The 72,089-nt window shown below is 38.0% G+C and overlaps 2 protein-coding genes across 2 annotated transcripts; both read right to left on the minus strand.

Moving 5' to 3' along the window:
- Positions 1-26,591: 26,591 nt before the first annotated feature.
- LOC141617317 (uncharacterized) lies at positions 26,592-27,650 on the minus strand. The gene is made up of 3 exons (XM_074434500.1): positions 27,508-27,650; positions 27,316-27,390; positions 26,592-27,039 (listed from the first exon to the last, which is right to left on the minus strand). The coding sequence occupies exons 1-3, from the start codon at positions 27,648-27,650 to the stop codon at positions 26,592-26,594; spliced, it is 666 nt and encodes a 221-aa protein (XP_074290601.1).
- Positions 27,651-30,095: 2,445 nt separating this feature from the next.
- On the minus strand, positions 30,096-31,494 carry LOC141617318 (uncharacterized). The gene is made up of 3 exons (XM_074434501.1): positions 31,346-31,494; positions 30,828-31,304; positions 30,096-30,519 (listed from the first exon to the last, which is right to left on the minus strand). Exons 1-3 carry the CDS (start codon positions 31,492-31,494, stop codon positions 30,096-30,098), a joined length of 1,050 nt encoding a protein of 349 aa, XP_074290602.1.
- Positions 31,495-72,089: the final 40,595 nt, after the last annotated feature.

Raw genomic sequence — 72,089 nt, forward strand, 5'->3', positions numbered from 1 at the left:
GATTGGAAAGCTGTCTTTGGTATGTCTTCATCCCGAATCCTCACCTGATGGTACCCTGATCTCAGATCAATCTTTGAAAAGACTCCGACCCCATTCAACTGGTCAAACGGATCATCTATCCTTGGCAAAGGATACTTGTTCTTCACTGTAACACTGTTCATCTCCCTGTAGTCGATATACAACCTCAAGCTCCCATCTTTCTTCTTCACAAACAGAATTGGTGCTCCCCACGGTGATACACTAGGTCTAATGTATCCCTTCTCTATCAAATCATCCAACTGTTTCTTCAGCTCCCCCAACTCCTTAGGATCCATACGGTACGGGGCCTTAGAGATCGGTCTCGTCTCTAGTTTCAACTCCAGAATGAAATCTATCTCTTTGGTGGTAAATCCGGTATCTCTTCTGGACAAAAACATCTGGAAACTCTCCCACCACTAATATCTCATATGCTGTCAGTTCCACCATAATATGATCTTTATCATGGCATAGAATTAAAGGACACCCCTTCCTCAGGTAAGACTTCAAGTTCACCGCTGCAATCACTTTGACTTTGGGTTTGACAACAAACCCACGATAAGACACACTAAATCCCTAAGGACCTCTCAAAGAGACTTTCTTTTGGTGACAATCTATTCTAGCCTTGTACTTAACCAACCAATCCATACCAATTATCATCTCTAAACCATCCATAGGAAATTCTAACAAATCCACTGGAAGATCAACCTCCCCAACTATCATGGATATATCCTTATACAACCTCCCACAAGACACTGACTCACCCGATGGTTTAAAAACCTCCTCTTTTACAGACTCAAACTCTCTCAAACCCATAGACAAAGCATGACCGGACGATACAAAAGAGTGTGACGCCCCCGAATCAAAGAAAAAAAAAGTAGGAACATCGTTAACAAGAAAGGAACCAGTGATCACGTGTGCATCATCCTCAGCAGCTTTCTTGTCCATCATAAACATCTTGCCACTAGTCTTTTGCCTACCTCCCTGAACTGTACTAGCTAAATTAGATGGCTTGGCAGCTGACCCCTAATTGTTGTTAGCCGCCGATTTCTGATAAGAATTGCCGCCATTGCGGTTGAACCCACCGTTGTTGTTACCATGCCCACCTTGATTATTCCATGACCCAGTCGGTCGGTTGCTAGCATAGCTCTGTGTCGGACCCTGCGAAAAGCTCCCCTGTGATGGCCTCTGGAAACCTCTCCCTCCAGCACTAGTACATTTATGTCTCTTGTGGCCCATACCGCCACAGTTGAAACAAGAGATACTCCAACTGCTGCTACTACCACGACCACGCTCATAAGAAGCTCCACCACTGAAACCCGATCCCGATGAGTACGCCCTTGTCTGGTTATGATTACCCCTCTTGTAGCTAGACTGACCACCACCCTCACTCTCAGCCTTTCTCTTTTCCGGTCCCCTCTCCTTGTTCTATTTGGCCATCTCGACCAACCTCTCAGCTCTCCCTGCCCTCTCATAAACTTCCTTAACATCATTAAGGACCCCAATCGGTATCTTCTCCATGATCTGATAGGTCAACCCCTTCTCAAACCGGAGTGCCAAGTTCTCCTGACTCAGCCCTATATCCTCAGCATATCTCGACTTCTCATTAAACTTATGATAGTACTCAGCCACAGTCATATCCGAGATCATATTAAAAGAATCAAACTCCTCTCTCAACTTACTACGAACATGCTCTGGAACAAACTCCCTTCCCATCGTTCTCTTAAACTCAACCCATGGTATAGCTGACTTACCCTGCTTCAGATAGAGATCTAGGGCACTCTCTCTCACCTTGTCCCACCACTCACCTCCAACATCTCCCAGGTAGAACGCGGCTTGTTCCACCTTGAAATCCTCGGGAAAATGAACCACTCCCAAGATGTTCTCCATCTCTCTATGCCAATTGTCGAGCAAAATTGGCGCACAAGTACCAATATATTCCTTTGGGTTGAAGCGGGATATCGTAGTGCTCATCTTGGCAAAGTCTACCCCGACATCTTTGTCTTTCCCAAACCTCTTAGGGGCCTCGGTAAGCGCATCCTGATGCTTAAGCATCTTGGCAATCTCATCAACACTCATCTCTTGAGCCCTAGCATACATGGTAGATCTTTTTGGCGGCATATCTTTGAGCTATTAAGAGGACAGATAAACGCAATCACATAGCCTACGGCTCAAAGCATATACGACCTGCACATCACCTACTCGATCGAGTAACTACACCCACTCGATCGAGTAGAGGTCACTCGATCGAGTTTCCCACTTACTCAATCGAGTTCCCCAACTCCACAACCTGACCAGAACTGACACAAAAACAGACTCGGTCGAGCCCCATACGTACTCGATCGAGTAGCCCCCACTCGATCGAGTACTCCCCTTACTCGATCGAGTCACACAAAACAGAAGCTATTGCCCAACGATGTCATATACCCATTCGATCGAGCTCAGCCCACTCAATCTAGTCTACCCTACTCGATCGAGTTACCCCCACTCGATCGAGTCATGCTGACGTTTCTAAGTACCCACATGCCTTTAACTTTATAACTTTTCACAACAAAAGGATATACGTATACAACACAAACATTCCAATTCACATGCTATTATTATCGCCACATTATAAATCAATCATCATGTAACATGCTTAATCACAACATATTAACATATACATCCACTTCACCTTTTTCACCACATCCTCCATTCAACCACACATCATTCATCCAACATATTCATATAGCATTAGTAAGCACATAGACATCCCATGAGACCCCATAGTGACCGGTTCAAAGTTGTAGGGCGAGTTCGCGACTTGAGGACGTCTCCCAAGTCTTTGAATTAACTCCTAAAAAATTCTACCCGGGTTCATTTTAGTTTGACTCCCTAAGTTCATTAGGTTCATTAGTTACAGGTTCCAAAATCGTCGCTCTGATACAACTTTGTAACACCTCCATACACCAAGGTGCCTTACCAGGACCACCTAATGCATGAGAGTTCTACCATCTTGGTTACCCAAGGCAATGAATATCAAATAGACCATAAGAGAACGTACTTTAAATAAATATTTTAGGTGAATACATCAAAATTCCAAAACTGTAAAGTAGATACAACTGTTCCAAATCCAAAACCAACTAAAGTAAATGTAAAGTTTGACATAACAGCGGAAGACTTCTAAACGACTCGTGATGACTCAAGCCTAGCTGTCCCTCGCCTATCCATATCATACCTTCTCAATAACTGCTCACCATCCCCAAATGGATCACCACAGTTTTTAAAACAATTAAACAGGGTCAGTTACTGATTACACAATATAAGATTAAACCACAACAATACACAACACAATTCTCCAACACCGTCGCATCACCAATCACCTGACTAGCCTGACGGTCTAGTTCTGCCAGATTACGGCCGCAACCAGTAATCCACACTGCCAGTGGGGGACCGCAGCCATTCCCACCTAAGCCCCGCTCATCTATACCGAGCGCAAACCCATGTTACTTAATGTGCACATCCCCTCTTGTGGTGGGTTCTACAAAGGGCGAATTAAGGACGTGAAGCCACTCCCGCTAGTGACTCCATTCAGCCGAGGGCGCACCTGGCGAACCACAGACAAACAACAACAACCAACTACAACATCAACAATTCCAATTCAATTACGATATAAACAAATGCCAGTAACCAACAACCAATAATCAACAATCAACAACCATCTTATAACCATGTAAACAATAACTGAATAGGAAACCTAACCTGAAAATGCAATCACCACAATTGTCACAACAACAGATCATAAACGTTCCTCTACGAAATCACCTCCTATCAATCATACAATCACCAACTAATGCAACAATAACCCAAAACCCCCAAATTACCCAATTAGGGTTTAAACCAAAATCAACGAAATAATATATAAACTGTACTAAGGTCTTACTCTCAATACGACGGTCTCAAAGGCGTAAAGAACTCTGGATTCCGACGACTCAAGCCTTTGGATTTGATTGCAATGTGAGAGAGAAGAGGTACGTAACTTTGTTCTCTTGTGTGAAATATTTAGAATAGGGTAAAAAGTAAAAAGAAACTGACGAAAGGTGTTTTTATATAATTTTCGCGTTGCTATCAAAAATCGGCCAAAAACCCGTAAAACTCGAGGTTCTCGATCGAGTGGCCCCTACTCGATCGAGTTGCCCCTACTCGATTGAGTACCCAACAGACAGAGCTCTGTCCAGAACGCCAACACACACTTACTCAACAGAGTAAACCTTACTCGATATAGTACCCAACATCACCTAAAACCGTAGTATTACATTGAATCTCGTGCTTCATAGCAACACGCCATCGTTTATGTATAACTGGCTCTTTATAAGAGCTAGGTTCCACATTAGCAAAAACGGAGGCAAGAAATTTCGATAGGAATTTAAAAAATTATCATAGCGAATAAAATTTGCAATAGGAAACCGCGTACTTGAGGATGTCGCTGGAATGAGTGAAGATGGAACGGGGTGCGTAGAGATAGCCATTTGACACAAATGATCATCAAGATCCGAACGACAAAGGTAATCATCAAGGTACGGAGGTGGAGCACGAGTTCGTGTGCCTCGATGGACAGTAGCATCACCAGCACTCGCCTCGACGGTCCAAGGCAGGCTGGTCAACCGTGTTAGAGCTCCCCCTATTTTCGACGGGCGGGCCAGGGAGTATAGGAAAGTCAGCGTTTGACGAGGTAGAAGCGGTTGGAGAGGAAGAAACAGAGGATGCGAATGGGAATTCGTCTTCCATAAAATGCACATCACGAGACACACTTATGGTCTTACTTTCCAAATCCATTACTTTCTAACCCTATTTACCAGTATGATACCCTAAAAATACACATCGACGGCTCTGAGGACTGAATTTATCCCTGACTCGCCGCCGATAATGAACGAAACACAAGTAGCCAAAGGTGCATAAAATATCAAGGTTAGGATCAGAACCAAATAAAGTGGAATATGGCGAATTTCCTTTTAATTAGGTAGTAGGGGTACGGTTGATTAAAAAAACTGTCGTTTGAACACACTCACCCAAATATGTTATAAGAAGAGATGCCGAAAACCGAAGAGCCCGAGCTATTTCCAATATATTATGATGTTTCTGCTCTACTCGTCCATTCTGCTGCGGAGTATCCACACACGAAGTGTGTAACAAAATCCCATAATTGCTATGAAATTCCTGAAGCGAGGAATTGACAAATTATGTCCCATTGTCAGAACGAATTACTTTGACCTCCTTACTGAATTGTGTGCGAACCATCGCACAAAAAATTTTCATACAGCTTGGCACTTCACTTTTGTCATTGATTAAATAGACCCATACTGCACGAAAGTGATCGTTGACAATAGTTAAAAAAATAATGCGCACCAGACAGAGACGGAGTAGAGTATGGTCCTCATAAGTCGCAATGTATTAAATCAAATAATTTATGGGAAATAATAGAACTAAGAGGAAAAGAACTCCAAGTTTGCTTAGCACGAATGTATACATCACAATTGGCTTATAACTTATTTATTGTACTATCCTGACAAGTACTAGAGACAAAAGATAAATGCTGCCGAGATGGATGTCCTAGGCGACGATGTAGCAGTAAAGTAGAGTCGACCGTTCTTTTATTACTCAAAATTTACTGTGTCACCGGCCGATAATAATACACCTTGTTTGATTGCTTACCCAGTCCAATCGACATCCTCCAATTGCGGTCCTGTAAAACGCATAAGAGATAAATAAAAGTGACAAAACAATCACTATCTCCAATTAGTTGTCCAATGGATATTAAATTGCATTTGAGTTGAGGCACGTAAAGTACGTTCCGAATAATAGGAGATTCCAATTGGACCGAGCTACTTAATGTAGCCGTGGTTAGTCCACCGTCGGGTAGACTCACAGAGGAAGGCCCAAGAGGCTTGTGGTCCGTCAGAAAATCAAGAGAACATGTCATATGATGAGAAGCGCTACTATCGAGTAACCAACAAGAAGAATTAGAATAAGACATACCCGATAATTTGGAAGAAGCAGAGGTGTTGTCTAAGAGTAAAAACAATTGTTGAGTATGCTCGGATGAGAGTCCCGGGATGATGGTGTTTGAAGGTGTGGCAGATGGTGTCTCAGTGCCAGACAAGAAGGCACCATGCCCTCTGGAATAACAGCCACGTCCTCTACCACGAGACGAATAACCAATGCACTGAAAGCAGTGGTCATAATAATTCATAACCCGATTTGTTACTATAGGTGCACGAAAATGTGGACACAACAGGAGCAGGCGGTGGAGCAGAGGAGGATGAAGGCGCCTGAACAGCGAAGCTCATAGCTTTGGTCTTATCGTCACGAACACGGACGATTGATTTGTGCCTTTCTTCTTGAGTAGCCAACGAAAAAGCCTTATTAATAGTAGGGATAGGATCCATACTGAGAATTTGTGTAACACCCCCATTTATTCAGAAGCCTTTAGCTAGACATTCCCAAATAAATAGGACTGTTATCATCTCGGTTTCCCGAGATTTTGAATAACAAAGTACAACAAACCAAAGTACTTTGATTAAAACTTTAGCGATTACAGGTTTATTACAAATTAACCAACCAAACTTAATATAAAATAAGATACAACTCGCAGCGGAAATAAATTAAGTGATTAAATAATCTATGTGGCCTAGACTTCTAGGTAGACTGGCCAAGTCCTCACGCATCCCATAGCTCCCAAGTCAGCCAATCTTTAGTAACTGTCAAATCTGCTCCCCATTATGGTTCATCACAGGCGTTCATGAATACACGGTCAACCACGAGATTGAGTAGGAATAAATACTAACAACAAGAACATACGATAACAATCCACTTTCCATTCTCATAGCAGAACTCCCTGACAACGTGCTCCTTTCCTTGACTTAGCACATCTCCCTTAACAACGTGCTCCCATTACTTTGGTACCCCTCCCTTAACAACGTACCGGCCGCCAACATGTAATAGTACCCCTCGCTCACAACGTACATATTACAATCACCTCAGAGTACAAACTCCCTCAACAACGTACATCTGACTGTCGCACAGCTTTTCACAATTTCCACATTCACAATAAACGATAACAGTTCAAATCACCTCATCACAATTATTAATATCAACCAACACAATGCAATATAATTCTCCCTTCCAACAAATACGATAATATCAACCAACACAATGCAATATAATTCTCTCTTCTAACAGTTACGATAATATTAACCAACACAATAGACATATGATCAATTCCACATTAACATAAACCATCCATTATACCAAATATTATCGAACAAGAGTTGAGTAGGATTTATCCCTACCTGGCAAGCAATTCCAATTAAGCAGGTCAAGCGTTCCAAGTAATTAAAGCAACCAAACTCGATTATAATTCCTTCACCAATCGTCACCTAACAAAATATTATAATATTTACAATTACCAACTATTTACTTTGTTTAAATAATTCTTATCAATTATAAATTAATTAATTAATTCTTATTATTAATAAAGGTCTACGATATTAAAACCCGACTATTAAAAACCCGAGTAACCCAAATAAAAAAATCGACTCAAATAAATAAAACCCAACCTATTAACCAACCCACGTACAACTTCCCCCAATTACCCGTGAAAATACCACAACACAAACCACATACAATCCCGTCGAAACCGTTGTTCGCTACCCTTCCTAAACCCGCATATATCTGACACCATCAACCAACATCGATGCCACCCAACCCAGATATCACTAGCCTGCAACCCGACGCAACCCGACAACCAACAACCACCAGCCAAAGCACCACCGCCATCCTACAAACTCACGCCCTAAACAGCCCCCTCAAGCCCGACACAAAAAATTGACCCAACACTTTACAACATCACTCTACCTCTGGCCACCACCGCCATCACCTCTGACCAATGGTGTCTCCAGGGGTGGTACCACCTCCTCTCGACCCATCTGCAATACCATAACCACCACCCATCACCGACAGCATACAATAAATAAACATTCCCCTATTTTTGCAAAATTCCGGCCACCATCACCTCAAACCACCACCTAAGGCCACCACAACGTCACCCCTGAGGTCAACTACACCACTAGCTTCCATCCCCACCAGACCCAGGTCAAGGCAATGAGTATAAAATGGGTCCCATCGTGTTTAATCGTAATCTGCCCTAGCTCGTAATTCCGGCAACCACCGCGCAAAACACCAGCAACACCCACCCAAGACCACCCCTAAGTGGTCGACTAATCACCACGACCCTATCCTACCAAGCCCAGGTCAGATGAGTCCAAGATTAGTGTTCAAAATCGTATAAACCACATATGCAACCACTCATACAACAACCCCTTCAAACTCCTATTCCCGACGGTCAACGATGGTTAACGATGGGTCCTAGTCAAAGCCTGGTGACCCATGGTCATGGTGACGGTCTTAGTTTGTCATACGGTGGTCAAGTTTACGAGTTATAACAATTACAAAATTAATACATTATAATATAAGACGGTCTTACCTTTTATCGTTAATTGCTCCTCCCGTCTCTTAAATCTCCTTCCTCTTTCTTTGTGAATTATTTTTCAGATTTATTATGTATTTATAGACTAGGTTTAGGGTGTATGAGATACCAATTAGGAAACTATTACTATTACCTTAATATTATTATTATACGATTATTATTATAAATTATATATTTATTATTATTACACATTATATTAGTCTTTCCATAAGTAGGATTACCATATACTCTCTTACTAATTTTATTATTATCATACACTAATATTACTAGGATTATTAATATTCTAATTATTGTTACCTTTACTTGTTTTTATTCTCATTATCAATATTATTATTCAATCCCGAAATAATTACCGACTATCACTCGTACTAAGCCAATAAAATATGTTCATACAATCATATCACACGGCCCAAGGCCTTATTATTAGCTAAGCCCAATTCCCGACTTGCTTACTTATTTTATTATTTAATTAACGTCTTACTCACAACTATTAAAAACGCCATTAATTATATATTTAAATTACATAAATTATTCTCATAAATCATTACTAAATTATGGGGTATTACAGTCTTGCTCCCTTAAAATGAACTTCGTCCCGAAGTTCGCCCATAACTATTATAACAACATCTATAAACATCCACACAACCGAGCACAATCCAACTTATGTGTACACAACTATCCATTTACAATTATCAACTACACCAATCCTATCACAAGACGTCACAATAATAACTCAAAACATTTGTAGTATCACATTCCTCCCCCCTAAAAATAATCTTCGTCCTCGAAGTTCGAGATTCCAAACAACGGAAATAATTAAACCACCTATTATAACACCGCAAGAACATTCAATACTCCTTGTAACATAAAACAACTACTATTTTTAACATAACATCGATTAACGGGTAAATAGATAATAAAAATCTGTGAATTACTTTGATAACAACCCACATTGTAGGGTATATTCGAACTAACATTATTTAACTCACTACTTGCGCGTTTATTTCTTCCTAACGGCGTCTAACTTAAACATGGATGCAATTAATGTAAACATGTATATAGGCTTAGGGCAACACATTCCGCATATCAATAGACATGTTTTCTACTTCACATAACTCAAATCATTCAACTATTAAGGTGTCGGAGATGAGAAACAATTCTTTAAAAAACTTAGCATAACTTACTTTTTCAAGGATAAGGAAAACATGTTACAAGTTCCAAAAATCATTAATAAATAATAATATAATTACTTTTTGAGAACTTATACTTTTTAGAAGATATAGAGAATTAGTTAATCATGAGAGAAAGAATTAAGTCAAAAACTCAAAAGGTCAATTTATAATGCATTTTACAAATTATTTGGTCGAAACAAAAATTTTACAGCAACATGTCAGAAACTTAGATCAACTTGTAAAAATCACTGTAAATTGTCAAAATATTATCTTGCAACGTGGCTTATCAATTTAGAAATATATACGAATCTTTTAAATATTGGAGTTGGAATCATACCTAAAGAATAAGTAACTTTTAAATAGCAAATTTTACAAAAACATGGAACGAAAACATCACTGTACAGGAATATTTTGACCACTATCGACTAAAATATTTAATTCTCCTAAACCGTATATTATTTAAGTATGAGACTAGCGACATATGAAAGCTAACTCACAAGGCTATCACACATAAACATTTCGTGCAAGGATATTAAGCAGGCAATAAATGGCAGTCAAAGCAATCAAGGTAAAAATTTCGAGGAATCAACCAAATCACATTCTTCGTAATTTCACACAATTTCCGTAATACTTCACATGTTAATCATAATTACGCCACCCACATACATGCCATCATACGTTTATTATACTCACATGCTTATACCAATGCTTATACCAATGCTTAAAATCATATCACACCCCTCTCCTTAAAAGCAAGGTTAGGTCCTCGTAACATGATCATCAATGCAACAATATTCAACAAGGCAATCAAAACTTCCAAGACAAATAAACGATATTAATTTTAAATTACCCCGAACTGTAATATCTCTCAAGGTAACCGGTTAAAAACTGGAAAGGCCAGATCAAGGACGTCTCCCGAACCTAACAAGGGGCTCCTAAACAGTTTCTACCCGGGTTCATTTTATTAGACGCATCCTAAGTTCATTATAGTTCATTGGTTATGCCTGAGGATCGTTTGGCTCTGGTACCACTTTGTAACACCCTCATTTATTCAGGAGCCATTAGCTAGACATTTCCAAATAAATAGGACTGTTACCATCTCGGTTTTCCAAGGTAGTGAATAACAAAGTACAACAAACCAAGGTACTTTAATTAAAACTTTAGCGATTATAGGTTTATTACAAATTAGCCAACCAAACTTAATATAAAATAAGATACAACTCGCAGCGGAAATAAATTAAGTGATTAAATAATCTATGTGGCCTAAACTTCTAGGCCGACTGGCCAAGTCCTCATGCATCCCATAGTTCCCAAGTCAGCTAATCTTTAGTACCTGTCAAATCTGTTTCCCATTATGGTTCATCACAGGTGTTCACAAATACACAGTCAACTACGAGGTTGAGTAGGAATAAACACTAACAACAAGAACATACGATAACAATCCACTTTCCATTCTCATAGCACAACTCCCTGACAACGTGCTCCTTGCCTTGACTTAGCACATCTCCCTTAACAACGTTCTCCCATTACTTTGGTACCCCTCCCTTAACAACGTACAGTCAACATGTAATAGTACCCCTCCTCACAACGTACATATTACCATCACCCCAGAGTACAAACTCCCTCAACAACGTACATCCGAGTATCGCACACATTTTCACAATTTCCACATTCACAATAAACGATAACAGTTCAAATCACCTCATCACAATTATTGATATCAACCAACACAATGCAATATAATTCTCCCTTCAAACAAGTACGATAATATTAACCAACAAAATGCAATATAATTCTCTCTTCCAACAGTTAAGATAATATCAACCAACACAATAGACATATGATCAATTCCACATTAACATTAACCATCCGTTATACCAAATATTATCGAACAAGAGTTGAGTAGGATTTATCCCTTCCTGGCAAGCAATTCCAATTAAGCAGCTCAAGCGATCCAAATAATTAAAGCAACCAAACCCGATTATAATTCCATCACCAATCGTCACCTAACAAAATATTAAAATATTTACAATTACCAACTATTTACTTTGTTTAAATAATTCTTGTCAATTATAAATTAATTAATTAATTAATTAATTATTATTATTATTATTAAAGGTCTGCGATATTAAAACCCGAGTAACCCAAATAAAAAAAACCGATTTAAATAAATAAAACCCAACCCATTAACCAACCCACATACAACATCCCCAAATTACCCGTGAAAATCCCACAACACAAACCAAATACAATCCCGTCGAAACCATTGTTCACTACCCTTCCTAAACCCGCATATATTCGACACCATCAACCACCATCAACCACCATCGACAACACCCAACCCAGATATCACTAGCCTGCAACCAGATGCACCCCGACAACTAACAACCACCAGCCAAAGCACCACCACCATCCCAAAAACTCACGCCCTAAACAGCCTCCTCAAACCCGACACAAAAACTCCACCCAACACTTTACAACATCACTCTACCTCTGGCCACAACCGCCATCACCTCTGACCAAAGGTGGCTCCAGGGTTGGTCCCATCTCCTCTCGACTCATCTGCAACACCATAACCACCACCTATCACCGACAGCACACAATAAACAAACATTCCCTTGTTTTTGCGAAATTCCGGCCACCATCAACTCAAACCACCACCTAAGGCCTCCACATCGTCACCCTTGAGGTCGACTACACCACTAGGTTCCATCGCCACCATACCCAGGTCAAGGAAACGAGTATAAAATGGGTCCCATCGTGTTTAATCGTAATCTGCCCTAGCTCGTAATTCCGGCAACCACCGCGCAAAACACCAGCAACACCCACCCAAGACCACCCCTAAGTGGTCGACTAATCACCACGACCCTATCCTACCAAGCCCAGGTCAGATGAGTCCAAGATTAGTGTTCAAAATCGTATAAACCACATATGCAACCACTCATACAACAACCCCTTCAAACTCCTATTCCCGACGGTCAACGATGGTTAACGATGGGTCCTAGTCAAAGCCTGGTGACCCATGGTCATGGTGACGGTCTTAGTTTGTCATACGGTGGTCAAGTTTACGAGTTATAACAATTACAAAATTAATACATTATAATATAAGACGGTCTTACCTTTTATCGTTAATTGCTCCTCCCGTCTCTTAAATCTCCTTCCTCTTTCTTTGTGAATTATTTTTCAGATTTATTATGTATTTATAGACTAGGTTTAGGGTGTATGAGATACCAATTAGGAAACTATTACTATTACCTTAATATTATTATTATACGATTATTATTATAAATTATATATTTATTATTATTACACATTATATTAGTCTTTCCATAAGTAGGATTACCATATACTCTCTTACTAATTTTATTATTATCATACACTAATATTACTAGGATTATTAATATTCTAATTATTGTTACCTTTACTTGTTTTTATTCTCATTATCAATATTATTATTCAATCCCGAAATAATTACCGACTATCACTCGTACTAAGCCAATAAAATATGTTCATACAATCATATCACACGGCCCAAGGCCTTATTATTAGCTAAGCCCAATTCCCGACTTGCTTACTTATTTTATTATTTAATTAACGTCTTACTCACAACTATTAAAAACGCCATTAATTATATATTTAAATTACATAAATTATTCTCATAAATCATTACTAAATTATGGGGTATTACAGTCTTGCTCCCTTAAAATGAACTTCGTCCCGAAGTTCGCCCATAACTATTATAACAACATCTATAAACATCCACACAACCGAGCACAATCCAACTTATGTGTACACAACTATCCATTTACAATTATCAACTACACCAATCCTATCACAAGACGTCACAATAATAACTCAAAACATTTGTAGTATCACATTCCTCCCCCCTAAAAATAATCTTCGTCCTCGAAGTTCGAGATTCCAAACAACGGAAATAATTAAACCACCTATTATAACACCGCAAGAACATTCAATACTCCTTGTAACATAAAACAACTACTATTTTTAACATAACATCGATTAACGGGTAAATAGATAATAAAAATCTGTGAATTACTTTGATAACAACCCACATTGTAGGGTATATTCGAACTAACATTATTTAACTCACTACTTGCGCGTTTATTTCTTACTAACGGCGTCTAACTTAAACATGGATGCAATTAATGTAAACATGTATATAGGCTTAGGGCAACACATTCCGCATATCAATAGACATGTTTTCTACTTCACATAACTCAAATCATTCAACTATTAAGGTGTCGGAGATGAGAAACAATTCTTTAAAAAACTTAGCATAACTTACTTTTTCAAGGATAAGGAAAACATGTTACAAGTTCCAAAAATCATTAATAAATAATAATATAATTACTTTTTGAGAACTTATACTTTTTAGAAGATATAGAGAATTAGTTAATCATGAGAGAAAGAATTAAGTCAAAAACTCAAAAGGTCAATTTATAATGCATTTTACAAATTATTTGGTCGAAACAAAAATTTTAGAGCAACATGTCAGAAACTTAGATCAACTTGTAAAAATCACTGTAAATTGTCAAAATATTATCTTGCAACGTGGCTTATCAATTTAGAAATATATACGAATCTTTTAAATATTGGAGTTGGAATCATACCTAAAGAATAAGTAACTTTTAAATAGCAAATTTTACAAAAACATGGAACGAAAACATCATCGTACGGGGAATATTTTGACCACTATCGACTAAAATATTTAATTCTCCTAAACCGTATATTATTTAAGTATGAGACTAGCGACATATGAAAGCTAACTCACAAGGCTATCACACATAAACATTTCGTGCAAGGATATTAAGCAGGCAATAAATGGCAGTCAAAGCAATCAAGGTAAAAATTTCGAGGAATCAACCAAATCACATTCTTCGTAATTTCACACAATTTCCGTAATACTTCACATGTTAATCATAATTACGCCACCCACATACATGCCATCATACGTTTATTATACTCACATGCTTATACCAATGCTTATACCAATGCTTAAAATCATATCACACCCCTCTCCTTAAAAGCAAGGTTAGGTCCTCGTAACCGCAGTCATCAATGCAACAATATTCAACAAGGCAATCAAAACTTCCAAGACAAATAAACGATATTAATTTTAAATTACCCCGAACTGTAATATCTCTCAAGGTAACCGGTTAAAAACTGGAAAGGCCAGATCAAGGACGTCTCCCGAACCTAACAAGGAGCTCCTAAACAGTTTCTACCCGGGTTCATTTTATTAGACGCATCCTAAGTTCATTATAGTTCATTGGTTATGCCTGAGGATCGTTTGGCTCTGGTACCACTTTGTAACACCCTCATTTATTCAGGAGCCATTAGCTAGACATTTCCAAATAAATAGGACTGTTACCATCTCGGTTTTCCAAGGTAGTGAATAACAAAGTACAACAAACCAAGGTACTTTAATTAAAACTTTAGCGATTATAGGTTTATTACAAATTAGCCAACCAAACTTAATATAAAATAAGATACAACTCGCAGCGGAAATAAATTAAGTGATTAAATAATCTATGTGGCCTAAACTTCTAGGCCGACTGGCCAAGTCCTCATGCATCCCATAGTTCCCAAGTCAGCTAATCTTTAGTACCTGTCAAATCTGTTTCCCATTATGGTTCATCACAGGTGTTCACAAATACACAGTCAACTACGAGGATGAGTAGGAATAAACACTAACAACAAGAACATACGATAACAATCCACTTTCCATTCTCATAGCACAACTCCCTGACAACGTGCTCCTTGCCTTGACTTAGCACATCTCCCTTAACAACGTTCTCCCATTACTTTGGTACCCCTCCCTTAACAACGTACAGTCAACATGTAATAGTACCCCTCCCTCACAACGTACATATTACCATCACCCCAGAGTACAAACTCCCTCAACAACGTACATCTGACTATCGCACACATTTTCACAATTTCCACATTCACAATAAACGATAACAGTTCAAATTACCTCATCACAATTATTGATATCAACCAACACAATGCAATATAATTCTCCCTTCAAACAAGTACGATAATATTAACCAACAAAATGCAATATAATTCTCTCTTCCAACAGTTAAGATAATATCAACCAACACAATAGACATATGATCAATTCCACATTAACATTAACCATCCGTTATACCAAATATTATCGAACAAGAGTTGAGTAGGATTTATCCCTTCCTGGCAAGCAATTCCAATTAAGCAGCTCAAGCGATCCAAATAATTAAAGCAACCAAACCCGATTATAATTCCATCACCAATCGTCACCTAACAAAATATTAAAATATTTACAATTACCAACTATTTACTTTGTTTAAATAATTCTTGTCAATTATAAATTAATTAATTATTATTATTATTATTATTAAAGGTCTACGATATTAAAACCCGAGTAACCCAAATAAAAAAAACCGATTTAAATAAATAAAACCCAACCCATTAACCAACCCACGTACAACTTCCCCAAATTACCCGTGAAAATCCCACAACACAAACCAAATACAATCCCGTCGAAACCATTGTTCACTACCCTTCCTAAACCCGCATATATCTGACACCATCAACCACCATCGACAACACCCAACCCAGATATCACTAGCCTGCAACCAGATGCACCCCGACAACTAACAACCACCAGCCAAAGCACCACCACCATCCCAAAAACTCACGCCCTAAACAGCCCCCTCAAACCCGACACAAAAACTCCACCCAACACTTTACAACATCACTCTACCTCTGGCCACAACCGCCATCACCTCTGACCAAAGGTGTCTCCAGGGTTGGTCCCATCTCCTCTCGACTCATCTGCAACACCATAACCACCACCCATCACCGACAGCACACAATAAACAAACATTCCCCTGTTTTTGCGAAATTCCGGCCACCATCAACTCAAACCACCACCTAAGGCCTCCACATCGTCACCCTTGAGGTCGACTACACCACTAGGTTCCATCACCACCATACCCAGGTCAAGGAAACGAGTATAAAACGGGTCCCATCGTGTTTAATCGTAATCTGCCCTAGCTCGTAATTCCGGCAACCACCGCGCAAAACACCAGCAACACCCACCCAAGACCACCCCTAAGTGGTCGACTAATCACCACGACCCTATCCTACCAAGCCCAGGTCAGATGAGTCCAAGATTAGTGTTCAAAATCGTATAAACCACATATGCAACCACTCATACAACAACCCCTTCAAACTCCTATTCCCGACGGTCAACGATGGTTAACGATGGGTCCTAGTCAAACCCTGGTGACCCATGGTCATGGTGACGGTCTTAGTTTGTCATACGGTGGTCAAGTTTACGAGTTATAACAATTACAAAATTAATACATTATAATATAAGACGGTCTTACCTTTTATCGTTAATTGCTCCTCCCGTCTCTTAAATCTCCTTCCTCTTTCTTTGTGAATTATTTTTCATATTTATTATGTATTTATAGACTAGGTTTAGGGTGTATGAGATACCAATTAGGAAACTATTACTATTACCTTAATATTATTATTATACGATTATTATTATAAATTATATATTTATTATTATTACACATTATATTAGTCTTTCCATAAGTAGGATTACCATATACTCTCTTACTAATTTTATTATTATCATACACTAATATTACTAGGATTATTAATATTCTAATTATTGTTACCTTTACTTGTTTTTATTCTCATTATCAATATTATTATTCAATCCCGAAATAATTACCGACTATCACTCGCACTAAGCCAATAAAATATGTTCATACAATCATATCACACGGCCCAAGGCCTTATTATTAGCTAAGCCCAATTCCCGACTTGCTTACTTATTTTATTATTTAATTAACGTCTTACTCACAACTATTAAAAACGCCATTAATTATATATTTAAATTACATAAATTATTCTCATAAATCATTACTAAATTATGGGGTATTACGGTCTTGCTCCTTAAAATGAACTTCGTCCCGAAGTTCGCCCATAACTATTATAACAACATCTATAAACATCCACACAACCGAGCACAATCCAACTTATGTGTACACAACTATCCATTTACAATTATCAACTACACCAATCCTATCACAAGACGTCACAATAATAACTCAAAACATTTGTAGTATCACATTCCTCCCCCCTAAAAATAATCTTCGTCCTCGAAGTTCGAGATTCCAAACAACGGAAATAATTAAACCACCTATTATAACACCGCAAGAACATTCAATACTCCTTGTAACATAAAACAACTACTATTTTTAACATAACATCGATTAACGGGTAAATAGATAATAAAAATCTGTGAATTACTTTGATAACAACCCACATTGTAGGGTATATTCGAACTAACATTATTTAACTCACTACTTGCGCGTTTATTTCTTACTAACGGCGTCTAACTTAAACATGGATGCAATTAATGTAAACATGTATATAGGCTTAGGGCAACACATTCCGCATATCAATAGATATGTTTTCTACTTCACATAACTCAAATCATTCAACTATTAAGGTGTCGGAGATGAGAAACAATTCTTTAAAAAACTTAGCATAACTTACTTTTTCAAGGATAAGGAAAACATGTTACAAGTTCCAAAAATCATTAATAAATAATAATATAATTACTTTTTGAGAACTTATACTTTTTAGAAGATATAGAGAATTAGTTAATCATGAGAGAAAGAATTAAGTCAAAAACTCAAAAGGTCAATTTATAATGCATTTTACAAATTATTTGGTCGAAACAAAAATTTTACAGCAACATGTCAGAAACTTAGATCAACTTGTAAAAATCACTGTAAATTGTCAAAATATTATCTTGCAACGTGGCTTATCAATTTAGAAATATATACGAATCTTTTAAACATTGGAGTTAGAATTATACCTAAAGAATAAGTAACTTTTAAATAGCAAATTTTACAAAAACATGGAACGAAAACATCACTGTACAGGAATATTTTGACCACTATCGACTAAAATATTTAATTCTCCTAAACCGTATATTATTTAAATATGAGACTAGCGACATATGAAAGCTAACTCACAAGGCTATCACACATAAATATTTCGTGCAAGGATATTAAGCAGGCAATAAATGGCAGTCAAAGCAATCAAGGTAAAAATTTCGAGGAATCAACCAAATCACATTCTTCGTAATTTCACACAATTTCCGTAATACTTCACATGTTAATCATAATTACGCCACCCACATACATGCCATCATACGTTTATTATACTCACATGCTTATACCAATGCTTATACCAATGCTTAAAATCATATCACACCCCTCTCCTTAAAAGCAAGGTTAGGTCCTCGTGAATCATCAATCATCAATGCAACAATATTCAACAAGGCAATCAAAACTTCCAAGACAAATAAACGATATTAATTTTAAATTACCCCGAACTGTAATATCTCTCAAGGTAACCGGTTAAAAACTGGAAAGGCCAGATCAAGGACGTCTCCCGAACCTAACAAGGGGCTCCTAAACAGTTTCTACCCGGGTTCATTTTATTAGACGCATCCTAAGTTCATTATAGTTCATTGGTTATGCACGAGGATCGTTTGGCTCTCAGTACCACTTTGTAACACCCTCATTTATTCAGGAGCCATTAGCTAGACATTTCCAAATAAATAGGGATGTTACCATCTCGGTTTTCCAAGGTAGTGAATAACAAAGTACAACAAACCAAGGTACTTTAATTAAAACTTTAGCGATTATAGGTTTATTACAAATTAGCCAACCAAACTTAATATAAAATAAGATACAACTCGCAGCGGAAATAAATTAAGTGATTAAATAATCTATGTGGCCTAAACTTCTAGGCCGACTGGCCAAGTCCTCATGCATCCCATAGTTACCAAGTCAGCTAATCTTTAGTACCTGTCAAATCTGTTTCCCATTATGGTTCATCACAGGTGTTCACAAATACACAGTCAACTACGAGGTTGAGTAGGAATAAACACTAACAACAAGAACATACGATAACAATCCACTTTCCATTCTCATAGCACAACTCCCTGACAACGTGCTCCTTGCCTTGACTTAGCATATCTCCCTTAACAACGTTCTCCCATTACTTTGGTACCCCTCCCTTAACAACGTACAGTCAACATGTAATAGTACCCCTCCCTCACAACGTACATATTACCATCACCCCAGAGTACAAACTCCCTCAACAACGTACATCTGACTGTCGCACACATTTTCACAATTCCACATTCACAATAAACGATAACAGTTCAAATCACCTCATCACAATTATTGATATCAACCAACACAATGCAATATAATTCTCCCTTCAAACAAGTACGATAATATTAACCAACAAAATGCAATATAATTCTCTCTTCCAACAGTTAAGATAATATCAACCAACACAATAGACATATGATCAATTCCACATTAACATTAACCATCCGTTATACCAAATATTATCGAACAAGAGTTGAGTAGGATTTATCCCTTCCTGGCAAGCAATTCCAATTAAGCAGCTCAAGCGATCCAAATAATTAAAGCAACCAAACCCGATTATAATTCCATCACCAATCGTCACCTAACAAAATATTAAAATATTTACAATTACCAACTATTTACTTTGTTTAAATAATTCTTGTCAATTATAAAATAATTAATTAATTATTATTATTATTATTATTATTATTAAAGGTCTACGATATTAAAGCCCGAGTAACCCAAATAAAAAAAACCGATTCAAATAAATAAAACCCAACCCATTAACCAACCCACGTACAACTTCCCCAAATTACCCGTGAAAATCCCACAACACAAACCAAATACAATCCCGTCGAAACCATTGTTCACTACCCTTCCTAAACCCGCATATATTCGACACCATCAACCACCATCGACAACACCCAACCCAGATATCACTAGCCTGCAACCAGATGCACCCCGACAACTAACAACCACCAGCCAAAGCACCACCACCATCCCAAAAACTCACGCCCTAAACAGCCCCCTCAAGCCCGACACAAAAACTCCACCCAACACTTTACAACATCACTCTACCTCAGGCCACAACCGCCATCACCTCTGACCAAAGGTGGCTCCAGGGTTGGTCCCATCTCCTCTCGACTCATCTGCAACACCAAAACCACCACCCATCACCGACAGCACACAATAAACAAACATTCCCCTGTTTTTGCGAAATTCCGGCCACCATCAACTCAAACCACCACCTAAGGCCTCCACATCGTCACCCTTGAGGTCGACTACACCACTAGGTTCCATCGCAACCATACCCAGGTCAAGGAAACGAGTATAAAACGGGTCCCATCGTGTTTAACCGTAATCTGCCCTAGCTCGTAATTCCGGCAACCACTGCGCAAAACGTCAGCAACAACCACCCAAGACCACCCCTAAGTGGTCGACTAATCACCATGGCCCTATCCTACCAAGCCCAGGTCAGACGAGTTCAAGATTAGGGTTCAAAACTGTATAAACCGCATATGCAACCACCCATACAACAACCCCTTCAAACTCCCATTCCCGACGGTCAACGGTGGTCAACGATGGGTCCTAGTCAAACCCTGGTGACACCCGGTCATGGTGATTGTTTTGGTAATATTTTACCGACTAATGATTTGCGAGTCAATACGGCTATTTCAATTAATATACGATATTAAAGACTTAAGTAGATCGGTAGTAAGAACATAGCGAGAACGAAAATAAACAACTAGTACGAAAGAGAAAGAAACGAAAAGAAAGAGAGACAAATGACACAAGCGAAATGGTGACGCGGGAAACCCAAAATGTGGGAATAACCGCGGGGAGAATGGTATGCCACCAATGATCCACTAGTAGTAAATAGTATTCGAGGGTGAACCTAGCTGGAACGATCAGGAGGTACAACAGTGATCTTCAAATGACTAAGTACAAAAGATACGAAGGATGTATACATTTCTAAGTGTGTAAATGATATTAATTGTTGAAGGCGGTGAATGATATTTCTTCGAGTGGAGTCAATGATGAATGCCCTTGAATCTGATGTTCGTTGCTCTTTTTGTAATACCCCGTATTTTAATTATAATTTATAAATCATATTTTATAAATTATATTGATTAGTTAGATTTAATAATTATAATAATTGCGGATTATGCTGTTAGATGGAAATAATTAATGAAATAATAGAACAATGAGTCGGGATGACAATTGAGCAATAACAAAATACGATAATTTATAGAATAATAATACTCGATAATTATGTTATAATTATAATAGTAATACTAGTAATACTACTACTAATAATAATAATAATAATATAAGTGTATAATATTAATATTATGGTATATTACATATTTCCTAATTAATTTCTTATAAACTTAAACCTACCTATATAAATAGTTGAAACCATACACCATATTATTCATAATAAATCTGAAGAATTCACAAAGGGGAGAGAATTGGGATAGATATTGGGTATTCACGAGAATAACTTAGCTAATTAACTCAAGGTAAGACCGTCTCATGTATACTCTTTGCTATGCTATAACTCGTAAATTAGACCATCGTAGGATGAACCGTGACCATAGTTGTGACCATGGATCACCAGGGACCACTGTTGACCTTCTTTGACCACCTTTGACCGATGGTAGAGGGTTGTTTCAGGTGGGTTTTCGTGGGTGGTTTTATGGTGGTTGAATTAGAATAAAGCACAATTTAACCCCTATTGTGACTCGACTTAGACTCGAATCAGGTATGGTTGTACACGTGGTGGTTGGACGAGTCTAGTGGTGTCTATAGGGTTGTCAGGAGTGGTGGTTTGCGTAGGTAGTGGCCGGAGTTGAGCGTAGACAGAGGAAAACAGGGGAAGGATGTCACCATCTTAAGACGGAAACCGTGGCCGTATTGGTGGCTGTACCGGGGAAAGGGGACCACCCCTGGAGTCACCGTGGGACAGAGGTGTCAACGGTGGTGTCCATTAGTGGTAGTGGTGGCTGTGGTGGTGTTAGCGAGGTGCTTTTTATGCGGTGGTTGTTGATATCGGGTTTTCGGTGAATTGGTAAAGGTTGTGGTGATCATCGCTAGGGCTCGGATTTTGGGACATGTGTGGTGGTTTTGTGGGGGATTGGTCAGTCGTGGTGGGGTGTTGGTCACGGTGGGGGCTGAGGTGGTGGTGTGTCGTGGGTTGTTTAGGGTGTTGGTGATGGGTTTTTACACGGGTTAAGTGGGGGTGTTGTAACACGGTTTTCAAACGGTGTTGTAGTTGTGGGGTGTGTTATATGACGTGGGTTTGTTGTGAAAGAGTTATCACAAGTTGAGTGAGTGACTCGGGTTTTTGTAATTTGATCGGGTTTTAGAATATCGTAATATTATAATTAATAATAAGTAATTAATGTATATTTGATATTGAATTATAAATAAAGTATAAATAATTAATATTGGATAAATCGTTATTTTATTAGGTGACGGAGTTGTGAGAGGCTTTGTTAATTTGATTGGTATTATTCGAATTGCGTAATTGGAGTATTTGCTTGCCAGGTAGGATAACTACTCCACTCGTTTTCTTTTGTGGGATTGAATGGATGCATAAATTATTATTGTTGCATTATTGTGGTTGTTTATTATATTGGCTTGAATTATTCGTATTGGCTTACTATTTTATCGGTTATCCTCAGTCTTGGACTGAGACGATATTTGTGTCTATATTGCGGGATATAAGATTGTTATGAGATTATCCTCAGTCTCGGACTGGGACGACAATGAGTTATAAGATATCCTCAGTCTCGGACTGGGACGACATTTGTGTTTATCCCCGGGCCAGGAGTTGGCGGGACGACGGTGTGGTGGAGCCTCGGTCAGGGACCGGGACGACTAGGGTGAATATGATGGAGAAATGGTGGTGGTATTTATTCCACGTGTTTACATCTGTTAAGTTTGTATTTTAATGTTCTGTGATTATCCTACTCAACCTCGTGGTTGACAGTGTATTCGTGAACACCTGCGGTGAACCGTTTTATGGGGAGCAGTTTTGACAGGTCCTAAAGATTAGCTGACTTGGGAGCATTGGGATGAGAGCTCGACTTGGACCGTATTTAAAGTCTAGATCACATAGAATAATTATATCACTTTATTTATTTCCGCTGCAAGTTGTAATAATTTATATTAAGTTTTAGTTGGTTAATTTGTAATAAACATGTATTCATTAAAGTTTTAATTTAAAGTACATTAGTTTCTTGTACTTTTTTATTCACTACCTCGGGAAACCGAGATGATAACACTCTCATTTACATGGGATGTCTAGCTAAAGGCTCCTGAATAAATGATGGTGTTACACTTTTATAGCCCTCCTTTGAATTGTCACACATGCTCCCTACTTATGCTCAACCATACGCTCCACTTCTTATGAAATAGGAAGTGGTTGCTGACTTTGTCAAAGCTTTTGCTGATCACTGCAATGTTCCTACTGACCACTTCAACGTTCCTGCTGGATGCTTGTTACTTAATTCAAACGTGGCCTTTGTATCACTTGAATGTCTAGGTTCATCCTCCCTTGTTCTTCCTTGCGTCTAGCAGCCTGCTGCCTTGTTATTGATCAGTGTGCCTTTATTTTATCCAATTGCAAGTTGCCACGTCATGATGAGAATGAGAGGGTATTTTTACCCATACAACTACCCCCAAGAAACTGCGAGGTTCTGTTCTTGCTCGATGGATGCTGGGAGTTGGTTCCCTCTTGGACGCTGCGTGTAGTGGCGATGTCATAGCGTGACATTAGCCCACTTACATTCTTATCCACTGAGTCTGACCGTTAGAGGTCTAATCAGTCACTTCCTCTCAATAACTCCCCACCTCCCCCACGTCTCCTTTCCCTCGATCCCCCCAACATAACTCCCTCCCTTAACTCCCTCTCTTAACTCCCACTCTTAACTCCCTTTGGTTATAAATACACCCCTCCCCCTCCCACTTCCTTTATTCCCGTCCTTATTAACCCCTTTCCCTAAAATCCTTTACTCTCCCTCCCTTCTTATGAAATCTCCCTATCCACCAGGTAAACTCCTTTCTTTCTTCCCTCTCTCTTAATTTTTTCACCTCTAAACTTCGTAATCATGGTAAAAAAAAGCTATCCGCCGCACCGCTCCTCCTCCCTCTCCCCGTAGGGGTCCATCTGCTGCTGCTCTCTCTCCCTTTTGATCCTCTGGGACCCTCGCATATCACTATCTGTGGGATTCCAGCTTTGTTGATACCCCTCTCGAGGAGGTGAGAGAGATGTTTGGCCTTGGGCAGGAGGTCTAGATTCACATTCCTCAGCCTAGGGAGGGGCCGGATGCCCATAATCCCGGTTGGGTATGCCTGTACGAGTACCCTTTTACCCAGGTTTTGTATTTTCCCTTCCCTCCTTTGGTGCAAAGGATCTTGTGTCACTACAGGTTGGCGATCTACCAGCTTGTACCTCATGCATGGCGCATTCTGGTTTCGCTCTACATCCTCGCTGAGGATCACGCTCTAGGGATTGGTCTGGGTGACCTCGCCCTGCTCTATACTTTCAGGCCCTTTGTTACCGGGCTCATCACCTTGCTGAGGAGGAACGGTTGTTTAATGCTGCATATCCAATCAAGCCGGACTTTAGCCTTATCAACGACTTGCTGGGTGGTGATGAAGGAGAGACTAGTGCTGGAACTGAACAACCAGCTGTCGTGTCGGTCGAGGAGGTCAGGGAGGATTCCCTTGTTGCCCAGGAAGGAGAAGGTCCATCCGGGGGAGAGGCTATTGTGGGGCCCAACACCCCTGTAGATGTTCCTGCTGGTGCCGCCCCGGATTTTGCTGTTGCTGCCTAGTTTAGGCATTTAAATTTTAATTTTTTTTTTCTTGATGTTTTGTTGGGCACCCTGTGTGGTGGCCCATTGCAATCCAACTCTTAGTGCCTGGTAGTTTTGGGCATCTTTTAGTACTCTTTTGTTTTTGCCTCGTAGGAGGGGCAAAAATACTTACTTTTCAAGTTCCCCTTGCTGAGGGGTGTTTATGAAAATTCCGTTTTGTTCCTTCTGTTGTTTTGCTAGCAATTTTTTTGTTCTTTCTATTTGTGTGCCGGCTTCGTACTTGTTGAGGTGTGTGTGGTGGTTCAGGGAGCTTTCTGTCCATCAGGATGCTAGAATCCCTCAGTTTCGACCACGCGCACATTGGGTACTTCCTGCAGGAGGAACAATTTGCTAGTTCTTGTTCATCAGTTAGCCTACTACGACATTGCCTTAATATTCAACTTACCATATCCACATTCAATCCAAAAACAATGATAAACCTAAAATGGAAGCAATTTCATAAATCCAAAATAGTTTAGAGAGCACAAAGTGTGTTCCCCCAGAGTTTTACAACAACTTAAAAGAAATAGAGTTTCATTTTGGCCTTTTGAAATACTAAGTACGATGCTTCCACATTTTTCTCCTTGTGACACCTGTGAAGTTCACACCAAGGGAAAATAAGAAAAGGGTTTTGACTCAAAGGATTTGAAAGATACGTTGTAAGTTGTCATTTCCTTAGTAGTACCTGCTGAATTCAAGAGACTTAGCATGTGCGTACTAAACGAAAGACCTTGCCTGGTGACTTAGTTGTTCCTGCTGTTAAAAGAGATGTTACTATTAGACTAATACAGGTGGTACAGTAGGCGGTCCGAAACAAAATGATTAGTTCTTTGCGTACGTACCTTATAAGAGAGTAAGATGTGGCTCCAGCAAGTGGGTTCTGGGTTGTTCCCCTTCAAGCGATAGCTACTTAATCAAAGACACTTTTAGCAAGTTAGTTCATGTTCTAAGGTTCCTGGAGTACTGAATGCTAGGATTCAAGGGTCCTAGGATGTACCTGTTGGAGGTGGAACTTCTGGGTCCTGCACCTGGAACCTCAGACATAATACGTTTTAATGTGAATGATGTTCCAGGATCTAGGGAAAGCTTCCCCATCCATAGTCAACAACTTGTATGCCCCATTACCCATGATGCCTTCTATGCGGTAAGGACCTTCCCAGTTGTAGGCGAATTTGCCTGCACTCTGATTCTTGGTGTTTGGGAATACCTTCCTGAGTACCAGGTCCCCTACCTGCAGCGTTCTCAGCCTTAAGTTTTTGTTGTAACTCCTGGCAGCTGTCTGCTTGTAGGCTGTCATCCTGATTTGGGCGCTGGTCCTTGGCTCATCAATGGTATCCAGGCTGCTGGCCATTTCTACCTGGTTCCTCTCTTCGGTGGCATTGGCATATCCATGCGTCAGTACTTGAACCTCAGAGGGAATAATTGCCTCGGCCCCATATACCAGACTGAATGGTGTTTGACCTGTTACCACTTTGGGGGTACTTCTATCAGACCACAGAACGAAGGGGAGCTCATCTGCCAAGTTGCCTCATATCTCCTCCAGCCTACTTTTTAGGTTCTTCATGACTATCTTGTTGCTGGATTCTGCCTGACCCTTGGACTGCGGATTCCTAGGAGTGTTCTTAAGCAGCTTGATGTTCCACCTAGCGCAGTAGTCTTTCGTTCCGTTGGATATGAATTATGACCCGTTGTCACATATGATTTCTGAAGGGATGCCATATTTGCTGACTATGTTCCTTTTGATGAAAGATATCACATACTTCTCCTGGATATGAGGGAAAACTTCTGCCTCTATCCATTTAGAGAAGTAATCCGTCATTGCCAGCATGTACGCCCTGTTTCCAGAAGCACGGGGTAATGGTCCCACAATGTTCATTCCCTATTTCATAAAAGGCCAAGACGAGATAATCGGATGCATATGTTCTGCTGGCTGGTGGCTGACAGGAGCTTACCTTTGGCATTTTTCGCATTTTTTGACGTAATCTATGGCGTCCTTCCTCATGGTAGGCCAGAAGTAATCCTGCCTTAGTGTCTTGTTTGACAGGCTCCTACCCCCTGTGTGATTTCCACAATCACCACTGTGGATATCACACATTACTGCCTGTGCCTCCTGTATGCTTAAGCACCTCAGATAGGGTCCTGCCAAGGACTTCCTAAATAGGATACCATCAATGAGTACGAATCTGGAGGATTTCATTTTGAAGCTCCTGGTGTCTTTCTGGTCAGGTGGTAATACCTCATCACGTAGCTAACTAATGTAAGGCTTGCGCCAATCATCAATCTCTTCCTGGGGTGTGGCAGTATACAGTATCCCTGCTTCGTATGTCCACTGGGTGGTTGTAGCGTTACTGGCGTTCTGCTGTTCATTCTGACGTATGGCAGGTTTCATGACATGTATGAATGGTATAGTACCCACTGCCCCTGCAGTGAAGGCTGCTCCCAGGGTGGCAAGAGCATCCGCTTCAACATTCTAATCCTTTGGTATCTGCTGGATGTGGAAGGAGGCAAAGCGGAGTTTGAGCTCCTTCGCCACTTCTAGGTAGGCTATCATTTTAGGATCCCTGGCCGTGTATGCGTTATTCACATGGTTTACGATCAGTTTGGAGTCACTTTACACCTCGATGCGGCTGATATGCAATTATAAGGCTAATTGGAGTCCTAAGATTAGGGCCTCGTATTCAGCCTCGTTATTCATTGCTTTGAACTCACACCGTACTGCCTGTATTATCTGTTCGCCCTGAGGTGATTTCAGGACCAATCATACCCCTGCTCCCTTCATATTGGATGCCCCATCAACATGTAACTCCCATACCTGCTCCCTTTTAGCCTCACTTAGGGTCAAGATTTCACTGTCGGCTTCTTCTTGAAGGGTGGGACTAAAGTCTGACACAACGGCAGATAGGGCTTGGGACTTTATGGCTGTTCGGGGTTCAAATTTCAGGTCGTAGCTACTCAGGTGGACAGAGCACTTAACCATTCTCCCTAACAGTTCGGGTTTCCTCATTATGGTTTTCAGGGGGTAGTTGGTCACGACTGAAATTGTATGGGACTCAAAATAGGGACGCAATTTGTACGAAGCAGTAACAAGTGCTAAAACGAGTTTTTCTAGAGATGTGTACCTGGTCTCTGCAGGTAACAGAGACTTGCTTATATAGTATATTGGTTTCTGCATTCCTTCGTGCTCTCGTACCAGTACATCGCTTACAGCTGCCTCTATTACTGATAGATACAAGTACAACGGTTCTCCTTGTTCTGGCTTGGAGAGAAGAGGAGGGGTGCTTAGGTACTGCTTGAGCTCCCCAAACGCCTTTTCATGCTCCTGCGTCAACTCAAAATTCTGGCTCTTCCTAAGGATGTCATAGAACAATCGACACATGTCTGAGGACCTTGATATGAACCGGTTTAGGGCTGCTACCCGACCTATGAGCCTTTGTACGTCCTTTGGCTTCTGAGGAGATTCTAACTGAAGTACTGCTTTGATTTGCTTCGTGCTAACCTCTATCCATCTTTGCGTCACCCAGTACCCCAGGAATTTCCCAGAGGAGACTCCAAAAGTGCATTTCAGGGGGTTCTGCTTCATATGGTATTTTCTGAGGATCGAGAAGGTATTCTCCCAGTGGGACATATGTTGTTCTGCCTTCTCGGATTTGACTACCATATTGTCAATGTAGACTTCCATTGTTCTCCCTATCTCCTCCATAAACATTCTATTCACCAGGCGCTAATAGGTGGAACCAGCATTCTTGAGGCCAAAGGGCATCACATTGTAGCAGGATAAGCCTCTGTCAGATATAAAGGTTGTTTTCTCCTGATCCTTAGGGTCCATTTTTATCTGGTTGTACCCACTCCAGGCGTCAAGGAAGGTAAGCAGCTCATGCCCTGCTGTAGCGTCTACTATAGAATCAATGTGCGGCAGGGGGAACGGGTCTTTTGGGTAAGCTTTGTTAAGATATGTGAAATCAACACATACTCTCCACTTGTTGTTCTTCTTGGGTACAACCACAACATTCGAGAGCTATTATGGGTAGTTAACTTCCCTGATCTTGCCTGCTGCCAGGAGGTTGTCTACCTCCTGGTTTATCACCTCGTTCCTTTCAGGAGCAAATTTCCGCCTTTTCTGCTAGACTGGAGGAAAGCTGGGGTCTACATTTAACTGCTGTGTAATTACACTTGGATCTATACCAATCATGTCGCTATGGGACCAGGCGAAATAATCCATGTTACTACGTAGAAATTTAAATATTTGCTCACGGATGTTACCTGCACAATCGGCTCCCACCAGCACTGTTCTTGCTGGAAACTGTGGGTCCAGGTTTACTTCATCGAGTTCCTCCTGGGGAGGTGCGATATACTCCCTTTGGACGCACAGTTTCTGTAATTGTTATGTTGGACCAGCTGCGGTGGGTATCAGAGCGTTCTTGTAACAGTCGCGAGCTTCATTTTGATCTCCCCGTATCTTCTGTACCCCCCCCCCCCCCCAGGGTGTAGGGAACTTCAGGCTCTGATGGTACGTTGATGGTATCACTTTCATTTCATGGATCTAATGCCTTCCAAGTATCACGTTATAAGTTGACAGACCATCAATGACCAAGTACCGTACCTGTTTGTTCATACCCCCTGCAAAGGTAGGTACCACTATTTCTCCAAGGGACTGTTTGGTTTCTCCGCTGAAACCTACTAAGGGTACTGCCTTCTTCACCAGGTCTTTCTCGCTGAACCCCATGTTCTTCAAGGTTTCTAGCATTATCAGATTCACAAAGCTTCCTGTATCTACTAATATCTTTTTAACAAGGAAATTCCCTCTAGAAAGGGTAATGATCAAGGTGTCATAGTGGTGTTCTGCCTTATCAGGTACGTCTGCCTCGTTGAATGAGATTGCTAGTAGATCTTGTCTGCTGACCCTGAGGGAGAACTCTGGTTTATCTCCTTTAGTCTCGGTTGCATGGCGCTTTGCTGCTGAATAACTGAGACCACATATCTCCGACCCCCTGTGATGACGTTCACTACCTTTGAGTAAGGTGGAGGTGGGGATGGTTGGGCCTGGTCAGCAGTATTGACCTTTCTAGATTTTGCCCCCTTGGGGAGTAGGTGATCCAAGCATCCATCACTGTAGAGGTGCTTTACTTCCTTTCTTAGTACTACACAATCTTCTGTATTGTGGCCAATATCATTGTGGTATTCACACATTTTGCTGGCATCTCTTCTGTCGTTCTCCATGGGAATAGGCTTCTTGGGCCACCTGGCCCTCTGCCCTAGCTCCCTGATTGCCTACCTTACCCCAGCAAGTCCAGTGGTGAACCCATACTCGCTGAGATTAGGTGGAGCCTCGGTGATCTCTGTTTCTCCTGAGACTTTGTTCACGGTGTTCTTGCTGTAGGGTTTGGCTCTTTCATTCTTTCTCTCTGTTGTGATTTTTCTACTGGACGACTCTGTTCCATACAGGTCTCTTCTATCCTCATCCTCTTCTAGGAGATAAGTAGCCTCTGCCATTAGCTTGACTTCCTCAAAGGTGGCACATGGATGCTTCATGAGATCCTTATACAAATCAGAGTCGCGATGCAGTCCCCTTCTGAAGGCGTTGACTGCCGTTGTAGGGTCGCACCTAGGGATAGATATTTTTTTCACATTGAATATGGCAAGATAATCCCTGGTGGACTCCTCGAACCTCTGGACGATCTGGTATAGATCATTGGATAATTTTTCTGGCTTGCGATGCTTGCGAACTGCTGATTGAAAACATTCACTAACCCTGCGAAGTTGGAAATAGACTTGTTGGGAAGGTTAACGAACCACTGGAGTGCAGCTCCTGACAAGGTGGAACCGAATCCTTTGCACATACATGCCTCCTTTTCAGGCCTTGTTGCTGCACCCACCATCATTTTCTGTTTGTACTGGTTGATGTGCTCCAGCAGATCCTCTGTTCCATCATACAACGTCATTGTTGGTGTGGTGAACCCCTTTGGCATGCTGATAAGGGCAATGTTGTCCACGAAGGGGGAATCCGCATAGCACTCCGGGGTTTCTACCTCCATGGAACGTGGTAACCCTTAAGCCTTGCTGAGTAAGGACCTGATATCCTGCAACTATTGTTCTACATGGCTTCCTACCCCCATATCCTGGTTGTGGGGTACTGAGTAGATCCCATATGGATTTGGTGTTCCTCTTGGCATGTAAGGAGGTACCATGTAGCTTCCAAGTAATGGTGTTGAGTTCACAATAGGCCTGAACTGAATGTCTTGAGTATATGGCATATAGGAGCACATCCCGGGATATCCGTTTCCTGCTGACTGTTCCCCTAGATTGCTCCCTGGTACACCTGGCGTACTGTTGGTTGTTGATATGGGATCAGGAGTCAGTGCTCCTAATCCTATAGGATTGAGTACCATGGGTACGTTTGCGGCAACCTTGGTGGTGATGGGACCCCTGGTGGTTGGATCGTACCTTGGGTGGCCACCGGTCCTCCTGGATACACTTGCTCAGGTGGTGTGGTTACCCCTGGTGGCAGCATATCCATATCGAGCCTGGTTACTAGATTTTGCGGCATTAGCCTCCCTGAGTACTCCCTGGCATTCCCCTGGTCGAGTGTTGACCTTGCCATCTGCTAAGGCGTTACCAGGGTGACACTGCATCTATCTTCTCCTGCAAGGACTGGTTGTCCCTTTGTAACCCTATCACCGCCTGCTGCAAGGATGTCATTGTGGACATGGGCTACATACTGGTCTGTGGATTCGGGCCACCTATCGATCTGCGGTCACGGGCCACCTGCATGCCAAGCCAATCTGTGGACATGCAGCGGTCTTTTGAAAGCCACGCTCGGCGGCGTAAAAAATGCTTTCGACCGGATCGTTTTAGAACGGTCAGTTTTGTCTCAGTAAAGGTCTCGAAACGATTAGAGATGTTCGGAGTCGCCACCAAGCATTTGTGGGATGCTTGGAACCCGTTCGAATCGATTTTATACCTAGGTCAACCAAGGCAAAAAGCGGTGTTTGACATAGGTACTAAAGATAAGGACTCGTCCCCCTTTTAGAATTCTATGCTTAAAATGACTCTCATACGCCCTGGATAAAGCCATCCACTATCCAATAGGTATGACCTAAGGGGATCAACTGATCACCACCGTCGTACGACAGTAATGTCAAACTCTAGTCAACCAATCATTACCGATATGTGTGGACCAGTTGACTGTAAAATATTACATCCCACATGTATTCTTAAAATAAGATTTAAACATGTGATCATCATGATCGACAGTTTTGATCGCATTATTGTCGGAGAGACAATTATTCCAACAATCTCCCACTGTTCCTCGACAAGTGTGCGTCACCAATTCTCTTCTCATATTACTATCTTTCACTCAATGCAAGCTGTCTTTCAGGTCGTACTTGCAAGTGATCATGTCGAGAATGTTTTCCTCGATCTGGAGAATAACTGATTGACCGGAACTATCTACCATAGATACCTTCCGAGCGTGTCCACGCATTTCTAGTTCATTACTCTCGAGTGGCCCTGAGATATTGTTATAACCCTGATAAGGGGGTGGACAATTCCTATCGCACTTTTCCCTTCGACTAGCCACAACCATCATAACCCAAAATATGCCCATTTGACCCCATTTACGAAGGTCGTAGTAACATAAATCAAATTTAGTCTGAAACTGTGCCACCTTAGGCGAACAGTCTTTAGTAAAAAGAATCGACTCATTAGAATACTGTAGTAGCTCTTGCCACGACCAGGCTACATAAATTTGCCAGAACTCTATAAGCGGTCATAAGGCCCGAGAAAGTGTTCCTAACAGTCTGCCTATGTGATCGACTAGTCATCTCACATGACTCTATGGCACTTGAACTTGCCATCAATCGCATCACACTCTAGTCAGTTCGAGACGTCACCTCATACAAGTGACTATGGGCAAATACCATGTTAATCCGGGTTCACTTTAACGGGGTTCAATATTGTCTCTACAACCCATTTGGATGTAATAAAATATAAAAGGAGTTTTTAGATTTTAAAAAACTCGAATGACAAATGTGATTATCACATATGAATAGTCAATACCTGATTACTACTTCATATTTTTATAATCCATTTTCATCTTATATGTAGTTGTTCATCTCAATGCAATTGAAATGACATATGACATGACTCATCATGTTAAGCCTATGAGAAGGGTTTGGTTAGTTGGTTTTATCAACTTCTTGTACCTTACTCAACCTTACTACATACTCGTTTTCCTTTGTAATGTATACATTTGCATTACAAAACTTTCTGAGTACGTGTCTAGATCCAATCTAGACATAAGCTCTCTAGCCTTAGAATAGCTCCCACTGTTTTCACAGTGTGTGGGATCCATCTTCTTGCACATCACATGATTGCAAGTATACTCAATTTCCGTTGTAAGCATCTCTCATTGTTCTTTATTGCCTAGAACAATTCTAACAAATCCATTTCTTAAATAACATAGCCACAATGGTTCCTTAACCATCTTTAGGTGTTTTGAATACGGTTTTTGTCCGAAACCTTATACAATCTCAACAGTCATTAGTGTAAGCCCTTACACAAATTTGTGAATTGCAAAAACACTTAACTTTCCATCTTTATTGCTTCTTCAAGCACTTTAAGCATAATCAATATGTCTATTTGGTAACTATTACTTAAATTTGATTTGAAATAATTCATCATACTCAAAGTATATGAAGTGTTATACATCATTTCTCATTTAATTGATCCGGCAGCGGAAGCAAATGGAATCAATCAAATATGTTCAACTTGATTGAACTAGTCATGAATCTTATCAACATAAGACTTCTTATTTGACGCTAATATCATGTGGATTTATCTCCATAAATATGGATATTAAAGATGTATTATATATCTCCAAATCTTAAATCATTCCCAATGATCAAAATGTCATCCACATATTAGACTAATTAAAATTACCGTAACTCCCATTAAACTTTATGTATAAACACAACTTCTCGACCTATCGAGAAAAGTTTTATAACAATATCAAAACATTGATTCCAACTCATTGATGTCCTACTTAAGACCCCCTCTTAAGTTTCACATTATCTTAGGATGGCAAGAATCTACAAAACTCAAGACATGTATTGAATACATTCCTTCTAATTGAAGAAGTGGGTTTTAGATTCACTCGCTATATATCTCATAATGAAACACAATCCCTAAGAAGATCCAAATAGACTTAAGTATTTCAACTAGTGCAAAACCCTTTGCCACCAATCAAGCTTTGATATCTAACAATTCACTTGGAATTTATTTCGGATTCTCATGGCTTTAAGCCTTGTATTGATTTGTGACTTGAACACTCTCATGTAAGTCATATATTCATTACTTTTCAGAAGTAACTTGAATCAAACAATTTCTTTGTAAGTTGTAAGCTCTTTACTTCCTTAAAAGTAACATGAATTCATTATCTTCAACAAGTGATGAATTTACACAGAACGTCTCATGTAGCCAAGAAAGATCAGTTTCTTGTGACATACAATTTTTGACACAATTCTTTTGTGGCTCTTGAATATTTTCTTCCACTCTGTCTTCTAGAAATAAACTTGTATTCTAGAAAGACAGCTTCACGAGCCACAAACCCGTTGTACTCATGATTATAGTAAGAAAAATGAGCATTTGTTTCTTGTGAAAAACTTACAAGCATGGTACCCCACCATTTCATATCTCATATGAATCGTTTTAGATTTAGTGGAAAAATTATTTAGACAATATGATAAAATCCCCAAAAGGATCAAGTAACTCAAAGTAACTTGATTAAAGTCCAAAGCATATCGAATAGCATTTGATTTCTTTATCTAACCACATATTATCCCATAATGCGTGCTAAGAGAGATTAATTTGTGATACTATATCACATTTCCTTTGGCTTATATCAAAGTCTTCACTTTGATAATCCCATCACGACTAAATCGTGATTCTGAACTCTTTGAACTTCTTCAAAGATTTCTGTATTTACCTTATTAAGTGAACACATTAGCTTCAACTTAAATCATTGGTAAAAGAAAATGATCAACCTATTTTGGATCAATGATTTACAACCTCGATCTCCTTTTCAAGCAAAAGGCACGAGACATCTTGCTTTGAATACAAGATACGCATATACCATAAGATTAACAATCTAATGGTTCCAATAGTACTCGCTAACTCTTTGCGTTCATCATTCCAGAATTTAAGGTTTGATCTTGGGTTGCCAATTTGAGTCTTGCATCATCTACATGATGTATCATTCTAGTTTGGTTTAGAATATATTCACCGTAATAATGGGCTAGCCATACATCAAATCATGGTGTATAGGGTCACAAAAGTGAAACCTCTTTTGTATCTTAACAAGTTTATATTATTATTTAGAGTTTATTCACTTAATAGTCATAATTAACGTATAAATATAAACCCAAAACTAGATTGAATACACAATAACTCTATCTCTCGACATCATTGTTGCTAGTCGTCATATTCTAATCATCCTATGTATCAAATACATGATGAAAACCACCACCGATTTCTTATATTGATTTTAAGTAGTACTAGCTAAATTTATGTTAATCGAATAAACATTTAAAGAAGAAGGTCTCATTAGATGTCCCACAACTAACTTGCTGATTCTTCAATAATTTGGGGTAGTTTCCTTTCTAGCGTCCAACAATTAAGACAATGGAAACTTTATTGGTCGTGATTGATAAGTTTAGTACCGTTATTCTCAATAACTTTACTTTTAACATTACCTTGTATCAATTCTATTCTAATTTTACTTCTTTGAACCTCGTCCTTTTCTTAACGGTTAAGAGAATGCTCCCACTCATTTCAACGAGTCTTTGCTTAGAGAAGCAAAATTGAATTTCATGAAGACTACTCTTCAATTCATTTGTTTAGTCTTAAAACATTCATTGAAGTGGTTGTGGTATTTTGGTCAATTTTGATTTCCAACAAATCTAGTTACCAAAATAATGTAACGTTTCAAAGTACTTAACTCAATAAAGCATATGATAAACAACTCATTATAAGTAGATATGTTAGTCAAGAATCAAAAACCCTTTTGATCACGAATGACTTTTATCTATACTCTTCACAAGAGATCCTTCCAATGGATAACACGAGGTTTTTTAGAATAAAATTCATATTTGTCTTTAGTTACGATGTTTTAATGGAGATTTGAATCGAAATCGAAATGATATCGTATATAATTTGAGGTAAAGAATTAGAACAATATGATTAACGGAATAATGAAAACAAAACATTTATCATTATAATAATACTTGTAAATAATTTAACAAGTAAAGCATTTACATAGTGACCTCTACCCAACTATGATAAATGATTCCATGATCCAAATTCATATTAACTTGGGCACGGTGTAGCCGATTCATCCCTTATCAATATTACTCGGTGGATTAACTCTTTAATCGATTCTACTTTTAGAACTCTTGGTCGATAAAATTACATTAATATTTATCTTTAGCCCAAAACACATCCGGCTATGGTCGAGAATACTTTTGTTGAGTTCAACCCAAATTTCGAATAAATGTGTCCATGATCCAAATCCACATTAACTTGGGCACGGTGTATCCGATTCATCCCTCATCAATATGAATTCGGTGGATAGACATTTATCACCCACTTCCCCTACGTAACAAGGTTTGTACCCCGGTGTGGCCGAGCGCACTCCCTCACGAAATAGGTTTTCATGGTTTCTAATTTTTGGTAAGGCTAAGTCTCAATTGTTTATTTTAGCGAGAGGTCATGTCAATTTATTATCTATCACGTTTTAAGTGAACTAAAGCGGTGAACTACGATAATTGTAATTGACACGATCGAAAAACTCGATATAAAATGCATGTTTAGTTATGGCGATTTAGCGATGCATGCAACATATAAATAAAATGCAAAGAAAAAAAAATCCTAGTATGGCCTTCCTAAAATAGTAAATCTAATAAACTATTACAAATTCGGAAACCAACTCATTTAATCCCTTGAACTTTGGTCTTGGCATGCATATCGATGCAACACATTCTTGATGGGCCGTCTTCTCGAATGGCACAGTCTTCAAGGAACTCCGGAACAATTAAATTACAAAATGAATTACATAATTGTTCATTTTGTAGAATATTGGCATTAAAATGTGATTTATGCACAAGTTAATTACCCTAATCATCTTAGGACTCAAAACTATTCTCCACTAACATTTTGATAATAATTCAACTTGATTTCTTAATATTGTTCATAAATGGACCCAAAAATACAAAATTATGCTATAAACTTCAAATTAAATTATAAAAAATTTCAAATAATTTCGAAATTTGAAATTTAAACTCATGAACATTATGGAAAAATACCATGACACCCATAATGTTCAAAACTTAGGTTAAAAATTTCGAAAATTTATCGAGAAAAACAATGTTGCGGTTTATCGGTTTTAACAATTATGACCATAAAAATATGAGAAAAATTATTTTCATTAACCTTTCACTTTTATATCTAGAATATATGATAAAATCCAACATGTGACATTTTTCCCTTAGTCATGAAGTATCTTTTAGCATTATTACTAATTTTAGTCACTATTTATGTGATTTTTCATCCAAAAATCATAAATCATGCATAAAGACTTCATTATAGCCAAATATTTTACACACATCTTGTACAATTGCATGTGACAACATACTAAATATCCATGACCAGATTCGAAATATAACTCATATTAACCTATTTTCCCATTAAAATACGATTTTAGCTTAAAAAATCCATATTTCTAGCAAAACAACTTATTTTAACATGACAATTTACAGGCCATCAGTAGATAATATATGTGAAAACATATCCAAAAACCACTCAAAAATTCGACGTTTAGCTATTTTTCGTCCAAAATGACATTTTTATCATAAAAATCACATTTTAATGCCAATATTATAAAAAATGAACAATAAAATCCATAAATAAACCAAAATGTTCTAAAAATCACTTAGGACCAGAAAATTTTAACATGCAAAGTTATTTTTAGGTTTATCTTCATAAATCCAAAATAATTAGTTTTGTATGTTAATCTTATAACTCGGAAAAACTATAAACCGATTTGCATGCAAACAACCTAAGGCTCATGATACCGCTTGTTAGTTTTTAATAACATTAATTTACATATTCATATATGAATTGATTTATTTAGTCATAAAATAAATGCTAGATCTTATGCATGCAAACTTAATAAAAGAAGATGGAAAATCGATTTCTCACCATCTTATTTTCGGCCATTTGGGCACCAACAAGATCTCCTTCTTGTTAGTTCTTGAGCTTTCCTTATAATGGATGAACAAGGTTCAAATTAGAACCTCTCCCAAAAGCATATACCCAAGGAATACCCTTAATAGATTTTATTAACATAAGACTAGTATTAATAAAATCCTTCCTTAAAATGACACAAAAATGGTGATTTTGTCCTCTCTTATTTCGGTTCAGAGAAGAGGAATTTTTGAGCTTTTCTTTCTCTAAAATATTTCACAAAAATGTAGAGAGTGATTAATTTTTCTAACACTAGAAAAATAATGTTGAAGTAGTGAATAATTAGAGAAAAGGCCTTGGCTTTTCTATGCATAAACCGGTTGGGGAAGGTGAGATAGCCAATGCATGAGGCCAACTTTCTTTCCAAGAAGAGTAGGCTTGCATGGCTACATATGGGTAGGTTATCATTGTGTTTCTAATTGTTTAAAATACAAAAACACAATCGTAAAACTCCCTCCACTAAAACCGGTTTCTACCCATAAAATGGAGGTCCATTTTATTTTTGTCATTTGTCAATTGTGACATATGTGACATGTTCCTTGACATGTTACATTATAATACATTTTTAACATATTAAAAATCATCATATTAATAAAATATGTCACATACAAAAATAACAAGTAATTAATAATTACTTGTACCAAAATGGGTCATACAATTATAAACTACAACAACTAGTATTTATAATAAATTATTCATTCAATTTCAATTGTTTCGTAAACAATAATTTTATCTAAGTAATAAAACAATTCGATTACTTAGACCGTATCTCGTTTAATCAAATTACAATAAGACACGTTAACTTTACTCACAAAATCATCCGTCAATTTTAAGCAATTTAATTAACTCGTATCGGCATACGATTAATTAAATAATCAATTAAGAGTATTTCCCAATAGGTATGACCTAAGGGGATCAACTGATCACCACCGTCGTACGACAGTAATGTCAAACTCTAGTCAACCAATCATTACCGATATGTGTGGACCAGTTGACTGTAAAATATTACATCCCACATGTATTCTTAAAATGAGATTTAAACATGTGATCATCATGATCGACAGTTTTGATCGCATTATTGTCGGAGAGACAATTATTCCAACAATCTCCCACTGTTCCTCGACAAGTGTGCGTCACCAATTCTCTTCTCATATTACTATCTTCCACTCAATGCAAGCTGTCTTTCAGGTCGTACTTGCAAGTGATCATGTCGAGAATGTTTTCCTCGATCTGCAGAATAACTGATTGACCGGAACTATCTACCATAGATACCTTCCGAGCGTGTCCACGCATTTCTAGTTCATTACTCTCGAGTGGCCCTGAGATATTGTTATAACCCTGATAAGGGGGTGGACAATTCCAATCGCAATTTTCCCTTCGACTAGCCACAGCCATCATAACCCAAAATATGCCCATTTGACCCCATTTACGAAGGTCGTAGTAACATAAATCAAATTTAGTCTGAAACTATGCCACCTTAGGCGAACAGTCTTTAGTAAAAAGAATCGACTCATTAGAATACTGTAGTAGCTCTTGCCACGACCAGGCTACATAAATTTGCCAGAACTCTATAAGCGGTCATAAGGCCCGAAAAAGTGTTCCTAACAGTCTGCCTATGTGATCGACTAGTCATTTCACATGACTCTATGGCACTTGAACTTGCCATCAATCGCATCACACTCTAGTCACTTCGAGACGTCACCTCATACAAGTGACTATGGGAAAATACCATGTTAATCCGGGTTCACTTTAACGGGGTTCAATATTGTCTCTACAACCCGTTTGGATGTAACAAAGTATAAAAGGAGTTTTTAGATTTTTAAAAACTCGAACGACAAATGTGATTATCACATATGAATAGTCAATACCTGATTACTACTTCATATTTTTATAATCCATTTTCATCTTATATGTAGTTGTTCATCTCAATGCAATTGAAATGACATATGACATGACTCATCATGTTAAGCCTATGAGAAGGGTTTGGTTAGTAGGTTTTATCAACTTCTTGTACCTTACTCAACCTTACTACATAGTCGTTTTCCTTTGTAATGTATACATTTGCATTACAAAACTTTTTGAGTACGTGTCTAGATCCAATCTAGACATAAGCTCTATAGCCTTAGAATAGCTCCCACTGTTTTCACAGTGTGTGGGATCCATCTTCTTGCACATCTCATGATTGCAAGTGTACTCAATTTCCGTTGTAAGCATCTCTCATTGTTCTTTATTGCCTAGAACGATTCTAACAAATCCATTTCTTAAATAACATAGCCACAATGGTTCCTTAACCATCTTTAGGTGTTTTGAATACAGTTTTTGTCCGAAACCTTATACAATCTCAACAGTCATTAGTGTAAGCCCTTACACAAATTTGTGAATTGCAAAAACACTTAACTTTCCATCTTTATTGCTTCTTCAAGCACTTTAAGAATAATCAATATGTCTATTTGGTAACTATTACTTAAATTCGATTTGAAATAATTCATCATACTCAAAGTATATGAAGTGTTATACATCATTTCTCATTTAATTGATCCGGCAGCGGAATCAAATGGAATCAATCAAATATGTTCAACTTGATTGAACTAGTCATGAATCTTATCAACATAAGACTTCTTATTTGACGCTAATATCACGTGGATTTATCTCCATAAATCTGGATATTAAAGATGTATTATATATCTCCAAATCTTAAATCATTCCCAATGATCAATATGTCATCCACATATTAGACTAATTAAAATTACCGTAACTCCCATTAAACTTTATGTATAAACACAACTTCTCGACCTATCGAGAAAAGTTTTATAACAATATCAAAACATTGCTTCCAACTCATTGATGTCCTACTTAAGACCCCCTCTTAAGTTTCACATTATCTTAGGATGGCAAGAATCTACAAAACTCAAGACATGTATTGAATACATTCCTTCTAATTGAAGAAGTGGGTTTTAGATTCACTCGCTATATATCTCATAATGAAACACAATCCCTAAGAAGATCCAAATAGACTTAAGTATTTCAACTAGTGCAAAACCCTTTGCCACCAATCAAGCTTTGATATCTAACAATTCACTTGGAATTTATTTCGGATTCTCATGGCTTTAAGCCTTGTATTGATTTGTGACTTGAACACTCTCATGTAAGTCATATATTCATTACTTTTCAGAAGTAACTTGAATCAAACAATTTCTTTGTAAGTTGTAAGCTCTTTACTTCCTTAAAAGTAACATGAATTCATTATCTTCAACAAGTGATGAATTTACACAGAACGTCTCATGTAGCCAAGAAAGACCAGTTTCTTGTGACATACAATTTTTGACACAATTCTTTTGTGGTTCTTGAATATTTTCTCCCACTCTGTCTTCTAGAAATAAACTTGTATTCTAGAAAGACAGCTTCACGAGCCACAAACCCATTGTACTCATGATTATAGTAAGAAAAATGAGCATTTGTTTCTTGTGAAAAACTTACAAGCATGGTACCCTACCATTTCATATCTCATATGAATCGTTTTAGATTTAGTGGAAAAATTATTTAGACAATATGATAAAATCCCCAAAAGGATCAAGTAACTCAAAGTAACTTGATTAAAGTCCAAATCATATCGAATAGCATTTGATTTCTTTATCTAACCACATATTATCCCATAATGCGTGCTAAGAGAGATTAATTTGTGATACTATATCACATTTCCTTTGGCTTATATCAAAGTCTTCACTTTGATAATCCCATCACGACTAAATCGTGATTCCTGAAACTCTTTGAACTTCTTCAATGATTTCTCTATTTACCTTATTAAGTGAACACATTAGCTTCAACTTAAATCATTGGTAAAAGAAAATGATCAACCTATTTTGGATCAATGATTTACAACCTCGATCTCCTTTTCAAGCAAAAGGCACGAGACATCTTGCTTTGAATACAAGATACGCATATACCATAAGATTAACAATCTAATGGTTCCAATAGTACTCGCTAACTCTTTGCGTTCATCATTCCAGAATTTAAGGTTTGATCTTGGGTTACCAATTTGAGTCTTGCATCATCTACATGATGTATCATTCTAGTTTGGTTTAGAATATATTCACCTTAATAATGGGCTAGCCATACATCAAATCATGGTGTATAGGGTCACAAAAGTGAAACCTCTTTTGTATCTTAACAAGTTTATATTATTATTTAGAGTTTATTCACTTAATAGTCATAATTAAGGTATAAATATAAACCCAAAACTAGATTGAATACACAATAACTCTATCTCTCGACATCATTGTTGCTAGTCGTCATATTCTAATCATCCTATGTATCAAATACATGATGAAAACCACCACCGATTTCTTATATTATTGAAGTAGTACTAGCAAAATTTATGTTAATCGAATAAACATTTAAAGAAGAAGGTCTCATTAGATGTCCCACAACTAACTTGCTGATTCTTCAATAATTTGGGGTAGTTTCCTTTCTAGCGTCCAACAATTAAGACAATGGAAACTTTATTGGTCGTGATTGATAAGTTTAGTACCGTTATTCTCAATAACTTTACTTTTAACATTACCTTGTATCAATTCTATTCTAATTTTACTTCTTTGAACCTCGTCCTTTTCTTAACGGTTAAGAGAATGCTCCCACTCATTTCAATGAGTCCTTGCTTAGAGAAGCAAAATTGAATTTCATGAAGACTACTCTTCAATTCATTTGTTTAGTCTTAAAACATTCATTGAAGTGGTTGTGGTATTTTGGTCAATTTTGATTTCCAACAAATCTAGTTACCAAAATAATGTAACGTTTCAAAGTACTTAACTCAATTAAGCATATGAGAAACAACTCATTATAAGTAGATATGTTAGTCAAGAATCAAAAACCCTTTTGATCACGAATGACTTTTATCTATACTCTTCACAAGAGATCCTTCCAATGGATAACACGAGGTTTTTTAGAATAAAATTCATATTTGTCTTTAGTTACGATGTTTTAATGGAGATTTGAATCGAAATCGAAATGATATCGTATATAATTTGAGGTAAAGAATTAGAACAATATGATTAACGGAATAATGAAAACAAAACATTTATCATTATAATAATACTTGTAAATAATTTAACAAGTAAAGCATTTACATAGTGACCTCTACCCAACTATGATAAATGATTCCATGATCCAAATTCATATTAACTTGGGCACGGTGTAGCCGATTCATCCCTTATCAATATTACTCGGTGGATTAACTCTTTAATCGATTCTACTTTTAGAACTCTTGGTCGATAAAATTACATTAATATTTATCTTTAGCCCAAAACACATCCGGCTATGGTCGAGAATACTTTTGTTGAGTTCAACCCAAATTTCGAATAAATGTGTCCATGATCCAAATCCACATTAACTTGGGCACGGTGTATCCGATTCATCCCTCATCAATATGAATTCGGTGGATAGACATTTATCACCCACTTCCCCTACGTAACAAGGTTTGTACCCCGGTGTGGCCGAGCGCACTCCCTCACGAAATAGGTTTTCATGGTTTCTACTTTTTGGTAAGGCTAAGTCTCAATTGTTTATTTTAGCGAGAGGTCATGTCAATTTATTATCTATCACGTTTTAAGTGAACTAAAGCGGTGAACTACGATAATTGTAATTGACACGGTCGAAAAACTCGATATAAAATGCATGTTTAGTTATGGCGATTTAGCGATGCATGCAACATATAAATAAAATGCAAAGAAAAAAAAATCCTAGTATGGCCTTCCTAAAATAGTAAATCTAATAAACTATTACAAATTCGGAAACCAACTCATTTAATCCCTTGAACTTTGGTCTTGGCATGCATATCGATGCAACACATTCTTGATGGGTCGTCTTCTCGAATGGCACAGTCTTCAAGGAACTAAGAACAATTAAATTACAAAATGAATTACATAATTGTTCATTTTGTATAATATTGGCATTAAAATGTGATTTATGCACAAGTTAATTACCCTAATCATCTTAGGACTCAAAACTATTCTCCACTAACATTTTGATAATAATTCAACTTGATTTCTTAATATTGTTCATAAATGGACCCAAAAATACAAAATTATGCTATAAACTTCAAATTAAATTATAAAAATTTCAAATAATTTGAAATTTGAAATTTAAACTCATGAACATTATGGAAAAATACCATGACACCCATAATGTTCAAAACTTAGGTTAAAAATTTCGAAAATTTATCGAGAAAAACAATGTTGCGGTTTATCGGTTTTAACAATTATGACCATAAAAATATGAGAAAAATTATTTTCATTAACCTTTCACTTTTATATCTAGAATATATGATAAAATCCAACATGTGACATTTTTCCCTTAGTCATGAAGTATCTTTTAGCATTATTACTAATTTTAGTCACTATTTATGTGATTTTTCATCCAAAAATCATAAATCATGCATAAAGACTTCATTATAGCCAAATATTTTACACACATCTTGTAAAATTGCATGTGACAACATACTAAATATTCATGACCAGATTCGAAATATAACTCATATTAACCTATTTTCCCATTAAAATACGATTTTAGCTTAAAAAATCCATATTTCTAGCAAAACAACTTATTTTAACATGACAATTTACAGGCCATCAGTAGATAATATATGTGAAAACATATCCAAAAACCACTCAAAAATTCGACGTTTAGCTATTTTTCGTCCAAAATGACATTTTTATCATAAAAATCACATTTTAATGCCAATATTATAAAAAATGAACAATAAAATCCATAAATAAACCAAAATGTCCTAAAAATCACTTAGGACCAGAAAATTTTAACATGCAAAGTTATTTTTAGGTTTATCTTCATAAATCCAAAATAATTAGTTTTGTATGTTAATCTTATAACACGGAAAAACTATAAACCGATTTGCATGCAAACAACCTAAGGCTCATGATACCGCTTGTTAGTTTTTAATAACATTAATTTACATATTCATATATGAATTGATTTATTTAGTCATAAAATAAATGCTAGATCTTATGCATGCAAACTTAATAAAAGAAGATGGAAAATCGATTTCTCACCATCTTATTTTCGGCCATTTGGGCACCAACAAGATCTCCTTCTTATTAGTTCTTGAGCTTTCCTTATAATGGATGAACAAGGTTCAAATTAGAACCTCTCCCAAAAGCATATACCCAAGGAATACCCTTAATAGATTTTATTAACATAAGACTAGTATTAATAAAATCCTTCCTTAAAATGACACAAAAATGGTGATTTTGTCCTCTCTTATTTCGGTTCAGAGAAGAGGAATTTTTGAGCTTTTCTTTCTGTAAAATATTTCACAAAAATGTAGAGAGTGATTAATTTTTCTAACACTAGAAAAATAATGTTGAAGTAGTGAATAATTAGAGAAAAGGCCTTGGCTTTTCTATGCATAAACCGGTTGGGGAAGGGGAGATAGCCAATGCATGAGGCCAACTTTCTTTCCAAGAAGAGTAGGCTTGCATGGCTACATATGGGTAGGTTATCATTGTGTTTCTAATTGTTTAAAATACAAAAACACAATCGTAAAACTCCCTCCACTAAAACCGGTTTCTACCCATAAAATGGAGGTCCATTTTATTTTTGTCATTTGTCAATTGTGACATATGTGACATGTTCCTTGACATGTTACATTATAATACATTTTTAACATATTAAAAATCATCATATTAATAAAATATGTCACATACAAAAATAACAAGTAATTAATAATTACTTGTACCAAAATGGGTCATACAATTATAAACTACAACAACTAGTAATTATTATAAATTATTCATTCAATTTCAATTGTTTCGTAAACAATAATTTTATCTAAGTAATAAAACAATTCGATTACTTAGACCGTATCTCGTTTAATCAAATTACAATAAGACACGTTAACTTTACTCACAAAATCATCCGTCAATTTTAAGCAATTTAATTAACTCGTATTGGCATACGATTAATTAAATAATCAATTAAGAGTATTTCCCAATAGGTATGACCTAAGGGGATCAACTGATCACCACCGTCGTACGACAGTAATGTCAAACTCTAGTCAACCAATCATTACCGATATGTGTGGACCAGTTGACTGTAAAATATTACATCCCACATGTATTCTTAAAATGAGATTTAAACATGTGATCATCATGATCGACAGTTTTGATCGCATTATTGTCGGAGAGACAATTATTCCAACAATCTCCCACTGTTCCTCGACAAGTGTGCGTCACCAATTCTCTTCTCATATTACTATCTTCCACTCAATGCAATTTGTCTTTCAGTCGACTTGCAAGTGATCATGTCGAGAATGTTTTCCTCGATCTGGAGAATAACTGATTGACCGGAACTATCTACTATAGATACCTTCCGAGCGTGTCCACGCATTTCTAGTTCATTACTCTCGAGTGGCCCTGAGATATTGTTATAACCCTGATAAGAGGGTGGACAATTCCTATCGCACTTTTCCCTTCGACTAGCCACAGCCATCATAACCCAAAATATGCCCATTTGACCCCATTTACGAAGGTCGTAGTAACATAAATCAAATTTAGCCTGAAACTGTGCCACCTTAGGCGAACAGTCTTTAGTAAAAAGAATCTACTCATTAGAATACTGTAGTAGCTCTTGCCACGACCAGGCTACATAAATTTGCCAGAACTCTATAAGCGGTCATAAGGCCCGAGAAAGTGTTCTAACGGTCGCCTATGTGATCGACTAGTCATCTCACATGACTCTATGGCACTTGAACTTGCCATCAATCGCATCACACTCTAGTCACTTCGAGACGTCACCTCATACAAGTGACTATGGGAAAATACCATGTTAATCCGGGTTCACTTTAACGGGGTTCAATATTGTCTCTACAACTCGTTTGGATGTAACAAAGTATAAAAGGAGTTTTTAGATTTTTAAAAACTCGAACGACAAATGTGATTATCACATATGAATAGTCAATACCTGATTACTACTTCATATTTTTATAATCCATTTTCATCTTATATGTAGTTGTTCATCTCAATGCAATTGAAATGACATATGACATGACTCATCATGTTAAGCCTATGAGAAGGGTTTGGTTAGTAGGTTTTATCAACTTCTTGTACCTTACTCAACCTTACTACATAGTCGTTTTCCTTTGTAATGTATACATTTGCATTACAAAACTTTCTGAGTACGTGTCTAGATCCAATCTAGACATAAGCTCTATAGCCTTAGAATAGCTCCCACTGTTTTCACAGTGTGTGGGATCCATCTTCTTGCACATCTTATGATTGCAAGTGTACTCAATTTCCGTTGTAAGCATCTCTCATTGTTCTTTATTGCCTAGAACGATTCTAACAAATCCATTTCTTAAATAACATAGCCACAATGGTTCCTTAACCATCTTTAGGTGTTTTGAATACAGTTTTTGTCCGAAACCTTATACAATCTCAACAGTCATTAGTGTAAGCCCTTACACAAATTTGTGAATTGCAAAAATACTTAACTTTCCATCTTTATTGCTTCTTCAAGCACTTTAAGAATAATCAATATGTCTATTTGGTAACTATTACTTAAATTCGATTTGAAATAATTCATCATACTCAAAGTATATGAAGTGTTATACATCATTTCTCATTTAATTGATCCGGCAGCGGAATCAATCAAATATGTTCAACTTGATTGAACTAGTCATGAATCTTATCAACATAAGACTTCTTATTTGACGCTAATATCATGTGGATTTATCTCCATAAATCTGGATATTAAAGATGTATTATATATCTCCAAATCTTAAATCATTCCCAATGATCAATATGTCATCCACATATTAGACTAATTAAAATTACCGTAACTCCCATTAAACTTTATGTATAAACACAACTTCTCGACCTATCGAGAAAAGTTTTATAACAATATCAAAACATTGATTCCAACTCATTGATGTCCTACTTAAGACCCCCTCTTAAGTTTCACATTATCTTAGGATGGCAAGAATCTACAAAACTCAAGACATGTATTGAATACATTCCTTCTAATTGAAGAAGTGGGTTTTAGATTCACTCGTTATATATCTCATAATGAAACACAATCCCTAAGAAGATCCAAATAGACTTAAGTATTTCAACTAGTGGAAAACCCTTTGCCACCAATCAAGCTTTGATATCTAACAATTCACTTGGAATTTATTTCGGATTCTCATGGCTTTAAGCCTTGTATTGATTTGTGACTTGAACACTCTCATGTAAGTCATATATTCATTACTTTTCAGAAGTAACTTGAATCAAACAATTTCTTTGTAAGTTGTAAGCTCTTTACTTCCTTAAAAGTAACATGAATTCATTATCTTCAACAAGTGATGAATTTACACAGAACGTCTCATGTAGCCAAGAAAGACCAGTTTCTTGTGACATACAATTTTTGACACAATTCTTTTGTGGCTCTTGAATATTTTCTCCCACTCTGTCTTCTAGAAATAAACTTGTATTCTAGAAAGACAGCTTCATGAGCCACAAACGCGTTGTACTCATGATTATAGTAAGAAAAATGAGCATTTGTTTCTTATGAAAAACTTACAAGCATGGTACCCTACCATTTCATATCTCATATGAATCGTTTTAGATTTAGTGGAAAAATTAGTTAGACAATATGATAAAATCCCCAAAAGGATCAAGTAACTCAAAGTAACTTGATTAAAGTCCAAACCATATCGAATAGCATTTGATTTCTTTATCTAACCACATATTATCCCATAATGCGTGCTAAGAGAGATTAATTTGTGATACTATATCACATTTCCTTTGGCTTATATCAAAGTCTTCACTTTGATAATCCCATCACGACTAAATCGTGATTCCTGAAACTCTTTGAACTTCTTCAATGATTTCTCTATTTACCTTATTAAGTGAACACATTAGCTTCAACTTAAATCATTGGTAAAAGAAAATGATCAACCTATTTTGGATCAATGATTTACAACCTCGATCTCCTTTTCAAGCAAAAGGCACGAGACATCTTGCTTTGAATACAAGATACGCATATACCATAAGATTAACAATCTAATGGTTCCAATAGTACTCGCTAACTCTTTGCGTTCATCATTCCAGAATTTAAGGTTTGATCTTGGGTTACCAATTTGAGTCTTGCATCATCTACATGATGTATCATTCTAGTTTGGTTTAGAATATATTCACCTTAATAATGGGCTAGCCATACATCAAATCATGGTGTATAGGGTCACAAAAGTGAAACCTCTTTTGTATCTTAACAAGTTTATATTATTATTTAGAGTTTATTCACTTAATAGTCATAATTAAGGTATAAATATAAACCCAAAACTAGATTGAATACACAATAACTCTATCTCTCGACATCATTGTTGCTAGTCGTCATATTCTAATCATCCTATGTATCAAATACATGATGAAAACCACCACCGATTTCTTATATTGACGAAGTAGTACTAGCAAAATTTATGTTAATCGAATAAACATTTAAAGAAGAAGGTCTCATTAGATGTCCCACAACTAACTTGCTGATTCTTCAATAATTTGGGGTAGTTTCCTTTCTAGCGTCCAACAATTAAGACAATGGAAACTTTATTGGTCGTGATTGATAAGTTTAGTACCGTTATTCTCAATAACTTTACTTTTAACATTACCTTGTATCAATTCTATTCTAATTTTACTTCTTTGAACCTCGTCCTTTTCTTAACGGTTAAGAGAATGCTCCCACTCATTTCAATGAGTCTTTGCTTAGAGAAGCAAAATTTAATTTCATGAAGACTACTCTTCAATTCATTTGTTTAGTCTTAAAACATTCATTGAAGTGGTTGTGGTATTTTGGTCAATTTTGATTTCCAACAAATCTAGTTACCAAAATAATGTAACGTTTCAAAGTACTTAACTCAATTAAGCATATGAGAAACAACTCATTATAAGTAGATATGTTAGTCAAGAATCAAAAACCCTTTTGATCACGAATGACTTTTATCTATACTCTTCACAAGAGATCCTTCCAATGGATAACACGAGGTTTTTTAGAATAAAATTCATATTTGTCTTTAGTTACGATGTTTTAATGGAGATTTGAATCGAAATCGAAATGATATCGTATATAATTTGAGGTAAAGAATTAGAACAATATGATTAACGGAATAATGAAAACAAAACATTTATCATTATAATAATACTTGTAAATAATTTAACAAGTAAAGCATTTACATAGTGACCTCTACCCAACTATGATAAATGATTCCATGATCCAAATTCATATTAACTTGGGCACGGTGTAGCCGATTCATCCCTTATCAATATTACTCGGTGGATTAACTCTTTAATCGATTCTACTTTTAGAACTCTTGGTCGATAAAATTACATTAATATTTATCTTTAGCCCAAAACACATCCGGCTATGGTCGAGAATACTTTTGTTGAGTTCAACCCAAATTTCGAATAAATGTGTCCATGATCCAAATCCACATTAACTTGGGCACGGTGTATCCGATTCATCCCTCATCAATATGAATTCGGTGGATAGACATTTATCACCCACTTCCCCTATGTAACAAGGTTTGTACCCCGGTGTGGCCGAGCGCACTCCCTCACGAAATAGGTTTTCATGGTTTCTACTTTTTGTTAAGGCTAAGTCTCAATTGTTTATTTTAGCGAGAGGTCATGTCAATTTATTATCTATCACGTTTTAAGTGAACTAAAGCGGTGAACTACGATAATTGTAATTGACACGGTCGAAAAACTCGATATAAAATGCATGTTTAGTTATGGCGATTTAGCGATGCATGCAACATATAAATAAAATGCAAAGAAAAAAAAAATCCTAGTATGGCCTTCCTAAAATAGTAAATCTAATAAACTATTACAAATTCGGAAACCATCTCCTTTAATCCCTTGAACTTTGGTCTTGGCACGCATATCAAGGCAACACATTCTTGATGGGCCGTCTTCTCGAATGGCACAGTCTTCAAGGAACTCCGGAACAATTAAATTACAAAATGAATTACATAATTGTTCATTTTGTATAATATTGGCATTAAAATGTGATTTATGCACAAGTTAATTACCCTAATCATCTTAGGACTCAAAACTATTCTCCACTAACATTTTGACAATAATTCAACTTGATTTCAGAATATTGTTCATAAATGGACCCAAAAATACAAAATTATGCTATAAACTTCAAATTAAATTATAACAAATTTCAAATAATTTCGAAATTTGAAATTTAAACTCATGAACATTATGAAAAAATACCATGACACCCATAATGTTCAAAACTTAGGTTAAAAATTTCGAAAATTTATCGAGAAAAACAATGTTGCGGTTTATCGGTTTTAACAATTATGACCATAAAAATATGAGAAAAATTATTTTCATTAACCTTTCACTTTTATATCTAGAATATATGATAAAATCCAACATGTGACATTTTTCCCTTAGTCATGAAGTATCTTTTAGCATTATTACTAATTTTAGTCACTATTTATGTGATTTTTCATCCAAAAATCATAAATCATGCATAAAGACTTCATTATAGCCAAATATTTTACACACATCTTGTAAAATTTCATGTGACAACATACTAAATATCCATGACCATATTCGAAATATAACTCATTTTAACCTATTTTCCCATTAAAATACGATTTTAACTTAAAAAATCCATATTTCAAGCAAAACAACTTATTTTAACATGACAATTTATAGGCCATCAGTAAATAATATATGTGAAAACATATCCAAAAACCACTCAAAAATTTCGACGTTTAGCTATTTTTCGTCCAAAATGACATTTTTATCATAAAAATCACATTTTAATGCCAATATTATATAAAATGAACAATAAAATCCATAAATAAACCAAAATGTCCTAAAAATCATTTAGGACCAGAAAATTTTAACATGCAAAGTTATTTTTAGGTTTATCTTCATAAATCCAAAATAATTAGTTTTGTATGTTAATCTTATAACTCGGAAAAACTATAAACCGATTTGCATGCAAACAACCTAAGGCTCATGATACCGCTTGTTAGTTTTTAATAACATTAATTTAAAATTCATATATGAATTGATTTATTTAGTCATAAAATAAATGCTATATCTTATGCATGCAAACTTAATAAAAGGAGATGGAAAAATCGATTTCTCACCATCTTATTTTCGGCCGTTTGGGCACCAACAAGATCTTCTTCTTGTTAGTTCTTGAGCTTTCCTTATAATGGATGAACAAGGTTCAAATTAGAACCCCTCCCAAAAGCATATACCCAAGGAATACCGTTAATATATTTTATTAACATAAGACTAGTATTAATAAAATCCTTCCTTAAAATGACACAAAAATGGTGATTTTGTCCTCTCTTATTTCGGTTAAGAGAAGAGGAATTTTTGAGCTTTTCTTTCTCTAAAATATTTCACAAAAATGTAGAGAGTGATTAATTTTCTAACACTAGAAAAATAATGTTGAAGTAGTGAATAATTAGAGAAAAGGCCTTGGCTTTTCTATGCATAAACCGGTTGGGGGAGGGGAGATAGCCAATGCATGAGCCCAACTTTCTTCCCAAGAAGAGTAGGCTTGCATGGCTACATATGTGTAGGTTATCATTGTGTTTCTAATTGTTTAAAATATAAAAGCACAATCGTAATACTCCCTCCACTAAAACCGGTTTCTACCCATAAAATGGAGGTCCATTTTATTTTTATCATTTGTCAATTGTGACATATGTGACATGTTACTTGACATGTTACATTATAATACATTTTTAACATATTAAAAATCATCATATTAATAAAATATGTCACATACAAAAATAACAAGTAATTAATAATTACATGTACCAAAATGGGTCATACAATTATAAACTACAACAACTAGTATTTATAATAAATTATTCATTCAATTTCAATTGTTTCGTAGACAATAATTTTATCTAAGTAATAAAACAATTAGATTACTTAGACCGTATCTCGTTTAATCAAATTACAATAAGACACGTTAACTTTACTCACAAAATCATCCGTCAATTTTAAGCAATTTAATTAACTCGTATCGGCATACGATTAATTAAATAATCAATTAAGAGTATTTCCCAATAGGTATGACCTAGGGGGATCAACTGATCACCACCGTCGCACGACAGTAATGTCAAACTCTAGTCAGCCAATCATTACCGATATGTGTGGATCAGTTGACTGTAAAATATTACATCCCACATGTATTCTTAAAATGAGATTTAAACATGTGATCATCATGATCGACAGTTGTGATCGCATTATTGTCGGAGGACACTTATTCCAACAAATCTGATCCGTCATGTATTTGGATTAACCGTAATCGGGATCGTCCTAGACAAGTATTAAAATGAGACAGAACAATGCCAGGCAGCCCCTTTGGGGCGCAAGCTTATTGGCGAGGGAATGGCTCTGCCCAGGTTTTGAAATATGAAAACAGAAGCTGTCTTGGGGCGCGAGCCATGAGCCGAACCAAGAGGCCTCTCCTGGTTGTAAAATGGTTGTTTAAAACCATTTTAAAAGGTTGTTAAAAAAAGGTTATTTAAAACCGTATTTGTGATGAATGATTGCAAATGTTGTTTGCATGACTCGGAATAATTACTATTATGTTAGTAATATTCATTGTCGGATTTGCAAGTTTGAAAAGTATAATTTATAAATAAAAATGTAAAATGTTTGATATGAACTAAATATGTAAAGGTCATTTATTTGTAATAAGTCGATATTTATCACTGTACTCGGATTAAACCGACATGGTATAAAGAACCAAGGGTGATTATGAATCATGACTAATATGTTTTCAAATGTAAATAAATGAGAAAAATGATAAATAAAAGAAAAGGGTGTTAAAATACCCATTAAAATATAATTAACCATAATATCATCGAGCCACGGAATAAACCGTCATGGTATAAGGAACCAAGGATGATTTTTGTAATTGTCAAAATATTTGTCATTAAAATGGTAAAAACCGTAAAAGTAAAGAAGTAAAAATAAAAGAAAGTGTTGAAGGAAAGACGAACTCAAACACGTTTGAGTCTGACCTGGACACCCACAAGAGGCGCGAGCCTCCCTGCATAGCAAGGAGCTCCTGTCTCAGGCCAAAACTCGGTTTGGCTCGTCTAACCTATATTTGAATCGTGTTATGCATTGTCCATACTTATAGAATCATAAAAACACTAGAGGCATGAAATAAGTGATATATTTACACCCTCAAACTTACGTGTATTGATGTTTGCGTGGTAGACGACTTTAGAGACGGTTTTATCGTTGTGACTACTCGCGATCAAAGAAGTTTAAAAGAGTTCCTTAAAAAAGGATTTAGTTTTGAAAAAATGTTGAAAAAATGTTAATTAAAACATGTTGATTGATGAGTTGAGTTGGTCGAATGGGTTGGTCGAATGCACGACGACGGTACCAAACAAAATGTGTAAGGCTTGCGTTTACGATCGGTAGGTCTTAAACACGTGTCGATTTTGTGACTTAGGAAGTCGGGTCTAGAAGTTTAAGGGAGAAGGAGGGGGCGGACGCTCGCGTGGGGTTTATGGTGTGTGAAGGGTGGTATTTATAGAGAAATGGGGGTGGTAGCAAGTCGGTTAAGTTTGCTTGCTGGCCAAGGGCATGCCTAAAGAGGCGCGAGCTACCTTGTGACTGAAGGGGGTGTGTTGTCCCTTTCAGAAATTTGGATTTTGCATTTGTTCTAACCAATGTTTTGTTGGTTGTGATTTGTGGTATTTGAAGTTTTCTTAGCCGTGTAAGCTTCCTCTTGGGTGATATTTGGGGTAGGTATTTTGTGTCTTTGACTCGGGTTTGACCCGTGTGAGTCGGGATTTGAATTTCGAGTCGGTTTTTGGCTCGGTGTCGGTTTAGACTCTAAATAGGGTCATTTTAATGGAAATGACATGATAAAGACATTCATGGCATTATTTTCGACATTCGAGATTTGGTTCGACTTGGTTTGACTCAGGTTGACTCGAGTTGCGGGTTTCTAAGTTGGTTTTGGGTCCGAAGACGGTTTTAACTCTAAATAGTGTTGTTTCAATGCAAATGAAGTTAGAAAACCATTTTTGAAATCATTTTTCATATTCGAGTAGTGCATTAAACCGTCTCGTGTATAGCCAATCCACGCACACATATCAAATACACGTTATAGTCCGATCATCATCGGGTGTTTTTTGGAAGGTGCAGATACTAGGATCTAAAGAGCCCCCACTTTGACCGAGGCTTGGACAGGGCGAAAGTTAAAGTGTGATCTCCAGGTCAATCGAAGATTACAACCTGAAGACCATTGCGAAGTCAAGGCGACTCAAAAGGGTTTGAGCCAAGGACCTGCCGTCGGGAAGGGCGACGTCGAGGCGACTCGGGGATTCGAGTCAAGGACCTGCCGTCGGGAACATTTTAGTGTCTGTCCACTTCCGATGCGGGTCGTTTAAAGTTCATTAGACTACGTATAAAGGCTCGCCAGCCATAAGAAGGAGTCATACCTGAGGCATCTTCGGGATATGTCCTTGAATCTTTTGCGCGCAAAGGCTCTCCAGCCGGTGTTGAAGGCGGTGCGTTTTGAGGCTCGCCAGCCATAGGAAGAAGTCATACCTGAGGCATCTTCAGGATATGTCCTTGAGTTGCTTCTTGTGCGCGTGCAAAGGCTCGCTAGCTTTGTTGAAGGTGGTGTGCTTTGAGGCTCGCCAGCCATAGGAATGAGTCATACCTGAGGCATCTTCGGGATATGTCCTTTAGTTGCTTCTTGTGCGCGTGCAAAGGCTCGCCAGCTATGTTAAAGGTGCATTTTAAGGATCACCAGCCATGTTGAAGGTACGTTTTGAGGCTCCCCAGCCATGATGAAGGTGTATTTTGAGGCTCGCCAGCCATCGATGGTCGAAAAATCAACTGTGGGAAATAGCCTGAAACATCGGGCTTATTTCAAGATATTGTCTGGTAATGTCTTCCAACCAGGTTGACGTTGATAGGTTCGGCTAAGGAGCAACGAACTCAAACTTGATGGGTGCCCTAAACGAGCTCCGTGGGGATAAATCATGTAAGCAAGGCTCTCTGGAAAACTATTTAGGGAGAGCGCTGCGTCGGGATCACGAACAATGTTGTAAGGATCTTTGAAAGAACTGTGGGACTCCCATTTGAAAATCGGCACTTGCTGGGGAGTTAGAAACTTCTCAGGGCTCGCCGGGGATATGAGTTGTTGCTCGTTGGGAGGTAGCGTATGCCATATAAGGGATGCGGCTGAAGCCCTTGGACTTGACGGGTCGCCGTTTGTTGGGAAGAACCCAGTACTCAGTTGGAGTGAGTTTGTCTTCTCAAGATTACCTTCATGGTTGGTGACCACACAAATCCGCAGTCGCATAGACATGCACGTTGAATGCAAGCATATAAGCACGTAAGTACATAAGCATGTGAGCAGTTAGCATATAAGCAACTAGCACGCAAGCATATAAGCACGTAGGCACATAAGCATGTGAGTAGTTATCATATAAACAACTAGCATGTAATATCTCACGTGAGGGGAGATAGAAGTTTCGAAAGTTGTGAAGCTTAAAATTGAGTCCTGTTACTCGTAAATCTGTGATTTGATAGATTGGAGACACGTGAGTGTTGCGACATTGACTCACACGGACGCAGACTGACAAACTGACAAACAGACGGTTGTGAACGTGATACAAACTCAGTATCGACACGACACGGGGGTGACTCTGACAGACTTTGCACATGTAAGTGCAGCTCCTAGCCAAGAAAGCGTGACAGCGCGTATCAAATCCCTGAGGTAGAAGGTCCGCTTGGCTGGGGAACACGAATTGATTATCTTCTCCAGACACATTTGCCTTCGCTTGCTTGTTTGAGATCCCTCACTGAGGCATGATGATTCGGAGAGCGGAACCAAGACCTCGTCATCGTCCGAACCGAGCAGGCCAAAGGTGGTTTTATTTCGGAATGTAGTCGAGACTCAAAAGATGTTTGAGGATAAAGGACGGGTGGCGTCTCGAAAGAGAAGCCCCCAGAGTGGGAAGTTGAGAATTTGACAAAACAAGGAATGAGTGACGTCTTAAGGAAGAAGCCCCCAGTAAAGAAGTATAAGATTAATTTTTGCGACTGGGTGGGCTGTTTTTGAGGATTGATGTTGATGGTTAAGATTGAAAGGGTATGCGGTTGTGTCCTTGTTGGGGGACTGCCTACGTATTCGCGTGTTTACGAAATCAAACGAGATCGTAGTTCTGAGCTGTGTGTTGAGGATTGAAAATTGGAAACGTTGTGAAAGGGGTATGCGGTTGTGCCCTTGTAATAGGAAAGCCTACGTATTCGCGTGTTTGCGAAATCAAACAAGATCGTAGTTCTGCGTGTGTGTGCAATGGGTTGCAAATTGAAGGTGTGAAAATTGAATGTGTGTGGGGGGTGTGGTTGTGTCCTAGCAATAGGACTCTCTACCTATTCGCATGTGTGCAAAATCAAACCAGATTGTAGTTTTGCGTGTGTTTTGATAATGATTTTGAGGTGTATGGTTGTGTCCTTGAAGGACTGCCTACGTATTCACGTGAAGTGAAATCAAACCAGATCGTTGTCCCAAATGTGTGTGTGCCCAAGCGAGATGTTATGACCTTTAAGTGATTTTGAGGTGTATGGTTGTGTCCTTGAAGGACTGCCTACGTATTCACGTGGTGTGAAATCAAGCCAAATCGTAGTTCTGAATGTGTGCCTAAGCGAGTTGTTAGGACCTTAAAGTGATTTTGAGGTGTATGGTTGTGTCCTTGAAGGACTACCTACGTATTCACGTGATGTGAAATCAAACCAGAGCGTAGTTCTGAATGTGTGTGCCTAAGCGAGTTGGTAGGACCTTAAAGTGTATGGGTCACGATGGTAAAAGCCGTTTGGTGACTCGAAAAATTAATTTGAGGTAATTCCTCCTTGATCATGAATCGTAGAGGTGTAATTTGTGAAAATGTTCCTTATCATGTGAGCGCACTAAAATATGGACCCTAAGGGTAGATTGGGTATGTCCCGTTCTCGGTAACAAAGCATTCGAGGACTCCGTATCTGGGTCAGGGTGAAAAAGGCTTCGACATTATGGAATGTGGAGCTTGGTGATGATAGGTTAGTTTGACAGATAAAAATCTGGAGTTGAGGGTCACGACGGTGAATTCCGTTTGGTGACTTGAAGGTTGATTGGAGAGAAATCCCTCTTGATGATGAATCGAAGAGGCATAGTTTGAAAAGAGTTTCTTGTCACGTGAGCACACTAAAAAGTGGACTCTAGGAATAAAATAGGCATGTCCCGCTCCGCGGAGCAATGTTTTTTGAAGACTCCGTATCTAGGTCAAGGTAGAAATGGCTTCGACATTATGGAATGTGGAGCTTGGTAATAATAGGTTTGTCTGGCAGATAAAAATCTGGAGTTTGCATTTTGTGGTGTTTATGCCGATGGGTTATGACTTGTAATGTGGTGCGGAATGGGGTCTCAGTCTTGATGTGGCTTGAGCACGAAATGGCTGGTAATTAATGTGGGATCAGATTCCCATGTCTGGACCTTAAAGGTTAAGGTGTGATATTACGAGCTTGAGGGAAATCCTTAGAAGCCTGGATAGGTCTCCCTGTAGCAGTCTCTAGAAGGACTTAGGGGTGAAGCAGTGTTGATTATGATCTTGAGGGGAATCCCCAGGACCCTAGATAGGTTTCCCTGTAGTATTCTATATAAGGACTTAAGGGTGAAGCAGTTTTGGTTATGATCTTGAGGGGAATCCCTAGGATCCTTGATAGGTCTCCCTGTAACAGTCTCTAGAAAGACTTAAGGGTGAAGCAGTGTTGGGTTTGTTGTTAGTTGACGAGTCTTGAGCTCTTATTTTAGCTCTTTGACATTAGGTTTTGGTATTTGTGTTTTGTACTTGTTGATCCCGGAGTTTGAAGGGAAGAAACGTTGGTCATGGGCTTTGGACTTGTTGGTCCTGGACTTGGTGTTTTGGACTGACTTGTTTGGCGTTTTGGACTTGTCGGTCCGGGATTTGGTGTGTTGGACTCGTTGGTCCTGGGATTTGGACTTGTTGGTCCTGGACTTGGTATTTTGTACTCACTTGTCTAGAATTTTGTGTGTTGGATGTTTTCTTTGGATTTTGGCTTTTTTGAGAAAAGGGTTTCAATCTTGTTTTGTTTTGATTTTGGCTTGGGTCTTGGCCTTGATGTTGGGTGAGTAGCCTTTGGCTTTGGCTTTTGCTTTTGGTGAATTGACTTCGGTTTTTGCTTTGACTTTGGGTGAATGGCTATTGGCTTGGGCCTTTGATTTTGGACTTTCGCTTTGACTTTGGGTGAATGGCTATTGGCTTGGGCCTTTGATTTTGGCCTTTCGCTTTGGTTTTGCTTTGGATATATTGGTATTTTGCAGTCCTCCGTTCAAGGAAGGTAGAGGTGCAGACGGGGATGTACCCGTTGGTGAGAGGTTGATATTTGGTGATGGGATGTTTTTGTGGGGAATGGGCTCGCCTTCCGTCATTGATCATGAACAAGGATATGTTCTAGTTTGTTATCTAGGTTCGTCGTAGAATCCCCTTGATAAAAGCTCGTTCTAAATTGGGTGCTATTGAAAGGTTTCTATTGCCAGATATGGAATAGGTAAAGAGAATGGACACGGAGTTTCGAGTCCTCTGCTTACTCTGTACGGAACGTCACTCGAGTGTACTCACGTTGAATTGGAACATGTTGTTTGTTTTAAATCAATTCTCAAATCAATTCTCGCTGTCAACGGGAAATGGTAAAGGGGAGAATATAGGATAGTCGGATATTGTGCTTTTATTTAGATAAATAAAAGGTTGCACAGACTCGATGGATACATGTGACTCATGGGGACAACCCCCAGTTGTCATCTAGGAATAAAAAGACAGACGCGAGGATAGATATGAGAAATCCTAAGACTCGGATTCGGACTCAGACTTAATCGTAGACACGGACTCCTAATCATCACTTTCCCCCTCGAAGGTCTCCTTCGCAGCATCCAGCGGCTTGAATGTCTGGTTTTGAGCATTGACCCACTTGAGCACTTCACTCTCGTTGTTGGGAATGATATGAGGACAATAGTCGATTAGGCTTTCATCTCCTTGCAGAATGAGATGTTCATTAGGGTTGTTTTCATCACTTGGTTGGTCTAGGGATGAAGCTACCAGTTCATGGTTGTCGATCATATTTTGAATCACATGTTTCAGCTTGAAGCATGTTTCAGTGTCATGACCTTTTCCTTGATGATATTGGCAATAAGCACTGTCGTCCCAGAAACGGGTTTTCCAGCTTTCAGACGGGTCTGGAGTGGGCCCGATAAGTTGTAGCTTCCCTTCAGTCATAAGAATTTGAAGAGCTGCGGCATAGGTTGTGTTGAGTTTGGTGAATGTCCTTTGAGAACGTTCAACCTTGTTGTTAGGCTTGAGACATTCAGGAGGATTGTCTTGACAGAGAGGTGCAATTATGATTTTGCCAGCCTCGATCATATCTTGAATGGCATTCTTGAGTTTGAAGCAGGATTCGGTGTCATGGCCCTTGTCTTGATGATATTGGAAATAGGCAATACTATCCCAAGATTGGGCTCTTTTGTGTTCGGGTTTGTCCGGAGTGGGGCCAATAGGCTGTAGTAATCCTTCTGAAGAAAGTACCCCCAGAGCGGTGCCATATGTTATTCCCAGATCTATGAATACTCTTTGATGTTTTCCCCTGGTTCCAACATTGGTGTTTTTTGGGATATTTTTGTGAGTTTTGTTTTTGTTTTTGTCAATCCTGGGCGGAAGGAGGATTTGGTCGTTGTCAATGGGATGTTTTTGGGATGTTGCTTGGTATTTTGAAAGGAATTTTTGTGAGGTGATTTCATGTTCTTTGTTGGTAGGTTCGTGGATGTGGGAACCATCAGATGACTCCTCATTTTCAACAGTTGTTGGTTGGTGAACAGAGGGTTGGTTTTCTCCTTGGTGGTCAGGTTCAGTTTCAGTACTACCAAACTTTTTCTCCAAATTAGCTACTCGAGTGTTCAAGTCATCGATAACAACTTGCAGCTTTGAGAATATGTTGTTGATGGAGATAGAGAGCATCATTATAGCGCTTTGTAGGCCATCTTCATCAATTGCATGAATTTTATCGTCATCGGGAGAGATGAGATGAGAGCAGTCTAGGAAAGATTCCTGACTGTGTCCAGTAGGGTTTTCTGGAGGGTTGTCTTTGTTGTTTGTTGAGGGAGGTTGTGGTAATTCGCCATTTTCAATCATATCAAGGATGGCACCTTTTAGGGGAAGACACATTTTCGTGTCATATCCGCGACCTTGGTGATATTGACAAAACAGTTTTCCGTCCCATCTACGTCGTCGCTTGTTTGGTAGAGGGTCCGGAGTTGGACCAATGTGTTGGAGTATTCCTTTGGAGATTAGCCTTTCCAAGGCTATGGCATAAGGCATACCCAAATCAGGGAAGGACCTCTGAGGTCGTCTGGTATTGGTTTGGTCGAGTTCCCAGGGGATTTGTTTCAGTGGTTTTGGTAGCCCCCCAACTAGGGTTGGTTTTGTCGTTGGCAAGCAGCCGACTTTCAAGGAGCTTAACCCTTTGCTCAATATCAGAAAAGGGAAAATTCCCGGTTATCATTTTGTCCTCAACTTAGGAGAGAGGAGTGCTCAAGTTTTCCACGGTAGCTAGGAGTCGAAGGACCATGTTGCTTATTTCGGCAGAAGTCATGGCGGATGTAGATTGATCAGCTTCTTGAGTTCCTAGTTGGTGATTGATGGAACCCAAGGGATTCGTATTTGACATAACGATAAGCGTTATAACTTGTCTTGGCAAGAGGTTGCACAAAAAAGGCAAGTGCGACACATATGTACAAAAGGCAGTTTTGTCGTGAAGACGCGACGCTGTGACTAGGTTATGAGTTCATTAAAGATCGTGAATGACCTCTTGTGCTTGAACTCTTGGTGCATGACATTGAATTTAGACTCGAGTGTCGACTTTGGCATAGTGATGCCTAGACAGATGACTTCTGACGAGATTTGGAAGTTTGTCGATGGCGTAACGCCGTTGGACAAGAAAAGTACACGAACATGACCTTTGACCCGTAATGTAGGGGAAAGATGGGTTTAATACCCGACAAGTTTCGACTCTGCTAACGCCATTGGAGATATCTCGACAATTAGGCGACACGACCTAGACCAGAAGGTAGGTACTGACTTCGGCAGAAACTCGACGTTATCTAGACGACTTGAATTGAAATCGACTGGACTCTAATCGACTCGAGGCTGAATCGGAAAGGTGGACTGAAAGTTTCGAAAATAGAAATTTTCAAAAAGGTTCATTTGTCGTTCTATGGACGGCTTCCGAAGAGTATGGATCTTCAAAAGTCGGCCAATTTATTGGCTTGTCTTATGTTTGTTTTCAAAAGACGGTTAGAGTTGAAATTGGGGCGGCTATAAAATCAATGTACTGTTTTCAACGACGATTTTTGAAATTCCGAATCACGGATTTGAAAATCGAGAATCGAAGTTTGGAATCGTCATCACAATGGCCATGAAAACGGTTAAATTTGTTTTCAATGGATTTTAAAATTGGGTTGAAAATTTGAAAACGTTTAAATTTGCTTTCAAATGGTTTGATTTTGAATTGAAATTTGAAAACGGTTAGATTTGTTTTCAAATGGTTTGATTTTAAATTGGAATTTCGAAACGGTTAAATTCATTTTCAAATGGTTTAAAATTGGATTTGAAATTTGAAAACGGTTAAATTTGTTTTCAAAGATTTGATAATTGGATTTGAAATTTGAAAACGGTTAAATTTGTTTTCAAATGAGTTAAAATTGGAATTGAAATTTGAAAACGGTTAAATTTGTTTTCAAATATTTGATTTGGAATTGAAATTTGAAAACAAAAGATTTTGATTTTTGATTGAAATTTGAAAGCGGTTAAATTGGCCTTCAAATGATTTGATTTTTGATTGGAATTTGAAAGCGGTTAAATTGGCCTTCAAACGATTTGATTTTGAACTGGAATTTGAAAACGGTTAAATTCGTTTTCAAATGATTTGATTTTGAATTGGAATTTGAAAACGGTTAATGTCGTTTTCAAATGATTTGATTTTGAATTGAAATTTTAAAACGGTTAAATTCGTTTCCAAATGATTTGAAATTGAATTGGAATTTTTGAGGATTGGATTCATCATCACAACGGGTTAGAAAACCGTTTTCGTTTGAAAATTGATTTCGAATTTTGAAAATTCGAGGATAAAATTTGTCATTACGACGGCGTAAAAGGCGCTTTAAGAATGCAACGGTCCGCAAGGGACCGAGGTTTGAAACGGCCATTATGACGACGTAAAAGGGTATTTTGAAATGGTTTGTGAAAACCAAATTTGAAATCGTCATTACAATGGTATAAAAAGGTGCATTTGAAACGGTTATAAAAAAAACGGATTTTGAAAGAGCCATTATAACGGCATAAAAAGGTGTATTTTAAATTGGTTATAAAAACCGGGTTTGAAAATCATCATTACGACGGCCTAAAAAGGCGTGCAACTGTCGGCAAAGAATCGAGGTTTGAAACGGCCATTATAACGGCGCGAAATGTGTTTTTGAAACGGTTGTAGAAAACCGGTTTTGAAAATCGTCATTACGACGGCCTAAAAAGGTTTGCAACGGTCGGCGAAAGACCGATGTTTGAAACGGTTGCGAAAAACCGGGTTTGATAATCGTCATTATGACGGCCTAAAAAGGCGTGGAACGGTCGGCGAAAGATCGAGGTTTGAAATGGCCATTATAACGGCACGAAAGGGTGTTTTTGAAAAGGACACGGAAGGACTTATGATCACATAACACATAAGCACTCGCAGTTCATTATATTATGCATAATGCTGACACGGGTTTTAACTTAATAAGGGTGGTTACACACCAAGCGATCAAACCCCAATTTTCGAGAGGGACACCAATCTAAACAAAATGTGTAAGGACGGTGCCCTACCCTCGTGCTCGAAGGTGATGAAAGCTCTTTGACGAAACAGAAATGTGTAACGTCAACGGTATGCTTGACTCAATCGGGGATCGAAACGTGGGGATGAGAAACCTCACGCCGACAAGATTAGCCAATTGGTCGATAAAGGTAAGGTTGTGGGACCGGACAAGGAACCCGACTTATGACCGTAATATCAAATAATGCACTTTAACCACGACCTCGTTCGAGTTTCACCTCTAAGGATCACAAAGACACGGGTGTCCTAGTTTTCCCCAGCGGAGTCGCCAATCTGTGGACATGGGCCACAGGCCGGTCTTTGGATTTGGGCCACCTACCGATCTGCGGTCACGGGCCACCTGCACGCCAAGCCAATCTATGGACATGCAGCGGTCTTTTGAAAGCCACGCTCGGCGGCGTAGAAAATGCTTTCGACCGGATCGTTTTAGATCGGTCGGTTTCGTCTCGGTAAAGGACTCGAAACGATTAGAGATGTTCGGAGTCGCCACCAAGCATTTGTGGGATGCTTGGACCCATTCGAATCCACTTTATACCTAGGTCAACCAAGGCAAAAAGCGGTGTTTGACATAGGTACTAAAGATAAGGACTCGACCCCTTTTTAGCATTCTATGCCTAAAATGACTCTCGTACGCCCTGGATAAGGCCATCCACTATCCAAAGGTTCTGAGTAAGGGGTGAGGGTACGTATTAGGAAGCCCTTTAATCGGACACCCAATCCCGCCCGCGTTAGCGGCCTCTACTGATCGATCGTGGTTGTTTAAGTGCAAGAGTTGATAAAACGGTAAATGCATGAATGCACATCCAAAAGTTTAACCTAACATGTGAGAGCTTTTTATGTCGGTTGATTTAATCCAAGTATCAAGTATAAGATGTTAAGTTGGATTTAGATTGATTTGCAAGTGAGAACGGAAATTAAACATCCATTTACCAAATTCGGGTTATGATGCTTAACACGATCCATTATTTGAACAAGGGTGTCAAATGACAAAGTGTAAAAACGTAAGTTTGTCAATCTGATCCGTCATGTATTCGGATTAACCGTAATCGGGATCGTCCTAGACAAGTATCAAAATGAGACAGAATAGTGCCAGGCAGCCACTTTGGGGCGCGAGCCTATTTGCGAGGGAAGAGCTCTGCCCAGGTTTTGAAATATGAAAACAGAAGCTGTCTTGGGGTTCGAGCCAAGAGCCGAACCAAGAGGCGTCTCCTGGTTGTAAAAAGGTTGTTTAAAACCATTTTAAAAGGTTGTTAAAAAAAAGGTTATTTATAACCGTATTTCTGATGAATGATTGCAAATGTTGTTTGCATGACTCGGAATAATTACTATTATGTTAGTAATATTCATTGTCGGATTTGCAAGTTTGAAAAGTATAATTTATAAATAAAAATGTAAAATGTTTGATATGAACTAAATATGTTAAGTTCATTTATTTGTAATTAGTCGATATTTATCACCGTACTCGGATTAAACCGACATGGTATAAAGAACCATGGGTGATTATGAATCATGACTAATATGTTTGCAAATGTAAATAAATGAGAAAAATGGTAAATAAAAGAAAAGGATGTTAAAATACCCATAAAAAATGTAATTAACCATAATATTATCGAGTCACGTAATAAACCGTCATGGTATAAGGAACCAAGGATGATTTTTGTAATGGTCAAAATATTTGTCATAAAAATGAATTAAAATGGTAAAAACCGTAAAAGTAAAGATGTAAAAATAAAAGAAAGTGTTGAAAGAAAGACGAACTCAAACACATTTGAGTCTGACCTGGACACCCACAGGAGGCGCGAGCCTACCTGCATAACAAAGAGCTCTTGTCTCAGGCTAAAATTCGGTTTTGGCTCGTCTAACCTATATTTGAATCGTGTTATGCATTGTTCATGCTTATAAAATCATAAAAACAGTAGAGGCATGAAATAAGTGAGATATTTACACCCTCAAACTTACGTGTATTGATGTTTGCGTGGTAGACGACTTTAGAGACGGTTTTCTCGTTGTGACTACTCGCGATCAAAGAAGTTTAAAAGAGTGCCTTAAAAAGGGATTTTGTTTTGAAAATACGTTAATTAAAACATGTTTATTGATGAGTTGAGTTGGTCGAATGGGTCGGCCGAATGCACGGCGACGGTACCAAACAAAATGTGTAAGTCTTGCGTTTACGAAGTCGGGTCTAGAAGTTTAAGGGAGAAGGAGGGGGCGGACGCTAGTGTGGGGTTTATGGTGTGTGAAGGGTGGTATTTATAGAGAAATGGGGGTGGTAGCAAGTTGGTTAAGTTGGCTTGCTAGCCAAGGGTATGCTTAAAGAGGCGCGAGCTATACCTTGTGACTGAAGGGGGTGTATATATTGTCCCTTTCAGAAATTTGAATTTTGCATTTGTTCTAACCAATATTTTGTTGGTTGTGATTTGTGGTCATTGAGGTTTGCTTAGACGTGTAAGCTTCCTCTTGGGTGATATTTGGGGTAGGTAATTTGTGTCTTTGACTCGGGTTTGACCGGTGTGAGTCGGGGTTTGAATTTCGAGTCGGTTTTTGGCTCGGTGTCGGTTTAGATTCTAAATAGGGTCATTTTAATGGAAATGACATGATAAAGACATTCATGGCATTATTTTCGACATTCGAGATTTGGTTTGACTTGGTTTGACTCAGGTTGACTCGAGTTGCGGGTTTCTGAGTCGGTTTTGGGTCCGAAGACGTTTTTAACTCTAAATAGTGTTGTTTCAATGCAAGTGAAGTTAGAAAACCATTTTTTAAATCATTTTTCATATTCAATTAGTGCATTAAACAGTCTCATGTATATCCAATCCACGCACGCATATCAAAAATACGTTATAGTCCGATCATCATCGGGTTGATTTTGGAAGGTGCAGATACTGGGTATCTACAGTCATTCCTTGGAGCAACTGCTGTACCGGATCCGGTTATGATGCTCCTGAGAGACGGGCTCCTATCAGGTGTCCTGGTGATCCTGGGCGCTGCGGACTCCCATCCTTATTAGGCTTTGGCAAAGGATTAATAACTGGTGATTTGCCAGCCTTCCCTGCTCCCAGATCTGTGATTTTGGGGGAGTAAGGAGGCTTTGCTAATATTTGGGGCTGAGCCTGGCCTGCAGTCATTCTGGTAATACTACGGTTTTATGAGTCTCTGGGTACTCTATCGAGTGGGCCTTACTCTGTCGAGTAAGTGTGTTTTGCATTTTAAAATAGTTTCTGACCTGTTGGGTACTCGATCGAGTAGCCTTGGTACTCGATCGAGTAGGCGGTACTCGATCGAGTACGTCAGCTACTCGATCGAGTAGCCGGTTTACGGGGGGATGATTTGTCGGGTTTTGTTAATAATGCGAATTAATATATATAAACACTTCGGTCACTTTGATAATACACTTTTACAAACCTAATTACTTTCAAAAGAGAAATCACTCTACGTACTTCGCATTCATCGCATTATTGACAAATCCCGGAGCTTAGAAGGTCGGAATTCATCCTTCTTTACATCTTTGTGATCCTTGCGTCGAGGGTAAGATCTACGTACCGAATTTGTTATATTTAATTAAGTCTTGTTAAACCCTACTTTTGGGAATTGGGGATTTGTGTTAGTTTTGTGTGGTTAGTGATATATGTGATGTTATGTTAGGAGGAGGATTCGTAGAGGAGGCTTTTTTATAACAGCTGTTGAGATCGTCTGACTGTATTGCATTCCAGGTAGGGTTTTCCTACTCAGTATTAGTCCCATAATGTGTTGGTGGTGATTTGTGATTGTTGATTGTTATCATACGAGTATTGTGACGGTTGTTGGTTTTGATTGTTGTTTAGTAGTTGTGATTGTTTGTATCTGTCTGTGTTCTTCGAGGAGCATCCCTGGCTAAGTGGAGTCACTTGCGGGAGTGGCTTCACGCCCATTATTCGCCTTCTGTGGAACCCGCAACAGAAGGGATGTGCACATTAATGGATTTGGGTTTATCGCTCGATAGAGATGAGCGGGGATTAGGTGGAAACGGCTGCGGTCCCCCCACTGGCGGCGTGGAGTGACCTGTTGCGATGGGCACTCTGGCAGGGCTACACACTTTAGTGTGTAGTCAGTATTATAGTGTTGGTGATGGAGTTCGGAGTATATCTGTGACTATTGAGCTGTGTTGTTTGTTGTGTTGTTGGATTATATAAATTGTATGATTAGTATTGACCCCGTTAAATGTTTTAAAAACTGTGGTGATCCATTCGGGGGTGGTGAGCAGTTACTGAGCAGGTATGTTTGATGTGCATGGGATAGCTGGGATGAGTCATCACGTGGCAGTTAGAAGTCTTCCGCTGTGTCAGACGATGTCTAGTAGCTTTGATAGTTTTATCAGTAGACCGTTTGAGAACCTTGTATTTCAGTTTAACGGTTTTGGTTTTGATCATGTAATCACTTTAAATTATATTGTTATTTAAATTATGTTTCTCCATTGTCATTTGATTATCATTGCCTCGGGTAACCGAGATGGTAGCACTTCCATGCCTTGAGTGGTCCTGGTAAGGCACTTGGAGTATGGGGGTGTTACAAAATGGTATCAGAGAGACCATCCTGAAACCTGTAACCAATGAACCTAATGAACCTAGGGAGTCTAATTAAAATGAACCCGGGGTAGAAGTTGTAGGAGCTAATGCAAAGGCTTGGGAGACGTCCTAAAGTCGCGAACTCACCCTACAATTTTGAACCGGTCACATGAAATATGAGTCGGGATCGCTATGTGTTTACCTTGTGTGTTGTGTATCTATATAGTAAGGTGTTGTATGAATCGATGGATGCATGCATGTGGATGCTATGAGATGTGTAGTGAAGGATGATGATGATATGATTGTATTTGTCGTTGATTGAATACGTGAACTGCATGATAGTTGGTTTACAATGTTATTTTGAATTGTTGGAAAAGTATATGAGAATGATGGATGATGTGGTAGAAAAAGGGAGTAGTTCATATATGATAATATGTGATGAATAATGATGTTGCAGGAGGGATGATTTATAATGGGGATATACTAGTAACATGTGATTAGGGGGTGTGATATGATTTTACGTAATTTTGTTTGCGTAAAGCTATATAATAAGTTCGTATAATTGTCTACTGTTGTATCATATGCACTTGTTAGATGAAGAATGTGATTGAACTAGATGAATTGATTCGAAAAGATGAAGTGGCAATTACATGAAGATATGAATTTCGTGATTATGAATATATTTAGGTGACGAAGTGGATTTGTAATATTGTTGTATTAGAAACATGAAAATAGGTTTTGTAATTGTATGAGTATGTTTTGTTTTACGAAAAGTTATGAAGTTAAAGTATGCGGTAGTACATGAGTGAAAGTTGAATGTTATATGAGCATGATAAATGTTATTGTTTGGCTTTTGGTAGGTCGTAACATGTGGTTAGGGATAGTGGTTTTACAAGTATTGAATCGCTTTTATTCGCTTTGTTGATGTTTAAGTTGTTTGAAAGAGAAAATCAGATAACTATGTAGTCTGATTACAGCAAAGTTGTCTTTAAACTGTTATAACTTGAGATGCATAAATGATTATAATGTGATTCTAATTGGAGGTGATAGCTTGTTTTTTTACTGTTCTAACGATAGGTCACTGAAGGAAATGTAGATTCATATACATATTTAACATATTCTTATATGTTTAATTAATTAGTCATAAATTAAAACGGATCTTATGCATGCAAACAATAAAATGAATAGAGGAGAAATCATGTCCTTACATATTGAATTTCGGTTATTAGGGCACAAAAGAGATCACCTTTCTCTTTTGTTCTTGAGCTTATTCCAATGGAAGAACAAAGATCTAAGAGTAAGATCTCTCCCTATGTATTATACCCAAGGCTCCTCTTAATTTAATTAATATTACAAAACTAGTATAATATTAATTATAGTAGAAAATTGAACCAAAAATATTTATAACCACTTAAGTATTTTCGGTTTTGATGAGAGATAAAGAGAGGATTTTATTTCTCTAGAAAACTTGTATTTTGGATGAATAGAATGAATGAATACTACTAAACTCTTTAGTGTAGTAATAGGTAAAATTATGTGAAAAACCAATGATGGTTTTTCACATAAAAAACCGGGTGGAAGGGGAACTTTAAGGGGAGCCAATGCATGAACAATTTTGTCTTCACAAGAAAATTAGAGTTGCATGGCTAGGAAATAGGTAATCATTGTGTTCTTATAATAAATTAACCAAGCACAATATTAGCTACCACTACCCCTTCATTTCGGCATTCATGGATTAACAAGTGATCCATTTTATTTTTGTCAATTGTAAATATGTCACATGTCACATGTGATATATATATATATATTTGTTATGTATTTTTAACATATTAAAAATCAACGTATTAATAAAAATACGTCACATACAAAAATCGACTTAGTAATATCATAATTACTTGTGCCAAAATATTTTACCAATTTATAAATCACAACAGATTGTATTTATAATAAATCATTCAATTCCGATTGTTTCTTTAAACAATAATTTCATCCGAGTAATTATACAATTTAATTACTCAGACCGTGTCTTATTTAATCACATTTCAATATGATACGTAAATTTTACTTCCAAAATCGTCCGTCAATTTTCAAGCAATTTAATTAACTCGTAACATTATACGATTAATTAAATAATCAATTAAGAGGGTTGCCCTTTAGGTATGACCTAGGGGGTCAACTGATCACCACCGTCACACGACAGTAATGTCAAACTCTAGTCAGCCAATCATTACCGATATATGTTGACCAGTTGACAGTAACAATATTACTTCCCAATTGTATTCATTTTAATGAGACTTAAACATGTGATCATCATGATCAATGATCGTGATCGCATTATTGTCGGAGGACACATATTCCAACAATCTCCCACTTGTCCTCGACAAGTGTGCGTCACCAATTCTCTTGTCCTATTACTATCTCCCACTCAATGCAAGGTGTCTTTCAGGTCGACTTGTAAGTGATCATATCGAGAGTGGTTTCCTCGATCCGGAGAATAATCGATTGACCGGATTTATCCACTCGGATACCATCCGAGCGTGGCCACGCATTTACGATTCATTACTCCTCGAGTGGCCCCGAGATATTATTATAACCCCGACTAGGGATGGACAATTCCTATCGCACTCATTCCCTTCGACTAGCCACATCCATCATAACCCAAAATATGCCCATTTGACCCCATTTACGAAGGTCGTAGTAACACAAATCAAAGTT

The sequence above is a fragment of the Silene latifolia genome, chromosome X, assembly GCF_048544455.1.
Source record: "Silene latifolia isolate original U9 population chromosome X, ASM4854445v1, whole genome shotgun sequence".
In the NCBI taxonomy this organism is placed as follows: domain Eukaryota; kingdom Viridiplantae; phylum Streptophyta; class Magnoliopsida; order Caryophyllales; family Caryophyllaceae; genus Silene; species Silene latifolia.

What these genes read in the sequence shown, in the direction of transcription:
- LOC141617317 (XM_074434500.1), bottom strand. Translation starts at nt 27,650, where the DNA reads ATGTGTGATATCCACAGTGGTGATTGTGGAAATCACACAGGGGGTAGG. An exon ending in AAATGCGAAAAATGCCAAAG is followed by an intron (nt 27,391 to 27,507) that starts GTAAGCTCCTGT and finishes TTCTGGAAACAG; the next exon opens with GGCGTACATGCTGGCAATGA. An exon ending in TTCCCTCATATCCAGGAGAA is followed by an intron (nt 27,040 to 27,315) that starts GTATGTGATATC and finishes GTGGTCTGATAG; the next exon opens with AAGTACCCCCAAAGTGGTAA.
- LOC141617318 (XM_074434501.1), bottom strand. Translation starts at nt 31,494, where the DNA reads ATGACGTTGTATGATGGAACAGAGGATCTGCTGGAGCACATCAACCAG. An exon ending in TCAGGAGCTGCACTCCAGTG is followed by an intron (nt 31,305 to 31,345) that starts GTTCGTTAACCT and finishes CCAACTTCGCAG; the next exon opens with GGTTAGTGAATGTTTTCAAT. An exon ending in ACTGGACTTGCTGGGGTAAG is followed by an intron (nt 30,520 to 30,827) that starts GTAGGCAATCAG and finishes ATGTGGTCTCAG; the next exon opens with TTATTCAGCAGCAAAGCGCC.